General features: G+C 38.3%; 1 protein-coding gene across 1 annotated transcript; it reads right to left on the reverse strand.

Annotated features, from left to right (window-relative positions):
* Nucleotides 1-35,590: 35,590 nt before the first annotated feature.
* stmn1a (stathmin 1a) lies at nt 35,591-38,517 on the reverse strand. Its single transcript, XM_072674636.1, has 5 exons — nt 38,460-38,517; nt 36,753-36,801; nt 36,496-36,668; nt 35,739-35,930; nt 35,591-35,659 (listed from the first exon to the last, which is right to left on the reverse strand). The coding sequence occupies exons 2-5, from the start codon at nt 36,766-36,768 to the stop codon at nt 35,591-35,593; spliced, it is 450 nt and encodes a 149-aa protein (XP_072530737.1). The 5' UTR covers nt 36,769-36,801; nt 38,460-38,517.
* Between the last annotated feature and the right edge of the window lie 22,431 nt (nt 38,518-60,948).

Consider the following 60,948-nt stretch of genomic DNA (forward strand, 5'->3'; position numbering starts at 1 on the left):
CCAATCTCTTTCTCTAGGTCCTTAGGAATTCTAGATATGTCACTAATTGCATTCCATTCCACAGGGTCTCTAAATGCAGTACACTTTTCTTTCCTACACACTGAGAATGAAATGTGGGTTAAGGTAAGCGCAGTTGATTAAACACTTTATTGGTCAGTTTTTACTGCATCTATTTCCGCAAGGAAAACCAGGCACAGCTTCATTGCCATGGTAATAACAGACATGCTGAAATAGCGGGAAAAAGAAAAAACTTTTTTGCTTTGAAATACTAATCTTATAACACATTCATGTCAGAGTAATACATGCACTACTATAGCAAAACAGCTCAGTAGACATTGGAGGGTTATTCTATCAAAACTCTCAAAATCTCAAAATATCGAAATCGGAATGATCAAAACGTTCTTCTTGTTTATATTAGTGTTAAAGTGTCCTCACTTTCCATTTTTGATGTAAGTATTGTGGTAATTTGGTATGGGTAAGATGGGTATTTTCTGTATTGGCATTCTGATCTATCATTAGTCTATAACTAATATCTGTGCTCAAATATTATCTACATAAAGTTTATTTAACCCCTTAAAAAGCCTATAGCCAGCTGGCAGGGTAAAAGTGTTATTATAAACTTCTTTTACCAAAGAATAGCCTGAACCAGTTTCTACCGAAGTCACTGTAGTTACTGAATAATATGCCTTAGTGTGTAATAAGTCTTAGAGTGTTAAGGGGCTAAACAAAGTGTTAAAACAGCTTAGGAGGGAAGGTGGGTTCAGCTGACAACAAGATCGTAGGTGGTAGATAAAAACCTTTTTATGTTGTGATAATGTAAACAGTCATTTTTTCATAATAATAATAATGTCATGTTTTATATAATAAACTATAATCTCATTTACTTTCCACTTATTCTTTTTACTCTTGTCTTCTATGTATTTGAAGGCTAGTGGAAACTTCCACTAACACCATGCCAGCTGAACATGCTTAAAGAAGAACACTAACTGCCAATTTTGGTATGTCAGCTAACAAACAAAGGCAAAGGCTAGTACTATGCTCAGTGATTGGGGAACAGGGAAGGCTCTCCTACCCACCCAGGGTAAGCTGGCTGTTAGCAATGTTACCCAAGATACATGCCATACCAAATATCAAAGTATGTGTGCTAGCCTGGGATAGATTGCAACTGTCAATTTTGATGCCATATTCTTTACCTTTTATTGCTTTACTCAGCAGCACTTAACTATAGGAAACTATGAAAAGGTTTTTGCCAATATATACCTAGCCAAATGTAATCACAGCTCAGCACTCTCTCACTCTCGGTTTGGGCTTGCAAGAGTGCTGAGGCTTAGGACTGTCTGAGCAGCACCAGTGATGAATGACCGTGTGGTTCTGGCACAGTCTGCTGATGGATGGGAAACGAGTATGCTAATGTGCTATTGTCTTAAGCTCCCAGCCCGCTCTGAGTTAGGGCATTATGAAAGTCTTTACTGCTATCTCGTCAATTTGTCACACCGTCAAAAGTCTAAAGTCAGAAATCAAAAAGTAAAGGAGGGAAAGCTTTAGGAAGTGATGGGAAGCCTAATAAATAGCCTTCTGCCAAGCACCAGTAATATCATCCCTTTGTGCTGAGCCGCATGAAAACGCTTGATGGCGAGAGCCGCTTGTGCTCATTTGAGCAATAGAGATTGTATTTATTTAGATGCAAGGCCACAGCTACCCCCAAAAAGAATCCTGTTTACCAAGAGAATAGCCCTCAATCCATACGCCTGGGCACAGACATGTGCATTAGCTGCTGAAAGGGCTGAATTTCCATTTCTCTATTTAAGGACTTTGAATTTCACAACTGAAATTTAAATTGCAATAGTGAAATTACAGTTATTATGCAATCACTTCCAGCGCGATGAATACAGGAGATAATCATCTTGGCTCTATTGTAGTTTGTTTGCAAGAGTACATAATGAGTCAGCAGTGGCTGCCTCCTGTGCAATTTGGAACATAAATAGCTTCAGAAATCAGACATCTTGTTATGGAAGACATTCTCAATTTCTCTACTTTTGAATGGCCAAATGAAATATTTTACAAGCTTTAGTTTACGTTTAGGACTTAGGACGAACTCTCAGTTTGGGTAAACACCCTAATAGCTTTCAAGATAAAAGCACAAATCGGGGGGGGAGGGAGGGGGCATACAGGGCAAGTAATATTTAAGGTATCTTTAGGAGGTATATTCAGCAAGATTTGGGTAGGGAACAATGTGCTAGGAATAAGATCAATCCAATCCAATGGCCAAGTATTAAAATTCAAACCTTATCTAGATCTGTCCACTACAATCACAATGACACCTAACTGCTAGCTGCAGTTACAGTGGACAAAAATCAGCACTGTTTAATGTCTTTGAAATATGACAAATTATATTTGTCATATACAGTGTGCTTGGGGCAGTGGTGGCTCAGCGGTTAGAGCGCCGCGTTATCGATAACAGGGTTGTGGGTTCGATTCCCGGGCTTGGCAAGCTGCCACTGAACCCTTGAGCAAGGCCCTTTACCCTCTCTGCTCCCCGGGCGCTGGAGTTGGCTGCCCACCGCTCTGGGTGTACACTAACAAGTGACAAATACCTTTACACTAACACTACACAACTAATGTGTGGTATGGCAATCTTAGACTTTTGTAGGTAAGTAGGTCTGTGAATAGGTCACCTTCAAACCAATGTGCAGTAAACATAAGATCCAATAAACAAAGACAGAAATGCACAATATGCACAAATAATAACAAACAGTGATTCATGTAATTCAAAACAGTAAACAGTAAAAAACATTTTTCTATCTTGTTTTAAAAACTGAAACAGAAGGAAAGACATACTGTCTAATTATAGGTGGACAAGCCTTGAAATTACAACTACAAACACTTGATTGACTTTGTAAGCAAGCTATATGAATTGAAGGCATGTATACTCTTCTTCAAGTCCTGAGGAGTAATAAATTATTTAATTTTGGCAACTGACCCAAGACCTGAGAAGCTACGTTTGACAGCAGATCTTATTTGCAAATCAAACTAAAAGTTAAAATCAAAAGCTACACCAATCATAAATCATAAAACTTTGGTGGTCCAACCAGCATAAGCTCCGATTTATTTTTGATTAACTGGAGAAGGTTTTTTGCCATCCAAAGGTAAGTTTCCCTAAGACAATCATTCAGCTAAAGTGACCACAAGTCAATTGCTTTCAGAGGGAGAAACAGTCAAACAGAATAGTAGACTTTCTAGTGATACTAGCCAATGGCAACAGATATACGTAGTGAGAAGAGTACAGATCCAAACATTGAACCTGAAGGTAGCCCATACCTAATGGTAGCAAAAGGAAAAATACAATTTCCAGTGTTTACTGCAAATGTTCTAGGCAAAGATTTGTGTGCATCTACTTGTTTACTGTTGTTGCTATTGATACCCAATTCGTGAAGACAAACAGTTCCTGTCATTATATTCTTTACACTTTCTTTTACAACTTGCTAATCGATCAGAGATGATTTGCACATTTGAGCAGTCGACAGTCTCAATCTCACAGCTTATTAGGCCTACCATTCAATAGCCCAGCTATTGCTCCTGGACTTTTTGTTTTTATAATAAAAAGCATATAAGTGACTGGCTGAACTGAGTTGTTTGGGTCATGGGTTTAGAGTTTCCATAAACAGCTACCAAATGCAAATTCAACACTTGGAATCAACTCCAGACCTTTTATTTTAGGAACTGTGCCACATCTTGCCATGATACTGTTTATCAGTCAATTGTCAAATTTCTATTAAGCCTGTAAACATGCAGAAACTATGTAAACAATGGCTATAATTCCTAAACGGAATAAATCCTAGACAAAATTCCAAATACTCATGTATCTGACTGTCTGTGTGTGTGTGTGTCTGAAGAATTTGGCTATTAAGTCAAGGAAGGATGTGCATTTAGGGAAGCACTCACAGAGGGCTAAGGTGTTAAAAGCACAGGTTTCAAGCTTATTATCTCAATCGTGAAAAACGTTTGCTTCAAGGACTACTAAACAGTAATTAAGGTACAATAAGGCTTTCTCAGCTCTTCTTTAGAAATTCATCACTTTTACTGAGTGTGGGGTGATCATAAAACCCTGATGGTTCTGTCTTCCCCAGACCACCCTCTCAGCAGCAATAGCAATGTAACAGCACCACAGCAATGTGCTTTATGAGAGAGGAAAGCCATTCTCATTGCTGTCATTCACTGTCCTCCATGGAGCATTTAGAGTCAGCTATCACACTAGGCCCTGAGCATCCTCCATTAGCCAGATTTATCCCTTCTATCTGTCCCCCACTCTGCTTTTATCTCCCCTTTCAATGGCAGCTTCAGCTCTTTATCCACAATGTAAAACCTAGAGAATCAACCATATGGCCTTAACCCCAGCATTACTCAATGTGCACAGCCATCTTCATGGTTTCATCATCCTGATGTATGTTTCCTGCTGCTTTCTATTGCTGTGAAGGGGATTTGTTTCCAGACACTTTGCTACAAATTGTCACATTTGTCTCATTGTTGTCCAGAAGTTTTGAATTGTTTAACTTTTCTAAGAAGATCTCTGACCTTAAGGTCGTTTGACTGGCTGTCAGAGCTCTATGATCTGTTATTTTGAGCATGATTGTTGGTGTCAGATGTTGGTTTCAGAGGTTGGAGTTGCCAGTGTTAAATCAACACTATGTGAGCTAAATGAACACTGTTTGAACCATTGAGTGTATTATACATAGACTAGTAGCAGCACTTAAGAATCTGTTCCATAACTGGAAAACAGTAAAAAGATTTAAGACCTGGAATAATATGCTCTGTCCCCTTAATCCTGGTTAAAACTCTTGTAGCTGGAGTTCTGAATCAGCTGAAGTTGTTTAACATTTTTGGGAAGTTCTAGGTCTCATGGACACTAAGAGACTAAGCTTTTAATTCTCGTTATATTGTTAAGATAGTCTGATCCATCAGGGAACTGATCTGTGTGGGATCCTATGTTATAGCCATTCTGCAAAATTCATTACTGCTAATAGTGACAAGGTAACTGTCCTAAAACCAAAAAGAGCTGTCCCTAAAAGTCCTTTATAGTTTTCCAGCCTGTCTAGAAGTATTGTATGATCTATAGTGTAAAATATAGCCCTAAGATCTAGTAATACCAAAACTGATATTTTATCTGATTCAGTATTTAGGAGTCATTTGTCAAATTTATTTTACATATAGAGGACAGATTGAAAAATCGCAACTCGAGTTTCCTTCTTTTTAAATAGTGGTTAGGATAAGGAAGAACTTAACAAAACCGTGACAAACAATACCGGGCAAAACAAAAGAACACACCTGGGGCTGGCGAGGCACTAGGGCTGTGCTAGCTGCCAGGGCTGAGCCAATACCGCTACTCAGAAACAAACTTCCAAGCCGAGCCTGAGGAAACTATGAACCAAGACAAAGAGTAGCGCTAGTCAGGCGCGTTGAACTTACAAGACTTGAGGGCGTGAGGAGTCAGCCGCCAAATCTAGATGACTGATCCAGTCTAATGAGGAGAGCTAACTGCTGAAACGAGCTGGAGAGTCGCTCAGTCCCGGAGCTCTTGGACCCAAGCTCGCTGAACCTACGAAGCTTGGCGAGAGATCGCCACAGACCTGCAGTAGCTCCCTAATGGACCCGGAGACGAGAACTGCCTAGCTAGTTAGCTAGGCAAATAAATGTTGAACTTTATATTTATAGTGCTGTCAAAATGTATTTGTGCCTTCATGTTTTTTTTTCATATTTTTTCATATTTGTCACATTTCAAAATTTTAGGTCATTCAACTCATTTTAATTTAAGATAAAGACAACACAAGTACAGCCCACAGGTGTAACACATTAACCAAACAAAGAATAGTCACATGACAAAGATAATCAGAAACCAAAATGGCAACGAGGGATGTCAACTCAAAAGTCCCTTTCAACATAAAAGTCCTTCACTTGACTAAACATGACATGATTGTGATATGGAGTTCATGATCGCCTGTGAGCCGCGTCCTAGAACCGCCCCAGGGACGGGCGCAGCGGCGCGGGCGTGACAGCTAATAGCAGCTGTTTTTAGTGCTATTTGCTATGGATCAGCAGCTAAGAGTTACATCAGTTTTAGATGCTATTAAAGTAAATTGTGACCTAGTAACCAGGTTATTTTTAGGTAATTTTAGAGATTTAGATATTTTTGCTAATTTATTACATTTCTCAATGGAAAAATGCTTTGCTTTGGGGCATTTGTTTTGGGGGTTTGTTAGCCTGCCCATCAGTATTATCTATGTTCTTTTTAATATTTTTTAAGGAACCTGCCTAACCCTTCTTCACTCAAGAGTTAAATGTAGAAAGGGTTGAAAATGTCAAGGTTAGAAATGCCAAGACCTTTAGCAAAATCCAGTGCCAGAGTATGATCCTAGTGTATACAAAGGCTAACTCTTGCTGCAAGAGACTTGTCAGGTATGGCAAATAGCTCTTTGAAATTAGTGTACATGGTATTGTCTATGTGGATTTTAAAATCAGCAGTCATGATAAAAGAGATTTAATTAGTGGAGATAACTGAAATAATTCATCAGTCATCAATAAAATATACTTTTTGGAGGCCAGTGAACGGAAAAGAAGCAGCCTTCATTACAAAGAAGAAGAGAAAAAAGAAGTAAAAAAGTTACCAATTGAAATGTAATTGAATTTGAATATGTTTTAACATAAAGCAACTAGTTCGGTACACATTCGCAATGCTCTAGTTTGTATGGGCTGCCTCATTGAGAACAGTTGCTAACCATGTTCCAGTAAGAAACATTAAATCTAATTTGTATAAATATTATTATTATTTGTTAACCAGGCCTTATATTGATAAGAACTAACATTGTAGAGATAATGGGAGATTCTGGGGCACTCTGTGGTTCACAGGATACAAACAGTAGATGCTGGTGTACCAGAAAACACTTAATTCCTTCTATTGCTACTTAATACAGGAATAGGGGATATTGAAGTTAGCCAGCTGGTGATATCAGTAGTACTCACTCATTATTTATTATGATTTTTTTTGCCCCAATTTTAATTTAATTTTAAATACCAACCCCTATCACATGTAATGCTCCCAACACTGGGAGGGTGAAGACTGACACATGCCTCAGTGCAACATCACTGGACAACCAACCAGTCGAAAGAATCCAGAATTCAAACCAAAAAAACATTAAAAGCTAAATTACATTTTGTTGATTTTTGAAGAAAAGGAAAATAAATGTTGAACTTTATATTTATAGTGCTGTCAAAATGTATTTGTGCCTTCATGTTTTTTTTTCATATTTTTTCATATTTGTCACATTTCAAAATTTTAGGTCATTCAACTCATTTTAATTTAAGATAAAGACAACACAAGTACAGCCCACAGGTGTAACACATTAACCAAACAAAGAATAGTCACATGACAAAGATAATCAGAAACCAAAATGGCAACGAGGGATGTCAACTCAAAAGTCCCTTTCAACATAAAAGTCCTTCACTTGACTAAACATGACATGATTGTGATATGGAGTTCATGATCGCCTGTGAGCCGCGTCCTAGAACCGCCCCAGGGACGGGCGCAACGGCGCGGGCGTGACAGCTAATAGCAGCTGTTTTTAGTGCTATTTGCTATGGATCAGCAGCTAAGAGTTACATCAGTTTTAGATGCTATTAAAGTAAATTGTGACCTAGTAACCAGGTTATTTTTAGGTAATTTTAGAGATTTAGATATTTTTGCTAATTTATTACATTTCTCAATGGAAAAATGCTTTGCTTTGGGGCATTTGTTTTGGGGGTTTGTTAGCCTGCCCATCAGTATTATCTATGTTCTTTTTAATATTTTTTAAGGAACCTGCCTAACCCTTCTTCACTCAAGAGTTAAATGTAGAAAGGGTTGAAAATGTCAAGGTTAGAAATGCCAAGACCTTTAGCAAAATCCAGTGCCAGAGTATGATCCTAGTGTATACAAAGGCTAACTCTTGCTGCAAGAGACTTGTCAGGTATGGCAAATAGCTCTTTGAAATTAGTGTACATGGTATTGTCTATGTGGATTTTAAAATCAGCAGTCATGATAAAAGAGATTTAATCAGTGGAGATAACTGAAATAATTCATCAGTCATCAATAAAATATACTTTTTGGAGGCCAGTGAACGGAAAAGAAGCAGCCTTCATTACAAAGAAGAAGAGAAAAAAGAAGTAAAAAAGTTACCAATTGAAATGTAATTGAATTTGAATATGTTTTAACATAAAGCAACTAGTTCGGTACACATTCGCAATGCTCTAGTTTGTATGGGCTGCCTCATTGAGAACAGTTGCTAACCATGTTCCAGTAAGAAACATTAAATCTAATTTGTATAAATATTATTATTATTTGTTAACCAGGCCTTATATTGATAAGAACTAACATTGTAGAGATAATGGGAGATTCTGGGGCACTCTGTGGTTCACAGGATACAAACAGTAGATGCTGGTGTACCAGAAAACACTTAATTCCTTCTATTGCTACTTAATACAGGAATAGGGGATATTGAAGTTAGCCAGCTGGTGATATCAGTAACTTGCTGTTTTTTGTTGTTAGTGGACAAGACTGTGGCTGATGGTGCTAAAGTACTTTTAAAGTGGCTTTTAATGTTTTTTTGGTTTGAATTCTGGATTCTTTCGACTGGTTGGTTGTCCAGTGATGTTGCACTGAGGCATGTGTCAGTCTTCACCCTCCCAGTGTTGGGAGCATTACATGTGATAGGGGTTGGTATTTAAAATTAAATTAAAATTGGGGCAAAAAAAATCATAATAAATAATTACTGCAGCTGGACCCAGAAAGAGCACGATTGGCCTTGAGTGAGTAAATGGCTCTTTTTCTCCCCACATCACTTCAGTGCTGGCTGTTTGCTTTCTGTACAGGTTGGCTGCAGCAGTTTGAAAAGTGGCGGTGGTTGTGCATGTGTTTTTGGAGGAGGCATGTATCAGTTTTCACCCTCCCAGTGTCAGAAGCATTAGAAGAACTAGAATAGAACTAATTAAGAATTCATCAAAACACACTAATACATCTGGTAACAGCATCTGTATGAAAAACATTTTAAATTTCAAAGTCAAGTTTTCTCAGCATTGGGGCTTGATATCTTTATAGCATTGCCACCCAGTAAAGGTACTTGACATTGCACACATATGCAATGAGTGGAATAAGCTGAGTTTTTAGTATAACAAATGGATAGTGAAAATGGTTGACTGTGCAGTTACATAACATTAAGGATTTATAAAATAGAAAACAAAGTGTTTTTTTAGGATTTCTGACTTCTGGGAAAATCTTTTTTTAATGTTCACAAAACTGCATGTGACTGCATTATTAACATCCTTAATGAGGAACAGGTTTAGGAGTCTTTTTAGCAACAGTCTGTGGTGACACAGCAATCTGCTGTTTTTGTGCTTTCAGTTTTGTTTAAAGCTGTATTGTAAGATTCAGATCTGTTCAGGTGGTTTTGTAATGTTTTGACCAGTTTTCTTGTCCATGTTTCAGTTTGTGCTGCGTGAAGACTCTGCTGTAGAAAACATATCAATAACACATTGTTGAGCGCTACACTTGGGTGATGTCGTTGCAAAGCCTGATAAACCAAGTGTTTGATTTTATATAATTACACCTCTTCAGAAGATTCACTATTCCAAAAAGGTCAAATGATTGATAACCATGGGAATAAGGAAATATGTCTGAAAGAGATATTTCAAAAATAAAAGCCAGTAACTAATAAAACATTTTTTTTCCCAGTTCCATAATTACTCGATATGGAAGGACACACTTAAAACATGGCAAGCTAATCTGGACTGATCTTTATTCAGTAGAATAAGAGGCAATATCTCAGAAATAAATAGCAACGGATTACCTACTACTGCCTGAGTACCTACTACTGCCTGATTGCAGTGTGTTAAGTAAAAAAGAAAGCAACATTTAAGGTTTTTTACTCCTTATCCAGTGTGTCTTTTGTGTTTTTCAAACATGGAAATCATCTAAACCAAAAGTGATATACAATGTATACAAAATGTCTTGTAATCTCTAGCCAAATTACATTTTGTTGATTTTTGAAGAAAAGGAAAATAAATGTTGAACTTTATATTTATAGTGCTGTCAAAATGTATTTGTGCCTTCATGTTTTTTTTTTCTATTTTTTCATATTTGTCACATTTCAAAATTTTAGATCATTCAACTCATTTTAATTTAAGATAAAGACAACACAAGTACAGCACAATGCAACTTTTAAATAATGATTCCATTTATTGAAGATAAAGGTTTATTCAAAACCTATATTACCCATGTGAAGTAATTGCCCCATAACAATTGCAATGAAACGTTTGCAATAACTTGCACTGAGTCTTTTTTATCGTTGTGGAGAAATTTGGGCCCACTCTTCTTTGCAGAAGTGTGTTAATTTGGCTACATTGGAGGGTTTTTACGCATTAACTGTTCGTTTAAGGTCTTGCCTTAGCACCTCAATGTAATTTAAATCAGGACCTGGTCACTTTAAAAGCTTTATTTTGTTTCCTTTGAGCCATTCAGAGGTGGAGCTTCTGGTATGTTTCAAATTATTGTCCTGCTGCACAACCCAACTGCCAAATGGGTAGCTGTTTGATTTAGTAATGGGGTCAATTACCTTTTTGCATGGGTGATGGGTGAAGTTTTGAATAAATCTTGAATGAATAAATATAAAGCTAATTTAAAAGCCGCATTGTGTGTTTATTTATGGTGTCTTTAGATTAAAATGTTTAAATGTGATAAATATGCATAAAAACAAATTGACAAATTAAATGTGTTTTAAAAGTAATAGTGCCTGCCTACTACTGTAGGTCAGTTTTTGCAAACTCACCCTTCGGCAGGTATCACAGCTTTTTGCAACCAGCCAGAAGTCCCTATTGCAGAATGATTTTGCATTCACAGCATGTAAAATCCAACCACATATTTTCAGTGATGTCAGCAGAGTGTAGGGGCCATTCCAAAAGCTTCAACTTGTGTTTCTTTGAGTCATTCATGGTGGACTTTGAGGTGTGTTTTGCATTATTGTCCTGTTGTACATGTCAGCCTCTTTTTCGCTTCTGTTAGCACAAAGTTTGAGTTTGATCAATTCTTCCTTTCTTCTTGACCTGCCTACCTAATCAGAACAATCCATTAAGGCCTTATGATATATAAGGATATTTGACATTTTTCACATGACATTATTGTTATTATTATTCTTAATATTGTAGTTGTTGTTGTTATTTATTGATTTATATTTTTTGAGTTTGTTCTCCTGTAAAATGAGTGCTGTTTAGTAGGCGGTATGTTGTTGCACCCATGCTAGATGTTCTCTTATTTAGTGTGCTATGTTTATATGTTGGCTGAAAGCTTCTTTTTTTTCGGTAAACTCTGCACAGGAGTATTTTCTTATCTTCTGAGATTCTGATGCTTTGATGCTGCAGCTGTTTTGCTTTTGTTGGCTTACTGGCACAAATAGAACAAAAATAGCCTATGGCACAATCAAAAATGCAATATATGTGGCAATTCTCCATTAGTTTATAATGTATTTTCAGCATATGTAATGCATGCTGAGCAGTTTGAAGGATGTCTGTCAGATGTCACTCTAAATCAATTGTTTTGTTCACAATGCATAGGCTTTGTAGATTTTGCCAGTTTTGAGGCTTTAGTAACATAGGCACACAGACCAGCAAGAGGCAAAGCGGTACACAGTACCCATGAACATAATACAACTTTTGTGAGGAACTGTAATTAGTGCCATTGTGTTTCGGAGTCCCTTGAACATAAAAAGCTACACAAAGGACGCCTTTGATTTGATTAGTATGTAATTTCCGTGCATGGAACAGACATTAAAGCAACAGCAAAAAGAACTAGACCAGGGGTCTATAGGGCTGCATATAGCTTATTTTCTTCACTCATGCAGATGCAAAGGATATTAAATGAAATGGCCCAAAATAAGTTATAGCAAATACAATTCAGTGGAATAATTCTTTATCAAATACTTTTTCAAAAATGAAGGCTCATTATTGAAGGGATTAATCAAATGTATAGCTGCTTATTTGCTTCCTTTCAAGAGTATGTCACTGTCATCGCTGGTCACACAGCAATGCATACAGTGAGACACACGGCACTCTGCTGTAAAAAAATAAATAAATAAATAAATAAATAAAAATGGACTGGCCACATTTGCATTGACTCACTGTATTCTCTGAAAGCCAATCAGACTTGCTTTCTTTTTAGCTGGAAAAGTAAGTCCAGAACACAGCAGAGTTTTTACAAGAAAACTACAGTTTTTAGAAGATTCCATACTAATAACAAAACTCTACAAGGCTCAATTCAAAGCTCCTGATCTCAGAATAGACTGAAAACACATTTGTTTAGTCCAGGTTTTAGAAATTAGTTTCCCAGTTAAATAAAAGGAGCAGATCTGGGGGGTCATGCACACAGAGATTCTGGGTTAACTGGGATGTTGGTGCTGTCATCCTCCTGCTCCCACGTGTTCACTCAGGTTTGTTGACAGTGAGACAGATGGGCTCTGATGTCTGGGAACCCCTTACATCTATGCTTTTTTCCTGGCTCTCCCTTTTAAGCAAGGCCTGCCAGAGTCACTGTCTGCACTCTGCCTGCACTCTGGTTTACCTTACATATTGTGTCCAGCCACCTCAAACAGTATCTGTATGTGTTTTTTTCTTTACCAAGCTGAACCACCCTCCTGTCTGTGCTGATGCTGGTATAAGATCAACACTGACTGTGTGTCCCTGCTGCCTGCTCTCCGGACCTACTCCACATACATGTGTTGTTCCCCTTCCGGGTGAGTCAGACAACCCCACCAGCATGTTCCAGTCATCCCTCTGTAAGAACTGATACCTCCATAGACTCTTCCATTACTTGCATTCCTACTAACATAACTTGTCACACTGACAATGAGATGCAAAAAAAAAAGTTGTGGCTCCCATGATGGTTTAATTTTTGTTAAAATGGAACAAACGTCTCTTCCTTTTATTTTGGTTGCGGACCCTGGGTTTAGATGAACATGCACATGAATCTGCATTGTGCCTAGCAGTAGAGCACTTTCAAAGGTACTTAAGGGCCCTGTTGTTTAGTTCTACATTACCATTAATTATACATTTAGTTGAAATTCATAAGCGCTACCAGCATCGGCTTAAAACTGTCCACACAAGCATGCACACAACCTAAGTCTCTCTCTTATCACCCGGCACCAGTTTGCAGCATAAATATTTACTGAGGTAGCAGTGAGGGTGGGAGAGAGAACAGACTAAAAGAAGTAGCAACACATGCAGCAGGACTGAAGTTTCACACTGCACACTAAACACTGGATTTGAACATGGTACACATGAGGTGAGGCGCTTATTATCCTGAAATAAGCTGGGATTCTGTGGTTTCATTTAAAACCCAAGCTCCCGCACATTCACTATTCCAGAGCTCTCCAACACCCCTCCATATTTTCTTTTGAAAAGGCCATGTTGGTATAGGCTTACTGTACTTTTAAGAAAGCTTAAAAATAGGTACCCTTTTGGGACACAACTTGGGCCTCCGAAAGGTCTGTAAGAATGGCAAATTCAGATTCATCTGCAGTCAATTTCTTTGCCTTCTAATGCCTTGATAATATGTCAGAAGAATGGGCAAAAAATGTCATTATAGAGTGGCATTAACTTGACCACAATGGCATTTTATAATGTTCCAGAAGGACAACAATGCGTCTTTTGTTCTCACCCCCACCACTGACGCATCAGTGCTGTGCTTTGCCATTGATCTCTCCAGAGTACTAGTGCTTCAACATAATGGCTAAGCAGAAGCATAAACTGACAGGGTTTTTTGAAAGCCTCTTTTGAGCTCCTTGTTCAGTCTCAGGAAAAGAGTACACTGGGATTAAAGCAGATCAAATAGCGAGGTAGCTGTGGATGTTGGTCAAATATGACAGCCATGATGTTTGACGCCATGGCAATTTGTTTCACAGCTTTCACCACCTCCTTTCCCTTTAGTGACGACTCTGGGTTGCAATTTTTCTTCTTTTTCTTCTTGTTCTTCTTTTTGCTTTTTGTACAGTAACAAGAAATACTGTGTACCATGGGAATCACTGTAATGCATTGGTGAACTTTGAGACCTAGGCCTTTAGCTTAGGTAATAAATCTCAGAACCCCCACGTTAATGCTTATTACTACTAGTATTTACATGGTATCTTTATTAGTGCTAGCACTAATGCTAATACAGCTGCATATGAAAATGATTTGACTGTTGTGGACTAAACACTACTAGTGTAAGCTTGTAAAATACATTCTGTATGTATATTATTTGAAGCTTATGTAAAAAAAAACTTATGAGTTGTTGTCTTACCAAGGTAAAATTAGAGGCTAAAGTTAGAAGAAACGTCATTTTTCAATAGAGGTAACACTGTTAGGATAGGGAAATCAGAGGTGTGTCTCATAGGCAGCAGTCGCATGATCAGATAGATCTAACACATCTCACAGTTGTATCAGTCTTGCTAGCTAATTTATTGATGTCATGACCTATTTTCCTGTAAGCTGCATGTTGTAAATTGCATTGATACGAACTGGGTGAGTTAAAAATGTTTTGGACACCCCTACCTGCACTGTCGTAGGCATCTTGCCAGCCACCTGCAGGTCCAGGTATGTCCCCTCTTTTTTCATGGAATTTTCTATGCGCTTTCTTAACTGAGACACAGGGCATCATATTCTGGTGAATTGGGCATTTATAGGTAGACAGAACTAAAGGAGATGAGAGTTTGGAGTGGGAAGGAAACAAATTGTTTCTAGCTTGTGCATTGTGTGGGATAGTAGATGAGGACTGGGTAGTATTGGGCTTAGAGGTGTGAACTGTGTTATAGTAGCATTGAACTAGGTGTGAAAGACATTCCAGGGAGAGTACCATTCTTGGCAATATCTGAGAGGAGAGTAGTCATTCCAGTGTGACCACTGGCAAAGTGTGTTATGATGATGAGAAAAAGGAGTACAAGGAGTAGTGCTGATCATCACTCAGTGACTGAGTGTATTGTGTTGGAGTGATGAGAAGTCATCATTAGGAAGTCAGCGTAGGTAACGTAGCAGTCTAAGCAGTTGCAATGATTAGAGCATTACGCTCTATATGGAGTCCAGTTGGGCAGGCATGGGTGGTCGCAGTAAATGGCATGTTCACTGGGTGAGTACAGTCTCACATCACCTGTTGGAAGGCAGCCAGCTGCTGTGAGTCAATCCAGTTCTCTCTCAGTGTGTTTCAAATGCATCTGTCTCAGGTCATGCAGTTCTGTTCTGAGGCCAGCAATAGCTGCAATTCGGGACTGTGAAGCAGCCAGTTTATGAAGTAACGGTCAAAAGACATGACAGTTTTGCGTGTACAATCACTTTAAGTGCAGGCTGAGCTCATTCACACTTAGTAGTCACTTTTAGTGTGGTCTCCAGGGTAATCTCTCCATGCGTTTGAATATTAAAGTAAGACTATGAAGAATTTTTATCTTAAAATAACACTTTCAACATTATTGAGATGCTTTAATTACATGTAATAGGTTCAGTGTTGCCAACTTAGCGACTTTGTCACTATATTAATTAGGAACTTTTTAAATCCCTCTAGCAACTATTTTTTAAAAACCGACTAGCGACAAATGTAGTGACTTTTTCTGGTGTTATTGGAGACTTGTTGTTCAGTTACTGTCCTCAGCAGCGGGTGCTGCTGTGAGCCCCGTCCCACAGCACTGCTCAGTCTCACAGTCAGAGCAGACCCAGACTGCAAATTAACTGCGCATGCCCAAACCTGCCGCTGGGATGTAAATATAAATGCGTCTTCAGTGACACGCGAAATAAATATGTGCATTTAACTTACACAGTCTCAGTCACTCATTCACTCTGCCAAAGCGTCTCTTTTTTATGTCACCTTGCCGGTCAAAGTTATTCCTTTATTCAACAGCTTTAAATACTCGCAAATTGACAATTATGCAAATGATGACGTCATTTAGCGACTTCTAGCGACTTTTAGGACAGCCAATAGCTACTTTCCTTACTACACTGAATAGGTTGAATATCATCCCTATCATTGTCACTGTGGGCTCAGCATGCGGCTTACTGGACTATGTCACTTTGGTGAAGCAGGCATGACAACAATCCAGTGCGTCAGCCCACATGCTTCTTTCACTTTAAATGCAGGTACTGTACCTCTCAGCTTATTCAGAAATAAATGTTCTGTAGTGGTGTCTGGAATAACACTTTTCATAGGAGCAAAAATACCAGTTCTCCATAATGCTGCTTAAGTTGCAGGAACAGGTCGAGATCAGTCACAAAACAGTCACACATTTCTCAGCTCTGTGACTCCAAGCCATATTAGGGAAAAGCTGCCACTAAGCAGCATAAACTTTGAGAGGCTCTTTACATTTGCAAGATTGAACATGTAAATGTGTCTGAAAAGTACCCAAAAGTCTGACTTCACTTGCAAAGGTATGCAAATGTGGGACCACTGAGTCTAGCACTAGTGTAAATCTGCGGTTAAAACATCCAGAACTTCAAAATGCAGAATTCAGGAGCTAAACAGCTGTGCTAAGTCGCTGGTGAAAGGAGCAGGGAGTTAAATCCGTCAAGAACCTTGTGAGTGCAGCAAGTCAGCCGAGGCTGCAGTTTACTCTGGCAGTAAACCAGCCTGTTCTCTGTCCACCTCTTTTTATTGAACAAAAATACAAGCACCATGCAGGGGTGCAGCTTTAGGGTGACAAGTGGGAGGATCAACATCGACAGGCAGTAGCTAACTACAGCAATTTATACATAAAATGTATATACATAAAATTTTCATTAAAAAAAATAAAAAACATGTTTGTGAACAAGAACAATAAATAATATTATCAGAAACAATGTAACATCTTCTGATTCATGTTTAATATGGAAATGCAGTTTCTCATAATCTAAACATGTTGCTATGCATATTTCAGCAAAAGCCTTTAATAACAAAAAAACTTAAATGATCATAAAATGTTTAGCAGATTCACTACCCAGACCTGGGTCATTAAAATGGATAGGGTCTTACAACAAATAAAAGGTTGTTAATGGGCTCCTAAAGTAACATTGTGTAGCTTTTTATCTTAAAACAACAGCTTCAGAATCATGTTGACGCTCCACTGAACAGAGAGAGTTTAGCACCTCTATCATTACCACTCTCTGTCATAGGACCATCATATGACCACTGTTGGCTGGACCATTGTCTACCCAGTAGTTACACTGAGATCAAAATCTTAGCACCTGTACCAGTGTCTTATAAACACTAGTATATTGCTACTATGTCAGTGTCATGGTTGTGAATAGTCCGAATAAATCTAATAAGAGGTGGAGCTATGGTGATCCCTTTCAATTGGTAAATGGTTAGAAGCAGACTCTTATAAAATGCCCGGTCAGTATAGCTTCAGAGAAGTAAATTGAGTAAACTGGAAAATCAGCATTTATCCATACAGTTTGGTTATCACATAATACTGGCAGTACTGCTGCCAGTCCATCCTAGGAAATCCGCTCCAGTATTCCCATCATGTCCCAGGGCAGACGGATGGCCATGGGGTGACATTTCAGAAAGGCTCAGTCTGTGACTCCAGGCTGCCTCTGGCTCCAATGGCCTCCATTTTAAAACAGAGCCACTGTCCTTAATAGAGCAGTGCATGATGAATGTTTAAACTGCAGGGCAGCAGGCAATGGAGGAGATGGAGAGGAGAGGAGTGGAGAGGAGTGAGCTTCCGTGCAGCGTGATGGCTCAACACTTTTAGCATTCGCAACAACTAGAGTGACAGTTGAACCTGGCTCTTCACAAAGCAAAACAAAAAAAAAACAGATGATGTTAAATGGAAAGGTAGAGCTGTCGTGATCACTTGATTGAGCACATTTTCAAAGTTCATCTATTAAAATGTACCTTGTGCAGTGATTCACTTGTAATATTCATGATGATCACAGTGTAGTCTTACAGAAATGGAGCTTGATGGACACATCTAGTTACAATCTGCATAATTTACACATAGGGCTTGATTTACTGTGAGGGTAAGAGCATCATATTTTACCATTTGTGTGATGTGTGACATTTCCTCTGCATGTGCCATTCATAACAAAACACCTTCTTGCAAGAAGTACCACTTGAATGGGTCTAATGACGATTTCCTCAGTAAGCAGTTTATGTGTATTAAAACATATTTTCAATATGAACTGACATTGTCGTTATATGTTTGTGTATCTGTTGAGTGCTACAAATACCTGTAATCTGGCCAAAACCCAGACATTTACATTTTTTTATTTCATGGGTCCTCCAGATGCAAAATAATTTTAATGCTCCACTGACTTGTATAATAGCTTGGATAATAGCACCTGTATCATTCCAACTCTGGGCATGCCAAGTCGGCTTCGGATTCCTTAGCTTTGGTGAAGCGGGCAGGTGAGAACTGCGTAACGTAATATTACTCTACTGCTTCAGTTCACATGCATCTATCACTTTCAGTGACAGTACCTCTTGTTTGTCCAGAAATGCATGTATAAAGTGTGTCCTTTAGTGGTGGCTCAAAGAAGAAATTACTCTTCCTTACAGAAATCATACATGGTCATTAAATATGCAATAAACAATTAAATATGCAATAAAACAACAAATATGTGGTTTTATTTTAGAGTTCAGAAAGACTGTATTTAGATCTGACTACTGAACATGTTGAACATGTGAGCAGAGTTTAACTAGAAAACAGTGAATCTGGAGGTTTTGTCTGGGGTGGAGATTTTCTGTCAATCTGAAATTGATTGTGTATTAGAAAACACGCAGTATTTAAGTTAAAAAAAAACTGAGTGTACAAAAACTCTTTTTGCATTGGTGAAGAAATGTAAAATTGACTTCTTTAAACCATAAAAACGTTTTTTAAACATATATCTCTTTGACAAAAATGGATCTTCTATGGCATTGCTTAAAGAACCCTTTGTTGCACCTTTTTATTTAGGAGTGCACATGAGAATGGTGACTTGCTCTGACTTGTAGGTGACTTGTAACTTTCTGTACACTACCCATGTGCTAAGGGTCACAAATGACCTGAAGACAACCTGTATACCCTGGTGGAAGTATGAACAAAGGCTTTTCTATCTAATGTTGTGGAATTTCGAGCTGAAAAAAAGATAACTGAGGAGTGAACTGTTCAACATAGTGTTAAATTTAGTGTTAAACATAATGGCGCATCATATTTGATCCATAAGACAATACTAGGGTTAAGAAGCATCTTAAGAGCACTTTAATATGTAATAAAATACATATAAACAAAAATGTATACATTGAGGAGAACTAATTTGTGTAATGCTTATCTATGACCTGTATGGTTGTTCTGCTAAGGTTTTATTAAGCAGTGGTTTAAAAACTATTTGTTGTTGCTGCAATTTTTCAAACAGTAGGCCGGCGTCTATATAATGTGCCGTTGTGTATTTTTACTTCCTTTCAGCAGGTGCTGAAACCATTTTTACTATGCATTTAAGTGTTAAATAATTTTTCACTAGCTTTTACAAAGCACAGAAAAGAAACTTGTCTGTATTCAAAGTCTTTTAAAAGCAGAATATAAAGGTAAGGAGAGACCAGCAAGATGATCACCAGTGACTACTTACAGCATGTGTTTTATGAATCTGGCTTTTAAAAATTTTCTCCTTGTTAATCTAATGAAGTAGCTTGGTAAGAAATTGGTAAGATATGCTTTTTTTCATTTATTATTTTTCTTTTTTTTTTTTTTTTTTTGATTGCTTAACTAAAATATTTAATAGATTACTCATAACTCAAACTAACATCCCTAGACATCTAAAGAAAGAAGTGGATTCCTACGTGGGACTAACTGCACAGAAAGAAAAGAGGACACATTTTCACCATGACTTTTGTTCTACTTTCAAAAATGTTTCAACATAGACAAGCTCTTTTAATGTTACGACCCCTGGAACAAGACGTGCAGATATATCTAGCTTTTCACTCAGAGACTATGCTCAGAGATCTAAAGCTGAAATAACCTTTTCTTCAGCAGAATGCACACTCTCACCTCCCTTCAAGCATCAACAAGTTTCACCTCCACCTACACAAACACCTTTACCACCATCCTTTACGGAACACCCAGCGGCTCCCTGACCCTTCCACACAGCCCTCCTTCTCAATTCGTCCCTCTTTTCTCCTCTCTCACTCCTGCACTCACCTCCTAATAATGCGGCATCACGGCACAGCCCGGCCCAGAGCCCCATTTGTTGCTCTCCTAGCGACACTTCCATTAAGATAGTGTCACGATAGTCTTAAAACAGTCAGCACTTTGTTTACCATGAGAGATACGCACCGAGTCATCTTTCTCTGTCCAAATCCCTCTGCTGTTTTAACACATTTCAACTAATACAGGACATTGAAGAGCAGATAATTAAACAAGTGTCTTTTTTATCTAAAAAAGTGACTATTATTTTTTCCACTGAGAGATTGCTAACCTGCATCAATAGTAGAGATCATTAGAGATTTATTGATGTAGGATAAACCTGTACTAGGTCTGGAAGCATGTGCCCCTATGGTTGAATAAAATGCCACAAAATACCCAAAATGTCTATTTGTCATGAGGTTTTTAGAGTAGCAGCAGGCATAAAACTAATAAAAGGTACTGAAATCAAGCAGAGCTCAAGTTAAATCTCCTCTCTGTTAGATACACAGAATACAGACTGGTACCAGATCAAAACTGATCCTTCAGCCCTGTCAGTCTCCTTCAGTACTGCCAGTCAGTACTGAAGAGGATTGTTGGTATGAGGGAGTATAGTTTAGATTAGATTTAATTTGACTGAACTTTATTGTCATTGAGAAAGCACAAGTTCACACCAGTACCTTGAAGTTAACATCTAACCAGATATGCAATGAGGTAGAGTGTATAACATGTTTAAAACATGTATAACTGTTTTTATTTCTCGTAGCAACAGGCAAGTGACAAACCTGCTAAACAGCAATCAGTTGTTTTGAGTCTCTGAAACAAGGCATATAAAGAGCAGTCAATATTGTTATTTTCATGCCTTCGGTTCATTTTCTCTCTCTCTATCTGTGGAGTTCACTACAACAATCACTGCAAAACTGGCCTCAAATCTTTTTTTCAGATTCAGTCTTTTTATTTAAACAAACAAGATTTTATAGATTTTTTATATTTTTATAGAAATATAGAAATTGCTTTTTATTCTTATTGTAACATGTTTTTATTTTATTGAGTTTTGAGAGTTATATGTTTTTAGGCAAGTATTTGCTAGTTGACAGTAACTTAATAGTTGCTTGTGTTTAGGGATTGCTTAATGTGCATAAATGAACATCAGGTCAGTTTCCACATATTGCTTATTTCATGTTGTTAATGTAGTACATAGTTGATAGAAAAAAAGATAAAATAAAAAACTTTGAATGCAGGCAATAAATGAATTCAGCACTCCCTAGCAGATCATTTTAGAAATAAATGCTTGAGGAAAGCAAATATATCTGCAGGGTAAGATAAGTTGATAAACTCACATGTAGTAAAATGCCTAGGAATTGGTTAAATAATATTTAGCATTTTTATTATGTATAGGCAACTAGTGCTAAAGCTAGACAGTATTAAGTATAACATTAGCTCTGCCTACAGGGAAGCCTTGAAGGTACAAGACCATTACTATTTTTTTAAACACATGATTGTCTTACTGCTGATCACTTGATAATCCAGGACCGATTTTCTTCTTGTTTAATCTTTATTCGATTAAGCATTTTAGATCATTGGGAAGCTGGTGCTATTGGCAGAGTCCATCAGTGGTTAAAAAAAATCATTCAGTTATATGTGTTTAGTAGTATTATATCAAACACAGTAATCACACAATTCCATGTACAGATCCTTTCTGTTTTCAAACAATGAATGTTTTAATGTTGACATGTTAATGTTTACTGAAACAGTGATAATTCAAATGATCTAAATAGGATAAACTGCCTGGACACAGGCAATGTGGGTAAGAGCTTATAAGCTGTTCTGCATGGCATTCAGATATGAATTGCTAATCACTGATCAGTGTCAGATCAACTTAAATAAAATAAAAAAGATACCCGTTTGATTTTTCATCAAGTGTCTAAGCAATGGGTGGATTCCTCCTTCACTCAGATGTGTGGATAGCTTGTGAACCTTAATCATTTGTGTAAGCCATATGTCATATTATAAGATTTGTTAAAATCTTTTATTTGTTTTTAAATTGTGATTGTATTTGTGATTTGCAGAGCAAATTGCATGCACCTATATTTTATATTTATCATGACAAGGTTGGGAATTTGACATAAACATGGAAAACACAGGAATATATTGTTACTAATAAGGCAGTGCTTACTAACACTTTTCAGCATCCAACCCTCCATCATACTATCCCCCCACATCGCCCATGCAAATTTGTACATTGAGCCATCCCTAAAGGACAAGCTTTACACATGCATTTATGGACAAGCGGAGAGATACAGAACCGGCATTTGAAGTGAAAGAAGCATTAGGTCTGACACGGCAGGGATACAGTTACAGTTTCTGGCATGCTGAGCCCAGAGTAGCTGTGATAGAGATTTTATTCTTCTTATTACAGGTGAGTGAAACATGAGTCTGCCATATTAACAATAAACTAATTTTATTGTTGTCAAGGGACCTTAAGTACCTTTTTGTACCTAAGCCACCTTGGGTATAGATATGGACAGGATGAGGACCCAGACAGTTGTCAAGGGGGCACCTATGTGTGTGGGCCTCTCAGAAAGTAAGAAAAAGAGAATCTGTATTCTCTCAGCACATCTCTCTCTGTGCATTGTCATTCCTCATGCAGTGTCATATAAAATAAATGGAGACCACACAGGATACAACACTGGAGTGCACATACCTAGGCGGGTTAATGGTTCACTGTATCCTACAGTCAACTTTGGCTACTCATGCAAAATGCCACTGCCCTGAGGACAAAACATAATGATAACAACTGTCACTGTGATTGTAGTGACCCTGCCAATTGTATAGGGCTGAACTTGGTACCCAGTGCTGCCCTGCCTGGATCACACCATCATTTGAATGCTGGTAATTTCATTTAAAGTAATTAGAAATGTATTTATGTAGCATTTTTCTCAATATACTTAAGAAGCTCAAGATATACATTAAAATCATCTGGCATTACTATGGACTTCGACCAGGTTTCGTCCTACATCTGCTACCACCCAAGACAACCAAAACAATGCTGTCCAGTACACCAGAGCAGACAGCAGGAGGTATGGTCATGAAATTACCATCATGACCATAAACAAAGAGTTGGAAAGCGAGGTGGGCTAAGGGCTAGGTTAAAGCTAAACCCACATCGACCAGTGCTACCCAGCATCTTTCTTGCCATATGCTGTCACTGACAAACAAGATTGACAAACTTTGGGTATGGATCAGTCAAAGATTGCAAATTTATTGTCCTAATCAAGACTCACAGATTACAAGCCCACATCCAGCACCCCAACAACCAATGACCTTTCCCTTCCTGATGAGATTAATCACTTCTATTCTTTGTTTGATTAGGAGAACACAGAGACTTTCTGGACAACTGAGCTTCCTCCTGACAGCCAACCATTATCGTTTTTTTTTCAGTGATGTACTCGCCACTGTGAGCAGGGTGAATGTACCCAAATCCACTCCAGATAGACTTCCAGGTCGAGTTCTGAGGGTCTGTTCACAGCAACTGGCTGCAGTGTTTAGTGACATTTTCATTCTGTCGCTTGTTTAGGTGGTAGCCTCTATTGTTACAGTGCCTCCATAATTCCAGTGCCTAAACAGACTTTGCTCTTAATGACTTCCAGCCTGTGGCACTCACTCCCATCAGCATTTGAAAAACTGGATCTCTCCCTCCTTAAATCACACCTGCCCTCAACACTGCACCCCCTGCAGTTTGCCTATAGGCACAATAGGTCAACTGAGAAGGCCGTTTCCTCAGCACTCCACTCCACCCTGACCCATCTTGCTTTTCATCCATTTCAGTGCAACGTTCAGCATTTAGATCTTCCAAACTAGTTAAAAATCTAGATCTGGGCATCAGCTCTTCACTTTGCGACTGGACTCTCACTGTTTGTTAAGTTCAGCCATCTTACCTCCTCCACCCTCATCCTGATTTCAGGCATGTCCCAAGGCTGCATGCTCAGTCCACTCCTCTCTGTTCACCCATGACGGCATATCTGTTTATGCCTCTCCATCATCAAATTTGCAGATGACACCACAGTGGTTGGTCTGATCAGCAACAATGATGAGCCAACCTACAAAGAGGAGGTGCAGAATTTAGCTCAACCTCTCACTGAACACACAAGGAACTCATTGTGGACCAATATCATATCTACACTGGTCAAGGAGGCAGACGAAAGTTCACCTATCACTGGTGACACTGGTGAACTTTTACTGAAGTACCATTAAAAGCTTACTTACAAACTGCATCTTTGTTTGGTATGGCAATTCCACGGTCTCTAAACCGGAAGCCCTTCAGCAGGTGGTTAAAACCTCCCAATGCATCACAGATGCCCAACTCCCCTGCTGGCTTTTACAGGTAGGAACTCAGAGACAGTTCTCACCTGAATTATAAATTGTTATCACTGCTACCATCAGGAAAACGTTTCAGGAATTTCCACTGCTGCACCAGCAGGCTGCGGAATAGCTTCCTTTATTCTGCTGTCAGCCTCATCAACAGCTCCTGATAACATAAAAAGCCCTTCCCCAACCACCTTCATACTGTTTTACATTATTGTTTGATTAACTGTTCCATTATACTCCATATTGGTCTGGTTTACACTCCGTCGCATTTATATCCCCTTTAATCCCTACCTGTCTGCATATTTTTTTATACATCTGTATATTTATCCCACATAATTCACAAATATGTGGACATCTGTTTACATAAATTGCATATAGGTTTTCTATTTAATTCTGCCTTTAATTCTGTATCTGCATGTTATACATTCTACATCTACGCATTTAACCCATCTGGTAGTGAACACACACTCACACACACACATGTGTTAGGGGCAGTGAGTACACACACACACACACCCAGAGCGGTGGGCAGCCAACTCCAGCGCCCGGGAAGCAGAGAGGGTAAAGGACCTTGCCCAACAGTGGCAGCTTGCTGAGCCCGGGAATCGAACCCACAACCCTGTTATCGATATCCCGGCGCTCTAACCACTGAGCCACCACTGCCCCATATGGTTCTGGTAAGATGCTAACTGCCTTTCATTGGCTTGTACTTATACCAACTCAACAAAGTTGAATCTAATCTAAGGATGGTAGGGATATGTCCCGACTTGCACAAATGGTTAACAGATCTCATTCTTTACTACGAGTCCTGCTTCCCTAACTCACATCACTAACAGGATTGGCTTTGCCGTTTCTGGCTGACGTGTGACAAGCTGTGGTTGTAAGAAGCGCCAAGACTCTGTCAACTGGATGTAGGCTGAGTGAGAGACACTTTCCAGCAGCAATGTGCTCAAAAATCATGTCTCGTACTGATTTAGTAAAGGACAGTGCATTTTTTAGAAATGAAAAAAGGTGGACATTTGGAGTCAACAATACTGGTATTAATACAAAACTACTCGACTGTGTAGTAGCTCAGATAGAGAAGAGGCAGGGTCACAAGTCACAAGTCAAATAATGATGATAAGGTGGTAAAATTCATGTACAATGGTTTACCAATATGTTTGAAATAAGAGCTTTAAATATGCATATGTTGTCTCACTGTTAAGATGGCATGTGTCATTGTTTCATTTAGAAGCTTATTTGTTAGTTGTAATTAACTTAAAACATAATAATTAATTTATTATAAACTCATTAATTCTGTATATTCTTGAATTTAGTATAGACTGAAAATCTAAATGTTAGTCCCTGAATAGGGACTTTTTTTTTCAATTATGAATGTGTTCATTGTTTGGATGGTCTATTTTGAAGTACACAAAAGTGCAGTTAAGTGCATTAACCATGCTCTCTGAAAAAGCGACCTCTGTTGGTCCAGTCTCAAAGATGCAGTGACCATGCTGTAGTGTATACCTTATTACTGCACATCAAAATGCTTTCACCTCTCAGTAATCCACTACTGCATGTTGCAGGTTAGCTAAGGCTAAGATCCCAGAGCTGAGCTCAGTTGCCATGCTTATGTGTGATAAGAATGTAAAATACTTAAGCCTACTTCAGAGAGACACAGACAGAGAGGGGGGTGCTATGTGTAGTGTACAGTGTGACAGGCTAGCTAATGGTTGCTGTGGGAGTCAGAAGGGCTCAGGCTGAAATCATTCCACCTCCAGCAAGTTGCACAAGGGCAGTCAGGCATGTTGGCTTTCCACTGGCCGCCCACCAGCCCACTCTCAATCACTGTTTAGCCACCCTTTAGCCACCTCTGAGCTTCTTCATCTTCCGCTCAGCCAGCATTTGACCATTCAACTGTTCCCAAGACTTTCCTCAGTCATCCATCAACCCGTAGCTCAACCCCTCAGCTTCCACTTAGCCCCCCTCCGCCCTTCAGTGCTGCCCTTCATTGCCCCCCAGCTCATAAATGGCCATTAAGATATAATTAATGTTTAAAAATGGCAGGCGTCACCTTGGGCAGCGCTCAGACTGATGGACAGAAAGTCCAAATGGAGGAAAGGTGAACTAATTAGGCCTCATTTGGATTTTTCTCTCCTGGATATGGCACTTATCTTCATTTTAGCCTTCAAACTGCATATTCGCGCTTCGTAAAAATGATAAGAGTGTGCTTCATTATGTAACCGGCCTGTGAACTGTGAACTAATCAAAGGGGGGGGGGGAATAATAAATTATTGACGTGTAAAGCAACCAGTGGTAAACAAGGCTTTGCGTCATTCGTGATGGCAATTTTAAAGCACCAATTAAGAGTGCTTGAAGCTACAAGTGTAATCAAATATTTATACCCTGATGATAACTTTGGTGCTTTATCATATGGCCCCTACAGACCTCCTTTATTCTATACCCACGTAAGCAGAGCTGGCCCAAGGCCTGCACCAAGGCTGTGTGTCATAGCTGAGTGGGCCAGACGAGTGCGAGCACAGTGGGATTCTATGCGCCAAGCCCATGGGGTCAACAAGCAAGTTGCTGATGCTGCCTAACACACGACAAGCCGCACACACATACATGGCCGTTGCCCACCTGTGTGGGCGCAATTAGAGTATGTTTAATCATGAGGGGTCACTGGTGGCACAGCCTGCTGCTGTCAAAAGAGAATGGAATACTGACAGTCCCTGCACTGACAACACTGCTGGCTGTTACAGAGCAACACTCCTTTTTTTCTCTTGTTCCCTGCTGCTCTGCTGTGATAAGCTCTTTTCCCAAACGACTTTGATTAGGTGTAAAAATGCATCAATGCATTTTAATGGTGGTGATTTACCTGAATCGATTATGGAATGTAGAAAACAACTGTTGTAATGATAAATTATAATATTATTCAGTAATCAATATTATAATCAGAATGAGGTTTTATTGACCATATATTGATCTGTTTGCACATCTAAGGAATTGGTCTACAATTACATAGTAGCTCACCATAAACAGATGACAACAGAAATGTTTTGTGCAGTAACATGGATATTAAATACAACAGTGTTCCAGAAATTACAGTACTATGAATAAGACCACTCTTTAAATATGGCTGTGTAAATTTACGTACAATCATCATGGACTTGAACAGTTCAAACACGTATGTGTAAGTACAAGTTATTAGGAGGGTCCGCCGTTTTTTTAAGGTCTGGAAGAACATCTGAACTGACACCCTCCTCTCAGGATATGCAGTGAACTTGAAGCTGCTGGAACACCAGTGTCACTGTTTACAGTCAAGCTAGTTTTATATTGCCATTTACTAAGATGCCACTGTTCAAAAATAAAAGAATAAGGAATTACACTACAGACCGGGGTCACAAGTTCGAATCCTGTACAATGCCACGGCCAGGGTCTAAAAAAGCACAACTGGCCATGCTCTCTCTGGGTGGGTAGATGGCGTTCTCTTACCTTAATACTTTTAAGCATGCTGGCCGGGACAGGCATCTGCTGATGTTGCGGAGCTGGGGACTCATCGCTTTCCTCAGAATGGGCCGATGCCACATCAGCAGCAGTTTGAAAAGAGTCATGAGAGAAGAAAAGAAAAGCATTGCTAGTGCTAGGGGGAGCTACAAAGGGGTGATCACAAAAACAATGAATTCCATACTGTAAAGCGTTAACATGTTAACATACTACAAAGTCAGGAAAATATTATTTAAACAGCTTCTCTATGCTCATTTGTGCACCCAATGTATTTCATAAAAAAACAACACATAATCACATAAAATTCAACACAATCAAATTGAATTGGCTGATGCATTAAATAATTTCCTAAAGAATATGAATCGAGTTTTTCACACATCTACAACACTAGGAATTGACACGGTCCTATTCAAGGATTGCTGCATGGACATGAGGACATACGAATGGCTTGCTCAAGCCAGTGCGAATAGTGGCCTGGTGAATTGACTAAGACAAGCATTCCCTTATGGCTGGAAAGATTCACTGTGACTGCCACAGCAACCTTCAGCAATCATTTTTCATTCGCTGGCCATAAGCTCTAACAGGAGCCCGCCAGCGATCGTCCTGACCCGAGGACTGGATCAATAATGGGCAGCGCACTGGCTGTGTGCGGGCACTGACTATGCGCTGACCTTAGCCAATTGTCTAGATGACCTTAGACCTATTTTACATGGTGCTGCTCCATGACATAATGATACTGCAGTTGTCAGTGATCTTCTGAACTCTTCGGAAAAACACCTACACGTCGTCCATAGGCACATACATTGCAAAAGAGTGCAGTTTACTTAACATTAATGTTAAAGGAGTGTTACTACAGTGTTTCTTCAGCAACTTTATGGTTGAACATTCTAATAACAATATTCCTGTCTTTTCGCCTCATTTCTCATTCAAGTAGCAGTTCTTAATTAGTAATAAATACACCCATTGTTTCTACTTAAAACAGACAGTCTTAAACAAGATGTAGCATGTTTATGTTAAAATAACAGCTTTTAGCTTGGCACACAAAATTCTGCACTGAGTAACTTTGGTGAAGCGAGCAGGACAACGCTCTCGTGAACTGTATGATGCTGCATATGATATGCTGTACAATATTTGTGCAAACCCCTGTAATTTACTCAACCAAGTCAGTCCACATGCCTTACTTCATAGTAAGTTACATCATCAATAAAGATTAGTGAGCCAAATTAAGAAGCAGTCATGTACACCCACGCCATGACCCTCCACTGTGCTTGACCTTGTACGTTTTGCATCATGAGCAGATTTACATTTATCTAGTTCAGCTGACACTTTTATCCAGAGCAACTTACACTTGAATCATGGTACACAGGTGGGCTAATGTAGCGTTGCCCAAGGACTTTTATTGGTATAGCATGATGTGCTCACCCAGTCGGGAAATTGAACCCAATTCTGCAACGGGGAAGGTAAAGTTACCCACTATGCTACACCAATCCACTGATCCTTTCTTTCTTAACACTTTGGCCTTTCGATTACTTTTGGAGAGGTTAATCTTAATCTCATCAGGCCATAAAACCTTTGTGGAACACCTGCATTTCTCCAAATTCCACTTAGATGCATCCACTTGTGGTTTAGCCTTGTTTTTTCTGTTCTTAAAGTTTTCTTGGATTGTGATGATGGATTATGATGTATTCATTGTGCCCCCGTGGAAGTTGTTGGTGATGTCAATGTCTTGTTATGGGGTTTTATTCACAGCTCTCATAAATGTCATAAACTGCTGCTGTTGACTTTGGCAGACCTATTTGCTTTGTGATTTCTAGTTCACACGTGTAGTTGTAGTCTCTCTCTATCTCTTTTTCAGAACATTCCAAAGTGTTGTATTAGTTATGCTCAATGCATATGCAGTGTCTCTGTTAATCTGTTTCCTTACAGACAGCTCTTTGGTCTTCATGTTGGTTTATTCTTTTTAAACAACAAATGCAGTCATCACAAGAGAAACTCAGAGCTCCAACCAAGAGTAGATATTCAAAGCTAATTGTTATAGATTATCAGTCTAACAGGACATATCTGTGCATCATGAAACACCTTTCAGCTACATGCTACAATACTGTTATGAAAAAATAGGTTGGATCAAATAAAAGGTGCCATGTAACTTGTAGTGTAAAACATCCAAATGTCAGGAAACTAAAGCTACAATTCCAGTCCATCATCTCATATTCAATCTTTTCACCCTAGACCTAAATATCTTTAATATATAGGAAAAAAAATAATCCAACAGCTTTGGAGGAGACTGATGTCAGTGTTCTAACATAACTACCAAACCTTGTAATTAAGAAACAGCTTTAATCAAGTACATCTGAGCGGAGAAATTACTATACAGCAGACCGGAGTTAAGTAGCACTAGTCTTGATGAATGATGCACATGTACACAAATGTACATTTGGTTTTTGTGACATTTAAACATCCAATGACAATAACACGCTGTATGATTTCGTTTTTGTTTTACAGCAATAACAAGATGACTTTGTACTGTACAAATATAGGCAGTTATTTGCCGCTGTACATCAGTTAATTGTCCTTCTATTTAAGACATTACAAAGAAAAACTGCTTTTTGCTGCTCTGTGCAAAACGTCTCACATTGCCTTCATGTCTCAGTGCCTTGTGCAATGCTGCCCCCAAGTGTTCGCACGGTGCTGCTGGCACACTGATATCATGTCATGTAAGCGCAAAAGAGGTTTAGAATCAAAGTATTACAAGCATTAGTACTCTGACACACTAACCCCTTAAGAGACTTACTTGGCAAATGTATCTTAAGTTCACAAGCTTGGTATGACATACCAAACTGTATTACTACTACTGTCCCAAAAACAGCACATGTTTTTTTTTATATTAAATCAGAATATGTTGTTATCTTAGTGCACAATAAGATATTACATCAGGGGTGCCACAAAAGATGCATTGGATGGAGCTGGATGGACGTTTCTAAGGCTTTAGGGGGAAGGAGGGGTGCTGTATCTCACAGGATAATATAGGCCCATTTGTCATAAATTTCTAATATACAGTGGGGCAAAAAGTATTTAGTCAAGTCAAGTCAATTGGGTCAGCCACTGAAGTTCTCCTACTTAGAAAGATGAGAGAGGTCTGCAATTTTCACCATAGGTACACTTCAACTACAAAATGAGAAAAAAAAATCCAGGAAATCACATTGAAGGATTTTTACAGAATTTATTTGTAAATTATGGTGGAAAATAAGTATTTGGTCACCCACAAACAAGCAAGCAATTTCTGGCTCTCACAGACCTGTAACAACATCTTTAAGAAACTTTTACTGTCGTCAACTCGTTACCTGTATTAATGGCACCTGTTTGACCTCATTATCTGTATAAAAGACACCTGTCACAGCCTCAAACAGTCAGACTGTCCAGCTGTCGAAGGACACCAGGAAGAAAATTGTAGACTTGCACCAGGCTGGGAACAGTGAATCTACAATAGGCAAGCATACTCATCCTGTGGGGTCAAAATGATCATTAGAACAGTGAACAAAAATCCCAGAACTACATGGAGGGCCCTTATGACTGACCTGCAGAAAGCTGGGATCAAAGTAACAAAGGCTACCATCAGTAACACACTAGGCCGAGAGGACTTAAATCCTGCAGTGCCAGGCGTGTTCTCCTGCTCAAGCCAGTACATGTCCAGCCCGTCTAAAGTTTGCCAGAGAGCATATGGATGATCAAGAAGAGGATTGGGACAAGATTGGGTCAGATGAAACCACAATAGTCGTGTTTAGAGGAAGAAGAAATATTAGTTGCATCACAAGAACACCATACCTACTGTGAAGCATGGGGGTGGAAACATCATACTTTGGGGCTGTTTTTCTGCAAAAGGGACAGGACAACTGTTTCGTGTTAAGGGAAGAATGAACGGGGCCATGCATCAAGAGATTTTAAGCTAAAACCTCCTTCAATTAGTGAGAGCAATGAAGATGGAACATGGCTGGGTCTTCCAGCATGACAATGATCCCAAACACACTGCTCGGGCAACAAAGGAATGGCCACCATTTCAAGGTCCTGGAGTGGCCTAGCCCGTCTCCATACCTCAACCCCATAGAAAATCTGTGGAGGGAGTTGAAAGTCTGTGTTGCCCAGCGACAGCCCCAAAACATCACTGCTCTAGAGAACATCTACATGTAGGAATGGGCCAAAATACCAGCTACAGCATGTGCAAACTTGGTGAAGACTTACAGGAAACGTTTGACCTCTGTCATTACAAAGGTTATTATACAAAGTATTCTTGGAGAGAACTAAATACTGACTAAATACTTTTTCCCCCAGTGTGTGTGTGTATATATATATATATATATATATATATATATATATATATATATATATATATAAGATGTTCATATTGCCAGTACAATAAAATTGCTTATTTTATATTTTTATTATCCTAATTTAATTCAGGGTTTAATGTCTGATGTTCAGTACTCTTGTACAATGTTGTACGGCCAACGGCGAGTGCCCAGGGAAAACCCATTCAGGCATAGGGAGAACATACCAGACTTCTCACAGACAATAACCAGGTAGGCATCTTGCTGGGAGCAGCATGGGGTGCCCACACAAAAAAAAAAAAAGAATTCAGAATGGTATTATTGCATGTCATCATGTAGGTCAACTGACCTTGTCGGAGTGGGCACCCTGATTAGGCCTCTTATTGAGAAGTAGGAGATTGAGAAGGGGTGTCAGTAATAGCCCTGCCTTGTGCTCATGTCTGCACTTATGTCTGTGAGTTTTTTCTCTCTTCATTAAACAGAGCCATGAAGAGATTATTGTTATCTGCCTATGTGCTCGTCCATGTGTTGTGTCTTCTTCAGGTTCAGATTTTGTGCTTGTGTGCCTGGTGTGTATGAATGAATTAACGGTCATGTGTTTTGTTTTTAGCTTAGTTCTCTTGTTCAGGTGTATCCAGCCTCATTACAATACATGAGACTCCTGGAAGGTATAGGGAGTTGAATCTATCAAACAGAAATATCAAATACCCAATACCCATCTTTGTACATTACTAATATCAGTCACCAGGCTACAAATATCTTCATAAAAATAAAAGGTAGTGCAGAATGGTTTGTTTGATTTTTCTTTTAGCCCAAAGAACCTAACAACATTAATGACAACCCCAAACCTGAAGATTTGTCATGGAAGTAAATGTAATAGAATTGTTAATTAACTTTAATAAGATACACTATATGCCCAAAATGTTTGTGAACACTCCTTCTAGTGAATGCATTCCGCTACTTTAAGTTGCACCCATTGCTGACACAGATGTGCAAATGCACACACTGCTTGCCTAGTCCCTGAAGAGAGGTACTGCCAATCGAATAGATAAACATGAACCTATTGCCATTGTGTGGGCTAGAGGGGTATAAAGACAGTGGAACTTTGTCCTCTGGAATGACTGTGGTCCCACATCCAATACTTTACTGCTTTGGGAAGTTAAGATAAGGTGGGGTGATCCTGACCCACTGACGCTCTCGTCACAGTCCAATCCTCACAGCAATGCTCTAGAAACTAGCAGAAAGACTTCTTCCCTGGACAGTAGAGGCAGTTACTCCATCAAAAGCAAGACAATTTTCCCCCTGTGGTTTTAAGATCCTTGTTCCTTTGCATAATAATGTTCAGCTGACAAAGCAACCTTTGACCACTAGAGGGAGACAAACACTTAGATCAGCATGTCATTTAAAAGGCCAGGGCCTTGTTTCCCAACAGCATCTTGGTTTTTAAAGAATCTCAAATGGTAGAGAGAGCTCAGGTGGATGCTAGGTCTATCATTTAAGAATCAGGATACCCCGCCCTGCGTTGTTACTGTGGAAACATCAGAGAAGCAGAGATCCAGTTTGTAACATGGAAACATTTTTCAGATCTTGATGAAGTAGTAGTGGCAAAATTAAATCCAGATTTCAGAGTTTTGGACAGTGACTTAGTGTTAAGCAAATCCAAGTTATCTTGTATTTAAGATTCTTCCAAAGCACTTTACTCTAACACAGCTTTTACTACTCTTGGTGTTCCCTTAATGAGGAACGAGCTCATTTTCCCCACCCTGCTACCTGTTTACTGAAACATATGAACAGCATACACTGTGCATATGACAGGTCAGGCAAAGTTAAGCATGTGTCAGGAAAGATCCCAATCCTAGTCCCAATCCTGCCAATTTCTGCAGCAACAGGTTTACGAACCAACAAAGCAGTCTTAACATTAGTGAATCCTGCTGCATTATGGGGCTCCCATTGCTGATCGTGTTCAAATGCAGTTTCATCTCCATAGATTGCGCACTGCTGACAGGATGCAGTTCTCTAAAGCTGCACATGAACAAAAGGCCAACACACTTAATGCTTCAAGTCAGCACTGTGGAGCTGTAGAACCTTTTGGAGTTGGAGCTTCTACAACTACTCCAACATCAGGACTAATGCCATATTAAGCGACATTGTGGACACCTTTTTTGTCCAGTAATCACAAGGTGATATATATATATATATATATATATATATATATATAAATAAAAAATAAATAAATAAAAATTACAGCTGCCAAAAAGGGAACAATGAACACTATAGGTTTTTACACTCCCTCTGACATTTCACTTTTTGAAAATGAATCTGGCAGTTGTTTAGGGAGTCAATCAAGATAAACCAATCAATAGAAGTGCTCAGTTACCCATCAAATATTTAGATTACATAAAAATGTCCTATTCATCATGGCAGCAACAATATTCATAAAGTGATAAAATAGGGGGCCCAGACAACCAGACTATTGTAGCATTTTGTTTATTTACTAATGTTTAGTACAAGAGTTAACAACTTAACGGTTGAGTTACCAAAGTGTATTGCTTTTTTTGCATTCCATATGTCGAGCAGAGTACTTTGCTTTCTAGCCAGGATGAATCCCCTCACCTGCAGTGAACAGTGTGCTTATGGCAAACTGACCCATGCCCATCTTCCAACTTCATGAGAGTAAAATGGCAGCAAGAGCAAGTAAACAGGAAAAGTGCTAAGGAAGGTGTTTTTAAAAAAAAAAAAAAAAAAAAAGAAAAAAAAAAAAAAAAAAAATGCATTTAGGCAAGACTAGCAGTTTCTGGAACAGTGACCTATGCTGAACAGTGATAGAGAACATAAAGCAGCCAATGGAAACACAAGCAGCTACTTTGAGTGCTAAAAACAGGCTGGCCCTACAAGCACACATTTCAGGAGCACATTAATAGAAGTGTCAAGGACCAATGCACAGAGACATGCTTCCTTCAAAACGGTAATACCGCTGCTAATTTCATAGTGCTGCATTAACAAGGCTTAAGCATTTAAAGAAATAAAGCTTTGATTAAAGGACTGACAGTAAAGTTACATGTAAAACCACCGCAATGCTTTCTAAGAGCTGCACAAAAACAAACTGGATCCAAGATTCCCATTGTCTTAAGTGTAGGGGTGGGGAAGGTTGTGAACATAAATACTGGCCATCAAAAGTAACGAAAAATCTTTGGATACTTTTTAAAAAAAAAAAAAAAAAAAAAAAAAAAAAAAAAAAAAAAAAAAAATTCAATTTGCTTCATCACCAGTTCCCTCTTTGGTCTCTTTGTTCTTTCGCACCTCTTCTAGCTTCTTATCCTAAAACAGAAACAAAACAATGAGGTACAGCAACTAAGCACTAAAACTGCTGAGTCATCACAACATTATGTTCTTATACCTTCTCTTTAAACTTCTCATTCATAGCTGCCATTATAGCCGTGCGATTTTCTTTATTGGCTTCCATTTTTTGATTAAGCTTCTCTTCTGCCATTTTGCTGAAGTTATTGTTTTCCTCTGCAGCTTTCTGCAGCACCTCCTTTTCATGCTCACGTTTCTCAGCTAAGTGCTTTAGAACCTCCGCTTCATGGGACTGGGAAGAGAAATCAAAATCATTAAGGACAAAAATAACAGTTGAATAGTGAATCAATGACAAGTTCCTTGACAACAGCAGTCCCGCAGTTAGCTACTGCGTCTACAATAAGACGTTTAAAATAGGCATAATTACTTAGGAATGTTTGTGAGCATTATTTAAAACCCTAAAACCCTGTTGGATGTCAGAAAAATCATTAACCCACAGGCTTAATCGTGTGTTGTGGAAAAAAAAAAAAAAAAAAAAAAAAAAAAAAAAAAAAAAAAAAAAAAATCACACAACACTGAAGGATCAAGTTTTACAAAGTTATTTATTAAAAAAAATAAATAAATAGGATTACTAGCTCCTCGGCCTACACAAACTAAATTTCTAACTTCATGTCAGTACATTCAATAGAACATGTGAGCAACATAGGGGTCTATTAACAGCACAATGGTTTAAGTGGCACATTAACAGAATTAAACATGCCTCAGTTTTATAGTTTTGATCTTGCTACCAGTGACAAATTTAATGGTACTGAATTGGACCAACATTTTCAATACAACAGCTGATAACCAAGACTTACCTTGCGCCTTTCCTCAGCTGCTTCTAGTTTCCTCTGGATCTCCTCCAATGACAGATCCTTTTTCTTTGGAGGAGAGAGAGGGAACTCTCCTTTTGCATCTGGGGCAGGATTACCCAGAATGACTTCAAAAGCCTGGCCTGAAGCACGCTTGTCCAGCTCCTTTACCTGAATATCTAAGAGGTGCATAAAAGAAAACAGCTTTAGACATGAAAAAATGGCTTATAAATGAAGGTTGCTATACTCATTTGAACTCTTACCACTGGGGGAAGCCATTGTAGCAGAATAGAGCAGAAGTGAGAGTCTTGTCTGAACAAAGAAGAAACGATCAATCACAACGTGTACAAAAAACATTGGCACCATGATTTTAAAGCAGCGGCAACGCCCTCTAGCGGCTGTTTAGGACAGGTATGGGGAGGTGGGGGGGACACTGCTCTACTTTTGCCATTTTGATTCCAAAAAAAAATCGTAAAATGTTATTTGTAAATAGACACGACGTTCAATTCAGTTGGAATCACTTTAATTAGGCTGCATAAAGTTTTAACGCTGCATTGTGGGGCAGTGCACAATGAAGCAAAGCAAGCTGTGCAGTACATTTGTACAGTAACGTTTGATCCCACTGTCAACCCAGTCACCGCCCCAACATGCACTGAAGTTTGGCGCGAATCGAGAGGTGTGAGGTTTTAGGGCTCAACCTCCACATCCGCAGGGGCGAAAAGGCGCGCGTTCAGTTTACCCGCCTGAAATCAGCTTTGAAATGTGGTTTGTAGTAGATGTACTACTACTACTACTACTACTACTACTACTACTACTACTATTATTATCCAGTAAGCCTGCAAAAATATCTTTAAAAAAAAAATTGGAGTCTTTTTTGTTTGTTTGTTTTTTGTTTTGTTTTTTTAACATCCGCACATTCATCAATGCATCTCAAACGCAAGACATAAACACTCACCTAGCCTAAGACAAAGCAGTCTCTATCGGCGAACAAAGACAGACAGGCGGTGCCGCGCACACAGCTCCGCCTAGTTATCGATGTGCTAAATGCCATGCTTACTCAAACACGGAGGTAGCTAGCTGGTCAACTTCAGGAGAAAAAAAAAACAAAAACAAACAAAAAAAAAAAAAAAAAAAAAAAAAAAATAGCTAGCTAGCACCGTATGTACAGCCTCTACAGTCAACCCTGCACCAGACAAGAGCCACGGTTCTGCACCTCGGTGAAAAATATCTACGAAACGATGCTGAATTTGGCTTCTTATTCAGAACAACGCTACTCCGTTCCACCTTAAACTGCGCAGTACTGGCATTGTGGAGCCTGTCCCTGCATGTTCATGTAACCTCTGCAGCACTTAAGGTGGAACGAACACTTCGATTCAGGAGCCAGCTTCAGCAACAATGAAAGGTGAGTTTCTGGAGGTTTCCAAATCGCGAGAGGCTGAACAAAAACCCAACAGTGTAGCTCTGAGTCCAACATAGAAAAATCAGTCTCACTCTTTCAGCAAACATTAAAAGGTTCAGCCAGAGCCGAAATAGTATGTTAGCGAGCTAACTAACAAACACTTAGCTAATCAACCTCATCAATGGAAAAACAAAAACACAACTGGTCTGGTGTGCCTGTTAATTCTCATCCACGGTCACAGGAACCAGTTTAACGTAGCGCTAAATAAAACGACCGAATTAAATAAGACCAAATTACATGCAACAAAAGCAATGCAAGAAAAGTGTATTGCTTTATTTCGCCAACCAGACAAAACACTCCATGCTAAGAACTTGTACCAGACATAAAGAAACACCACGGCGACACCCCCTCACAAGCTCCAGTCCAGCTTTAACTAATTAAACCGTGAACATACTCCGTCCTGTAAACGAGAACATCCATTGTGAGCATTACTCATTATATTATTATTGCATTAGAAACCGGCCAAATCCATCGTCTCAATGCGGCGAAGCACAATAACAGTCACACCCACCTCGCCAGCAAACAGGTTCAGGTTGTCTCTCAGCCCCTCTCGCGCCTATTTCTTATCCCATGCAGCCCCAGTTCGCGCATAAGAAGACCAAATTGTACTGTCGTCACATGGCGTTCTGTGCTCCTATTGGTCAATACTCTTGACGCCCGTGTGCTTGTGGGACTTGCAGTTTTTTCAGCACCAAACAAGACCACGCGGCTTGCTTTGTTGTTTTGATTTATGTGTCGCCTAAATCTCATCACTGTTCACAATTAAACAGCAATTGGAAGTAGTTGTGATGCTAGTTTTTGCAAACCTGTCTTCACAGGTTGTTGAGTCAGTGCACCGTCTTACCCGTCTTATATAGACTGGTTAAGATCGATATACTTTGATAAAATACTTTACAAGATGTCAGATGCAAATTACTACGACAGAAGATATAGTCAAAGCAGGTTTTCTTATGCCTAGTTTCTCCAACCTTAGCGTTTCTGAATGGATTATTTAAAAATATATATTTAAAATGCTGGGAATCAATGTGAGGAAATGGAAATGACTCCAGTTTATACTAAAGCTGCACTGTTCTACACTTTTTACCACATCTAGATGTATCTTATCTAGCGTCTCATGGTCATTATCATAATGTACTGTATAAAATTATAAAACCGCCTGGTTCATCCCAAAGTGTTGGTGCTCAGCCCAGTCAAGTCACATTAAACACAGCAATTGTATCAAATCATGTTTATTCTCGTGTCACTTTAACACAGGTGAAAATTTAATTTGTTCCTGATTGAGAGAGCTTTCTGGGGCCTTCAGAAACAAGGTTGTAGATGCAGATGAGTCTGGGGAAGGATTTAAAAAGATCTCTGAACAATTAGAAGTCAGCCATTCCATTGTGCACAAAATAATTTACTGCCAACATGGCCAGGTCAGGCCATCCTAGCCAGTTCAGTCCAACAGAAGAACACAAGATGACTAAATAAATCTCCAACAATCCTAAAATGTCCTTACGGAATCTACAGGTAGCTCTTGCCTCAACTGAAGTCCAAGCACAGCATCTATTATATATTATTATTATTATTATTATTATAAAACATCAGGACAAGACTTAAGTTCTTCAGAGAACACCTAGACCCAGACCAGAACATCTGGAACAGTGTACATTGAACAAAATAGTCCAAAGTTAGATTATTTGGACACAGTAACAAAGGACATGTTTGGCGTAAGCACAGCGCTTGAGCACATGAAACCATATCAATGGTGAAGCACGGAGATGGAAATGTCATCGTATGGGTCTGGAGAGTTCTCCAACATAGAATCCACAAGGAATTCTTTATTTTATTAGAGGAAGAAAGAAAATTGAAGAAAATGTGAGACCATCTGTCTAAAAACTAAATGATGAATCGACACACAGCTGAAAGAATTCTGCATAGTGAAAAAAGAGTAAAAGGGGAAATACCAGCTATTGGGGCATAGGGTGTCCTAACATGTTGGTTTACTTTATATATATATATATATATATGTGTACACTGGGGCACCATCATGCTGAAACAGCAGAACATAATCCAAACTGTTGGAAGTACACATTTATCTTGAATGTTATTAAGTGGCAGATTCCATTCGAGGGCCTAAACTATTAAACGTAGCCCCAGATCATTGTTTTTAGCAATGTCAAAAACTAGTTTTGCCTCCATGTTGATTGAGTGACTAGAAAGAACATTTAGTCCAAGTTGGTCACAGAATAGAGGAATACTTGTCAGTTGTGGGGCACGTTACTCCATTGACAATGAAAATCAGCACTTTGCAAGAGTTAGAAAAGGTGTGATCTAAACACTCCCTTACATCACTCTAGCCAACACATGATGATCTTAGGCTCAGTGTTGGTTCTTCCTGTAATGCATTCTATGCAACTACTTGGCAAAGGAGTACTGGGACAAGAATAATAAGATATATTATACAGTTCATTTTTAGAAAAGCCTGTTTTATTTGTAGAGCTTTTTACAACAGATGTCACAGCTTTACAGATATTCCTAGGTGTACATAACTAAAGAGCTTAGAAGTGCAGGGGATTTAAGTAGGCCTAAGCATTTTGTAATATTCACAAACAAAAAATATTTATGGATGTAAATAATAAAGCCCATTTGACATAATACAGACATAGTAGTAGCAAATGTGATAGAATTGTGTCAGGGGCTAAAAAAAAGGAATTAAAAAGGGTGCTGACAGTGATATGAGTAATAAAGCATGTAGAGACATGTTGTATTGCTTAAGTAAGTCACAATTATGGTCTCTCACCTCATTAAAATGAGACAGCGTGATCCAAAATGTTTGAAAGCACTTAGTCACTTATTTGTTGCTGGTAGAGCTCACAAGGGATCCATTTTAGTTTCTCACATCAGTGGAAGCTACAATGGCCCCATACTCCTGCAGTGCACTTAATAGTGCACTTTTTTGCCCCTAAGAAAAAAATAATTAAGCTAAATGCTAAAGGTAGGATTTTCCATTATAACTTATTCTAGCAAGCAATTAGCTAGCATCATTTTATATGGACTCCAAAGTTAATAACAACTTCTAGTACCTAATAATGTCAGGGGGATCAGGCCAGTCACTACACCAGCACTGCTTTAGGAACCTTTAGGAACCTTCAAAAAGAAACCTTTTTCTTCAACAAAACATTTCTTGAAGGTTCCCTAAAGCGCATAAAGAAGTTCGAATTTGAAAAAACTCCAAAAGTTCTTCAAGGATCTCATGCTTTTATTAGCATTGTATTGTGTTGATATCGCTTCAAGGGTTTGGAAGTAGTGAGTGTCGTAACCGAGGACAGACCTTTTTTCACTTCACTTTTCACTTCATACCTCAAAATAATGTCTTAGTATCTTATAATAATGACTTAGTATCTCAAAATAATGACATAGCAATTCACTTAATGATGAAAAGGTTAGAATAGGCTTCCATAGGTATCTTTTGGCAGCGTCACATTTATACTGATATAACATATAATACTGATCCCTTTAGTATAAGCCAACGTTCTGCTGTAATATGAACCAGTTTGCACATTTTTGGCTATGCTGTATATTTTGTGAGAAAAGCCATGAAGTTTAGTCCTAGCGTCCATATTCAGATCCTGCCTTCAGCCAGTTCTGTAATCATAATTGGTTGTTTTGACATTTTGCTACTTATATACACATTGTCAATAATGTCTAGATGTCAGCACATCTCACTGCACTCCCTTAATTGCACTCACTTAATCAGCAGTGCAAGCATCCTTGATATGGAGAATGACTTGCAAGCAGCCAGCTTTTTTAGAGCCTGGCAGGTTGACATTCATGCATCGTTGAGCTCATTTTGCTCTTGACTGTATAATCAGCAAGTAAAGGCTTGTATGGTGAGCTTTTACACTAAGCATGGGTGATACCACAACATGTGCTTCATAGTCAGATACAAAGTACTATTAAATTGGCAATATTGAGCATAATAAAATAATACAGTAATTTGCTTTATTCACTATTCCTTTATATTCAACTGTCTCCAACAATTTGAAGCTGTCAAAGCACTCAGTAGCATCTACTGTTAACTTGAATGTTCGAATGCTCAGAGAGTCCTATTCTATTGGCAATAAGTATCAACAGGGTTCAACTTCAATTAGGTAAGTGCATTCATTAGAAGAGAGACATTTGGAAAAGGTTTGGACATATAATCTATGTTGTTAAGAAAGTGTATCATTCTGTAAGTGAATGGTAGAACTTTTACAATAACAGATACCAATACTAAATGTAGTATCACAATACTCAATACCAGAACAATACTATAGCAAAAAATAACAATCCATGGCTACATATACTATTACAGGTTATCAAAGAACAGAATACATTACACTGTGAAAGTATGTTAGCCTGTTTAACCCTTTAAGGTTGTGGTTGACTGGACACGTCTTGTTTTTTTTTAACTGCAAAATAGTGATACAATACACATTCTACAAGTGTTTGTCAATTTCAATTACACTGGTTATTAAAAAAAATATTTAAAGTGTTAAAGTAGTACCTAAAACAGAATCTAAATTCAAAAAGTTCAAAACTGTACACAGAAAATATAAATCTGTGACCATTTATCCCTGCACTGACAATAGGTGTTTTTGTTTGTGCACTTACCGGTGACTTGTTATGATACTGTTGTATTGCTATATCTGTACACACCTACTATTTCTTAAACTTGTTCAGCCTGCCTTCAGAAAAAACATTTGTAGTTTTTCAGCCCTGGTCCTGACAAAAATCTTATGTTTGAAGTCTGAAGTCTTTGTAGTATAGTGTAGTGGAAACTTGATTGTCTTCTGCTGTGCGCCAAGTCTAAGCATTTAGAGTTTTTTGTTGCTCTGCCTCTACTGATATATTGTATTTTCTATATGTCTTGGCTAAAATACTTTTAACTTAATTAGAAATTGTATATATATATATATATATATACACCAAGGGCTACATTGAGATTGCCGCCACTGCCCCTATGTTCCCCCCCTATAATCCAGTTTATTCCTCACTGTCTAATATAGCAGTGTTCACCACTAGCAGTGTACCTCTGGCAAATGCTATTTATAGACATTGCTCTCCAGAGATGTTCATGAGATAAAAGATTATTCACATACATGATGTTGAGTGAATGCAAATACCATCTAATTGTGTACATATGGAATTACTATATCCTATTCTTCATCTGCATGCTTAGAGCACTGGGTGTGTCGGAATAGTTATCTAGGTAACACGCAGAAAACGCCAAATGCTCTGTGATGTGTGTCGTTGTCTGGGAAGCATGCGTCCCTCCATGCTGATGGAATTTGGGACAGATTTGATCTGAAAATAACTCTTAAATTTATTCAGCTCTAACCTATTCAGACACAAGAAGGTAGTTACGTAAAGTTTGCTGAGCAAACCAACGATTGAATCCAGGGATATTTTTAGCAGTTCTTCTCCAAAAGCATAATCATGCTGTAGCCTATTAATGTTGACAGCACATCTGAAGCATGAATATTTGAAACCTTTAAATTTATATTTAGATTTAGTGTTCCTTTGTCCTCATCACAGACTTGAACTCATTTTTACAGCACAGGGATGTAGTCAGATAGAGATCAGCATATAAAAGAGTTTGGAATGCAGTTCATGTGGATTTCTGACTTATTGTAATTATTAATCAGCATGATTGAATGTGTGGCCAGCTTAGAAAAGTTCACAAGTCCTTAATCATTCTGATTTACTAAATGTATAATTTATATAATTTAAGTAAAGTTATCTTTAATGAATTAAGTAGACATTCATCAGAGTGGTCTGATGTGGCATTCCAGAGTAACTTCAAAAGCTTTGAAAAATGTAATTACAGAAAGATATTGCACTAAATATTAATACACTAATACACTAAAGTTTCCTCTTTCAAATGAATAATTGAAAACACGTAATTAAAGCATGGACTTCCAGCTTGAATTTGAGGGGGTTAACAAAAGTACTGCATTAAGATTTTTTAGAATAGCTCTGTGTGCATACACAAAGTATTCACTCACGTAGCCCTCTTCACTGTCTCTCAGAGCCACAGGTTAACAACCTTTCTTGTAATCTTATATTCACGAGTCAGCTGACAGTAGTGGTGTGTTTATTTCCAGGTGGATGCAAAAACAGCCTCACTGTCCTTGTGCAGTGAGCATCTGTGTGCTCTCTGGTGCTAGCCTACTCTCACTAGCAACAGGGCTGGCTATGATGTGTGTGGTGCAGCGCATGTCTTTCTGCACTTTTTGTTGTAAACTGCAGTGTAATCATATGCAGAAAAGAGGACCGTAGGACAAATTTTAAATATGTATGTATGTGTCCATCATACCTCCCAGCACGACAAGTAATTAAACAATTAACTGATAAGCAGTTTAATGGTAAGATTTGGCCTGTCCTCTCATTATTTCATGATCAATTAAAGAGATTCCAAGTGATGAATTGGCATTTTGGTAGCTGTTCTTGGGAACTCTCAATATGAAGCCTTAAGCAGTATTAATGCAAGTAAAAGCACAACAACACTAAAAAACCCATAATCGCAACATTTTTCTTACCTTGGTAAAGAAAAATGCCAAGTTAAAAAAGCCAGATTAGACTTTTAGAGATCACCCAAAAGCCTGCCCATTTTCTGGACAAACAAAACTAAGATTAATTTGGTTATGAGGAAGGAAAGAAAGAAAGGGATCACAAGCCAAAGCATACTGCATTATCTGTCAAACATGGTGGAGGCATTGTTATGGCATAGGCATGGTGTTGATTGATTATATGACAGTTGATAGAAGTAGCAGGATACAATTTAATGTATAGACTAGTACTTTCTGTTCATATTCAGTCAAATGCTACAAAATATAATAGGATGGTACATCACAGTACAGATGGGTGATGACCCATAACATACTATGAAAGCAAGAGCAGCTTGATGCAGGGAAGTTCAATGCGTATACCTAACTGTATGTTGCCTCTTGCCTAATACTTTTACATTGAGATAAACCTCCACAGCTCAAACAGAAGCCTAAAACATAATTTTCAACTACAGTTATGGTAGAGAGGTACAGCCATCAAAAATAGTCCCCAAAAGAAAATGTTTGTTTTTAGGATTTACCATTATTTTACCATAATGTGCAAATATGTGTACATAGAAACACACATATGTATGTTGTTTCATATAGCAAAAAAATACTCCATGTATGTTTTGACTTCTTCTGGTTCCTATTGCCACCTCTGTACAGAGTGGTTGTTATAGTGTGGTGTATAACACTGTGGCCCTTCTCTTTGCAAGTGAACTTCATATGTGATACTAAACAGCTAACATGGATATGGTCGATTTCATTTCCAGCATTTTTGCTGTATGCAGCTTTATCAGCCATCCATTGCTGAGAGGTTGTAATAAGCTCTCCAAGCTCTCTGCTGATCAGGCGAACATCATTAATGAAACACTTCAGTGTGTGTGTGTGTGTGTGTGTGTGTTTATGTGTGTGTGTGTGCATGCAGAGTCTGATTTAGAGGGAAACAGATGGTGCTGGCTGCCCCATGCCCAAAAAGTCCTACCACGGCCTGAACTGCAGTGTAAGGCTCAGGACAAAGACAAGCAAGCTGATTGGATGGAGCTGGGTGAGACACATTATCTAAACTATGACCCAAACTTGTGACATGTACAGTCGTGTAAAGAGTAGCCTAAACTGCTACTTCAGGAACAGTAGTGTTAAAAGTGCCTTTCCAAAAAAAGAAAATAAATGAAGCTAGCAAAACATTGCAGTACATGCAGCACCTATCTGTATACACTAAAATCTGGTTTTACTACCCAAATGCTTGGTTAAATAGGTTAATTCCAAAGTGCTGTGTATTTTTCCAGGACAGAGCAGCAACTCTGTTTAACAGTAATTCATTAATAACAGAACACACCAGTTAAACCCAGTGTGTTCTGTTATACACAAATGTAAACCAAGGTTGTGAAAATGACTTTTGGGTAGTTTTCAACAAAATATTTACTTACATACAAGAAATAAGAAATATAAAGACTATTTTCTTTTCTTTATCTTTGTAGTCTAAAATAAAATGTTAGAAGTGGTGTGAGCAACAGTAAAGACATTCCAGGGTTAAAAAGAAGGAATTCAATGTTAATGACTTGACTACATCAAAGTGAGTGAATTGAGATAGATGTGATCACCTTTAGGCATGTGTCAGGGGATTTTGAGCAAGTGTATGCAGTGTTGTAACTGCTCCTAATGCAGTCAGGGCAATTGCACTGGGGCCTGTAGAGCAAGGGCCCCCCTAATGTCGTTATTAGACCACTTTGCTATTGGATTGCTCACTCCTTATGCAATTTTACACCCATAGCTAATGGGTAACTGTGATAACCTAATAATATACATCAGCCATTAGCCTACATTTGGAGCACTAACTTAGTTGAGGTACAGCAATAGTGAGTAATCAAGCAAATTACACTGTCAATGTTTTTATTTATTCAAAGTAATTCATTTTGAATGGGAGCATTAATTTTTCACTCTGGGGTACATAGGGTGTTAGCTGCAGCACTGTGTGTGTGGTTTGCTTTGTCCATCCTCCCTATATTTGCAGTCACATATGGCCCAAACATCCATAATTGATTCTCTTATTGAAATCAAGGCAAAAAAAATTGAGAGGAAGCACAAAGAACCGTTTGCACTGGTCCCTCAAAGCACCATATGGGCCCTTTTAATATGGGCCCTTTTAATACTACCCATTCCAACCACCTCTGCCCCTCTAACACCAAGTGCTTGTATTAATTATATCCTTGGTATTCTGGGCACATACCTTACAGCTACAGTCAATGGCCACCATATATTAATAATAAAATATTCCCTGTTAATTGGTTTTGTAAATGGAATCATGGTCAATATAATCTGGCTATTTTACAAGAATAAAAAAAGTAATGTCAGTGTCAAAATATATGATGTAGAACAAGTGACTGCATAAGTATACACTCCCTTTAATTTGACTGACCTAATTCAGCTGCGGCCCAGGCAGTTAGTGCTAATAGTCTCACAATTAGTGAAATGTGAAAGACAAATCAAATCATTAAATTCAAAATCATTAAATGCTTTTTACAACTACAGTTGTCATAAAGTAGCTTTACAGTTATCTTTAAAGTAGGAAAAAAGATCAACAAACCATAAAACATAAACATAAAGACATGGTGGAAGAAACCTTGGGATGAACCATATAAAGTGCTGTATTCACACTTCTATTTCTACATATTTGTCACATTTAAATGTAAAAAAAAAATAATTCATATAAGATGAAGACAACATGAGTAAACATACTATGCAGCTTTTAAATGACAATTCCATTTATTGAAGAGAAAGATTAATTTAAAACCTACATGACACTTTAAGCACCCACACCCAGGCATGATTACTGTCAGACCTCTTTAATCTAAACATGACTTGCATAGAACCTGTCTGGCAATGTGAAGCAGGCTACGAGGTCTTAAAAAGCAGCACTATCCACCCATCACTTCATGACCTAAAGCTCAAGCGCTGTTAGGCTTTGCAGCAGGACAATAATCCACAGCACACAAACAAGTCCACACCTGAATGGCTCAAAATAAACACAAATAAGGATATAGAGTGGCCAACTCAAAGTCCTTACTTGAAAGTCCTCACTTGATTCTGTGGCTCATAAAGGGCAGTTCGTTCTTGAAAACCTTTCCAGTGTAGCTGAATTATAAACAGAAATTTGCCATAACCATGTAAAAGACTCAACGCAAATTATCGTAAATATTTGATTGCAGTTGTTACTCTTGTTGTCTTTATTTTATCTGCAATATTAAATGTGTCAAATATGCGAAGAAATTGGTAAGACACAAATACATTTTTTACACAGCACTGTAGGTGCTTTTTGTACATGTACAGTGTTGATGTGTTGATGCCTCTATGATGTCATTTCAACTGCTGTGCTGGCATCATATAAATGGTAAATAGTGAGATCATATCTGATAAACAATGGTTTTATGATGGTCCCTTTCCATACTTGGGATGGTTAGAGGGCTGCTAATGAATTGTGCAGCAACACATGAGCTACAGTCTGTAACTGTAAATCAATAAAGTGCACCCTGAGTATATAGTAGTTTTTTTTCTGATTAACTGGCCAGCAAATGTAGATATGAGGGAACTCATATCAATGTAGATAGAAGGAAAAAGACACTACAGTGGTATTGTGAATGAACATTAGCTCCCACAGATGTTCATAATGTTCACGTAAGCATTTCCAGTCAGGTCTAATACAGCAGAATGTATGACTGTGTAAGCAAACATGCAGACATACTGCCTGATCATAAAATCCTTGCTGAGCTGCTATTGAATTGCAACTGCAAATGCAGGCAGCAGTTTTCTCCCAGATTTCTCAGGTTCACAAACACACACACACACACACACACACACACACACACACACATACAGCAGCAGCAGTAGCATTAAAGAGGGGTAAGACTTTCCTTTGGCTTTTGGATGCAGTCAGGCATGGCAAGAAAAGAGCTCTGTGTGTGGTGTATGTGTGTGTGTACTGTATGTGTGTGACCTATTTTATCAGCCCAGGCCATTTCAGTCCTCGGAGGCAGTGGGATTTTCTGGTCTCATTTCCCAACTTTTTGCCGCAATTGAGTCGATATAAGCAAACATGGACATGCAATTGCTGATTCCACTCATATCTGTAACACATCTGTAATACAAAGTACACAAAAACACAAAAGAGATTTAGTGAATTAGTGAACCAATTACATCGATTACTAGAAAAACATGCAAACAATAGTTCTTTTATGTTAAGCACAGTGTGGTAATCAAACACACCCAGGCAAAGGCATGCACCAATGATGTATAATATACAGTACCTATAAAAATATTCCCTGTTTATTCGTTTTGGTAAATTGAATAATCTGGCTATTTTACAAGAATAAAAAAAAACTTTAATGTCAAGATGAAAACAGATTTTTACAAAGTAATGTCAGTGTCACAATATATGATGTAAAATAAGTGACTGCATAAGTATACACTCCCTTAAATTTGACTGACCTAATTCAACAGCAGCCCAGGCATTTAGTGCTAATAGTCTCACAATTAGTGAAATGTGAAAGACAAATCAAATCATTAAATTTATTTGTACTGTAACTGCAGTTGTCATAAAGTAGCTTTACAGTTATCTTTAAAGTAGGAAAAAGATCAACAAACCATAAAACATAAACATAAAGACTCCTGGTGAGTAAGCCAAAGACGGCAGCGGCAGGTAAAAACTCTGCATAAGACAATTGTTACCCAGGTTCTTCATCAGTCAGAGTAGCAAAGAGAATTAAATCTGGACTACAGTTCACCCAAAGACATGAGTCTCCGAGGTCATCTAGAAGAGAGATTCTTTGGTCTGATGAGACAAAAAATGTGCCCATTAGTCTAGATGCTGTGTTTGGCAGACACCAAAAACTACCTGGACTTCAAAAGGGCTTGTTGCATACAATCCCTATGCAACCTAAAAGAGCTTGAGCAGCTTTACAAAATAGAATGGAGTACAATGTCCAGATTGCCTGACTGAGACCTATCCACACAGACTGTGCTGTGATTGTGGTCAAAGGTGCATCTACTAAGTACTGATTTGAAAAGGGTGGGGAAAAAAAAAAAAAAAAAAAAAAAAAAAAAAAAAAAAAAAAATATATATATATATATATATATATATATATATATATATATATATATATAAGGTACATAAGGTATAAAAATACATTTAATGAAGGTAGGAATTTAGGTTTAGTTAACAATGTATAGTCTTCCCAAGATTATTGAAAAAAGATAATCTAGGAACTCTCCCTGTAGCTCCCTGTGTTTCCTTTAAACCCTGTAAATGTTCTGTACACTGTATAGATCATTTTGGATGAACAGACCAATAGAAATGCTCTAAATTACTTGGAATGAACTCATATTCTACATGAACTTTCATTCCAAGTTAAGCAAGTAAAGCAAGTAAAGCCGTCATTTTGGAGATACATGTTTTTATTGGACAGCGATATATGTATTCCAGGAGTAGGCTTAATCTCTGACTGTCTAACATCTTTAATTTGTTAAAAATGCATATAGATGAGTGCATATAAAAGGACATTAAGCACACATAAAACATAATCTAAAGCAAATTTATTGAAAACAATTAATAAACTGGTAAACTGGGGCAATTTTGCATAATGTTTGTAATATTCGTAATATATGTAATATTCAGCTGCTCTGTCTCTCTCTCTCTCTTTTTGTCTCTCTTTCTCTCTCTCTATCCAAATGTGAGTAGTGTAAATCTTATACAATACCTACTAATTCCACTGTTTAAACTGTTTAATAATCATGCCACCTACACACACACATACTTGCGCATAGAAAAACTTTATGCCTTATTCCCTCATGTAATGATATGATACACAGCTAAAAATAAGCTCACCCATTGTGTTCGGACAGCATGCTACAATAGTGAGGAATAATAGTGAGAAAGCATGAATGACTATTGTGGTCTGCATTACAGAACAAGTATAAGATGTTAAATGTAAGTGTAAAATACATATCCATGTATTACAGCACATAAATGACTAAATGGGGAACTAGTAATGTGTCTTTTATATGATATCATATATCATATCATACATTGTTAGCTTTTTTAAAACTAAATTACAGCAACATTATGTTGCATTTTTAACTTTAAATAACAGCTTCAAAAGCAAAGAAAACCATTACCCATCTGAAACCCACACTGACACAGGGAAACACTGTGCAGCCATATAATGTACTATAATATAATATAATATAATACTGTTATTTTGCAGTTCTAAAAAAAAGTAGACCATGATGTTCACTCAATCATTTGTAATAAGCCACTGTCACAAAGCTTCACCTGAATGGTTGAATGAATATTTCTTTCCCGTCTGTTTTCCGTCATTTTGCCTGATGTCTAAATCATGACTTTGCTAAAAGCGGCACACTAAAATGCTGCTGACTTGGTTTTGTGTATCTTGGTTCCACTGTGGGGAGGTGTAGGGTAGTGTAATAGGGCAGATGTAATAGCTACTGTTAGCCGTACCTGCGGGAGTACATCAGTTGACGAGTACATTGATTTCAGACTGCCGCATTGGTTTTTCTCTTAGTGTCAGACTGGAACTAGATTAAACAGTAGTCTGGTAAACCGATTTTCTGATTGCAATTGTTTTCTTTGCTACCCTTAAATAAGAAAACTTGACATTTTAAAGCTATTTTAAGCAATTATTTTAGTCAGGCAATACCTATTCCCACAATGCAGCTAATAGCAGTCTATTGTACACACACAGACAGGCCAGAGATAATGGCTCTTAAAATCGCTCACTAACAAGGTGCAACAGATGGGGCCTCTCACATAGGATAAATGAGTAGAAGAAGGAAGGAAGTGCTGTTTTGGCAGATTTGACTGAGCAACGATAGGATGTATGCTATTCAGCTTCCTCCTGTATTTGTAGCATATCTGCTGCACGGTGGTATTACACTGCCATGTATGTCATATGGGTGATTTGTGAAGGTGATCTGCAAAATGGTGAAATACACTATATGCCAATTTTTATGCCAATTTTTTGGGTCTTGAAATGTTTCAGATGAAGACTTCAGTAAAGCAAGAACCTGACCTGAATTGCCGGAAAGCTGGTGTTTAGTAACTACTCATTTAGCTGCAGAATTAATTGTCTATATGTATTTGTATTAGGCAAAGAAATCACATATCTCCAGTCAGTGTATTTTTGGTTTAAAAACATACGGATAGAAGAACAGCTTTGGTTGCTGACTTCTCTGCAAACTACAGCCACTGAATAGATTTTTTTGGTTCCACCAGCAGCCCACCTGAGGCCTTGTGGAGTCCATGCCTTGAATGGTCAGCTCTATTGTGGTGGCACAAGGGGGCCCTCACAGGAATTGGGAATTTAATTGGAATTGGAATGAATATTGCTAAAAAAGAGTAATGAAGAGAGTAATCGTGCAAATGGTTGAAGTCATGTGTCATTAGGATACATTTAGTTTAGTTTAGTTTTTACCTGCAGGCCTTACATTTAGAGAACAGTAAACCCCTTCTAAAAAATAAACTTTTTGCATTGCTTTATATAGCATGTCATTAGTAAGGTGTTTAAAATACAGCAGCACCTTGAAACATTTGGTCATAATCTGAGTTGAGTTGAGGTCAGTGAAGGGTGTCAATGGCATGAGTCAAAGCATGAGTCAATCTATGACTCAAATGCAGTTTATAAGTTAGTGACTTGAACCCCCCTCTCTGCTTTGTGTAGTGTTAAGATGTCAGTAATTCTTAGGTATGCAGTTATATGACAAATATCAAAACCAGATTTTTTCTTGGACAATATATGTGTAATGCGGTTTCTTGTATCGTTGCAAAATATATCTTGGTAAGTTTACCCCTTAAATAGCCTATGGCCCGCTGGCAGGCTGAAAGTGTTTTTAAAAACATCTATTACCAAAAAATAGCCCCATCAAGTTGTAAAGAAGTCCCTGTAGTAACTGAATTATATACCTTATTGTAATAAGTGTGTAAAAGGAGGTTAAATAACTTCCATGCTTCCGTTGGAAATGTTCATTATAGCCAGTATACATTTCCTATGGCAGTAAAATAGACCAACCTCAAAATCCAGAAACTAAATTGACCTTGGGTTGCTGAAAGTTGTAAAAGTGCGAGAAGTAAACAAGTTTTCGTGCTAGGCTAAATGCTGACCTTAGCATCATTCAGCGAGTTCAAAAACTGGATATATGCATTTTATGACACATTTGCAAGTCGAGCCAATGCAAAAAAGCATTGTATTAACTGTGTAATTTCTGCTGTACAGCCTATTTGGACTGTGTTTAAGAGCACACCAGAAGGAAGAACTACACTTCCCAGCAATCTTTGTGGTTATGGTTGCTTTTCTTGTTACTTTATATGACCTTTATGACATATTTTTATTATTTTTGTAATTTATGCTTTAATATGTTATTCTCTCTTATCTTAAAATTCAGATTCAGAGTGTCAAGTGTAAATGCATTTAGTATTGTTGTGAAATTGCATTCTTTCAGTTAACCAGTGTATCCTGTATTGTTATACTAAAAGATAAGCGTGGTCTGTTCTATTGCCATATTGTATGAAGTGTACTACAATGTGCTACAAAATATGTATGAAGTTAATGTGTCTATTAGAAACCTACATATTTGCTATTTGCACATATTATTATACAGTATACATCCATCCATCCATCGCTTTTCTTATCTGATTCTTCCTTCTTCTTATGTCATACAGTTTATTTCAATAAACAATGCCTTAAATGGACAGAATTATCTGTCAGTGGTATGAAACATAAAAGTCTCATAATACATGACATTCTGCCTTAAAATCAGAAATATAGATTAGAATAGACTAATCTAAACTAGATTATTTAAGTTATCAGTGTATCCTTTTGTCAGTGTAACAATTGTCACATTGTAACCTGTATTCTTTGTTCTTTGTTTATTATTACAGTGTCAGTCAGCTGTCATGGCTCTTGTTTTGGGCACAGTGGTAACAGAGTGGGATACCAGGGGGGCGGTTCCCTCTCCTTCTCAGCTGGGACCATTTACAGTGTTAACCCTGTACACATGGGGTTATGCTGTATATGACTATGAAGCATGCCGCTCAGACACAAACACTGCCTCTGATTCCTTTATCACAGATTAGATCTGCTATGCCAGTAGTCAACCTTCAAAGTGCTCATAGCATGTACCTCTGAATTCTCCTCATGCCTTTGGCATAAAGGCTTGATTTAGGATGTAAACATTGTCAGTGATGTAAACAGAGGTTCATAATGTACTGTTCACTCCCCAGGTTAGAGTTCATGAAATACATAAAGAAGCTAAGCTGAGTTTGAGTGTTTGTCATAAACAACAAATACATTCAGTATATTCATATATTCAGCCAATAGAAGTTAAGACTGAAATGCACTTTAATTTATATAAAATGGCCAAAAATGAATCAACCTCAGAGACAATATAAATAATGTATTGAGTGTCAGCATATGTTCAGTTTATAAGTTATGACCTTATTTTAGAGCTCCTGGAGCTTTATTTTGGGCAGTATTAACACAATATGTAGAAGATAAGGCTATCCCAGAGAAGGGGGAAGGGTTCTTCTAACAGATGCTGAATCAGACTATGTTGTCTTCACACCCCTCCTCTGAGACCATGATGTCACCACAAAGATGGAGGGTTCTTAAGAGGAAAACAGAGAGAAAAAAGAGATTAAAGAGATGGTAGAAAGGGTAAAACCACAAGCGAATAATGGAAATGAGCAGTGTATTGCTAAAAACATCAAACAGTGAACTGAAAAAGTGACACACTGAGTTTCCTTGGTACAAATGTGTAGATCAAGTCCATTATAGTTGTTGTGATGTATTTTGTTCATGTGGAAATGATGTACATATTGGATTATTGTTTTTTTTCATGGTGAGGGTTACACTTTTTTTTCCTAAAAGGTCTATTCTGATGTCAGTTGGATGTTATGTATAGTGCATACTTTGGACATCTTAATAACTTAAAGTAAATCATAGTGACTCATTAAATAAATGAAACTGCACTTACAGACAGTCTCGTTCTCCTCTCTCTCTCTCTCTCTCTCTCTCTCTCTCTCTCTGGCATTCATTTAATGAAATGACTGAAGCTCAGTAGGGCAAAACGGATTGCTCGTTTGCTGGGCAACCGTCTGGTGGCATGGTAGTATACAAGAAGCATAAGCACTCCAAGCAATTACCAATGCAGTGAGAAAAGGTCACACACACAAATGTAAAGCTTTAAGCATTATGAATCATATTAAGAAAAACATGTTAAAGGAACATCATAGGTTGAAAAGACAATATTTATCACTACTTTATTGGTCCTCATATTTTAATATGTGGGCTATTAGGGGTGTAATGATTCCAGTGGAAAACTGCAAGTATTAAAAATCTCTATAGCAATACCCTACATAGTATGTTGGCACGGGTTCACATGAACAGTTCTAGTGATTCAACATAGTGCTTGTAAAACTGATTCTGAATTCTAAGCTGGTATAATAACATAATTTACCTTGAATATTATAGTTGTTTTACAATGACTCAGTTAAGAGTTCTGACTCAGTGAAGTCACTGTCTTCCATTTTAAACAACTGAATCTTGATTAGGCCCCGGCACATGTTGACAGGCAGTGGCTTGCAACATTGGTCCCACCCATGGCACATTGAAATGCGATTGGTTCGTTTATATCTGTTACATTGTGATTATATTGGTTGAATCAGACAGAAGACCTGTAGAGATACAATGTCCATTGATATTATTATACCTCTAATGGTCATGTAATGGGCATAGGATATACCTGCGCAGTCACATTTTGTAAGCCAGATCTGAAATCCTGAGTCAATTTTGCCAGTCACTGTTGGAATCAGCTTAGTGGTAATGCCCTAGGTCTGCCGCCACAGTGTGTGTGCATGTGTGTGTGTGTGTGTGTGTGTGTGTGTGTGTGTGTGTGAAAGGAAGGGATCCACTCACATCTTTGTAATCCAAATGAGGACAAAGGAAGAAATCACCACGGAGCATTCCCAGGGTAGCAGGAACTGGAAGACACACAAACACACACACACATTTCTGGATTCTGAATCTGCACTATCAGTAGTTACGCCACTGATCTGGGTCACTAAGATGCTGGAAAAGTGGTTAGACAAACTGTGAATAAAAAAGATCACTGTCAATCAACATGCTCCACTTTTCTGTCTGTACAACATTAAATTTATGACACATAAATATTAAGGGTGTAAATTCTTTATGTGCTTTTTTCCACAGAAGCTTCATTGCACTCCCCCCTTCTGTTTCTCTCTTCCTCTGTCCTCTATCCTACCATCCTTGCAGGGCAGGGTGGCACGTTGAACTGCACGTGAACATTCTATGTAGGCATACTTTCACTGAAACACTGAGGCAGCCACACAACACACACACACACTAAATGGCCGGTGTGTGTCTTAGTGCAATACTGCTTCTTCTTCAAGACCGTTTTGTATCCTGTTGCCAAAAATATATTCCATGAAGAGTATGTTGAGCTTACTGTGTGTATGCGTCAATATTTCTTATCAGAACCACCCTGCTCCTTATCCCCTGTCTTCTAGTTAATTCATGTCTCCTCAGTTAATTCATGAAACTCAGTTTTGAGTATTTCATCTGAAAAAGAGGTTTGGTCCCTTCAGGCAGATGGCAGGAGCTGCATAGGGCTGTCACACTGAATCGATTAAGCTGGACTACCTTTTTTAAAATATCTCAAAATGATTAGCATGATGATAATGCACATTAAAAAATTGAATTCTGCCCTCTCTTGTGTTTAGAAACATAGCCTGATGTATATACAAATGTTATACAAATTGTTTTGGCAAACATTGTTATTTGTGTTTAAGTATATTTTTATTAGAAGTGCCATGAAAACCTAGTCGGCCTAATTGTGCCCTCTATTATTTTACATTTGTCACTTTAAATGTAGTTTTTTGTGTAGACTTTTAGATCTATAAACAATATGTGATATTTTAACAAAAACAACATATTTAAGAATTGTTAGTCCATCAATTTAGCATGCTATATAATGTTTTATCATAATATATATAATATATACAATAACAGCTTTAAAGGTACTGTAGGCAGGACAACCATTGCTGCATAACACTGTATATGTTTAAAATCCTGTAATAGGGTGTGTTGTTATTGCTAAAGATCAGCACTGCACCTGCAGACTCTGCTAGTCATGGGAAAATGGGTTGCTACGTAAACCAGGCCTTGTGTCTGAGGCATTTCCTGTGCCAGTGTTCAAAGAAGGGGAGCTCAAACTTGACATGCAACAAAGTTGGAGTATTCCTTTAATTCTGAAAAAAAAAGAAGACAGGCAGATGCCCATGGGCAAGGGCTGCTCCTCACCCTAGCAACACGTCACATAGCAACAGGCCCTGCTGGGGCCCTACCTAAAGGTGTGGAAAGTAGTAGGGAACGTAGATGATACTTATAAATGATATGATAATATGATGTAATGATAAAATCTCTGTGCCAGTGCTGCAGAATTTAAACTCATTGCTACACTTGTCACAGTACTGAACAATTTATTTTTTTTGCATGTAGTACAACGTTTGTTTATTTGTACATATTTTTACTATATGTAATAATAAATACAGTAATGATTTATTTATTTATTTTTTAGCACATGCACATAGCACTTGGAAGGTGTTTATGTTTTGTTTAATATTTGTGCATGTAGAATGCACATACATACTTTACATGCATGCACAGATCAGTATGATGTATTATTAATGTGTTTGGTAATACTGATGATGTTTATATTGTGGAAGCACACAGTAGCTTACTGTGATTCCTCATTTTAAAATATTTGTGTAGTTGCACACAGCGCATAAATATGTGTTTGTATCACTTAAATTCATTATTAATTTAATATTAGTTTGTATCAATCATGCACATATCTTCTATAATGGTTTCTTTATTTCTTTACACATAGGACACATGCTGAACTATCATAAGTATCTATGAGCTTTTTTTTTTAGTAAATATTTACTTACACACAGCACACACACATACACACACACTTATGTAATGCTTGTGTATGCATTTCCTTACAGTGTCTCAATCTTCTCTAGAGTACATTATGGTTTCAAATGCTTCATCCTAATTCTATGTGGCTCATTAAGAATCTTCATGACACAATGTATGCAATATATGCAGATATTTATTCGATCACTGGGTTGCACCCAAGGACCCCGACACCACATCCAGACACTCTGAAACAAACGGCCATGGTTATGCCTGCAGACAGTTTCTCAAAAAAAAAAAAAAAACTCAGACAATGTGTGGGTGTGTCAGAACCCCCACACTCCAATTCCCAGCATATTTCTGATGTAAAACATGGAGAATATTTAAATAAGAGATTATGAAGTAGGAGATTCATGGTTTGACATAACATCAGATGAAAATAAGCACCTGTTTTCCTGTGCAACCTTCACTGCCTTTGTCTCTGATTATGCCAGATGGTTTCTCCCAGCGGTGTGTTGTAGCCCAAGCCTGTGTAAACATGTCTGGGTTAATGCAGTAAAAAAAGGGACAGGACTCCATCTAGTGTTTCAATAGAGGAAGTTTACTGTCAAATCACATTGTGTGATTGTGAAAACAAAACAAAGAATTGATGGAAAAAAACATATATATTTTATGTTTTTATCATAAATCCTTTTGTAATCAAATAGTCCTTACACTCCTACTATTGAATATTCAAGTTAAGCTTTAAATGAAATGTTATATTACATTCATGTGCAGCTAATATATTTACTAGCATCATTATTATGTTAACTGATTAGTGATTTGCTTCGTCTGACACTGGAAACATGCAGCGTGTGAAGTGCCAGATGGTTTCAGTCAAATCATAGATCAAAACGTCTTGCTTTCTGTGAGGAAGCTGAAGGACAATGATTGTAAGCATACCTAAAAGTTAAAAAATGAAGGAAAAAATCATTTTAGTGTTTATATATTCAGAAAGAAATCAGAACATGCACCACATCCCCAGAAATGTGTTGCAGTTACATATGCTTTGGTTTTGACATGCTTATTACTTTTGTTTGAATTGGGACAACACAAAAAGGAACAGAAAAAAAAAACCCAAATCTGATGTCATTCCACATAGGCTCACATAGAAAAGAAAATTATTGTTAATTGTGAAAATTATTATTATATTATTTTCTGGAATTGTAAGAAACTATTAGATTTTAGTAATGTAATGCATATGTAATTTGTATTTGTAGCATGTGCTAGAAATATAGAAATTATACATTCAACCAGTCCATTCCAGAGATCTTAATGTTCCTGTGTCCACTGTGCACAACGTCATTCAGAAGTTTACAGCATGCCACTGTGGCTAACCTCCCTGGAAGTGGACGGAAGAGAAAAAATGATAGAAGATCCAACAAAGGATTGTTTAAATGGTGGCTAAAAAACCTCAATTAAGTTCCAGACAAATGTATGCTGACCTGCAGACACAAGGTAAAACTGTCAGCTCGCCATCTGTTGTCATCTGAGTGAAATGGATCACTATAGGAGACTCTGAAGAACTGTTGACACAGAGACATAACTGTTGACACAGAGACATAACTTACCTGAGAAAGACTTGGGGGAACATCCTGTGGACACCAGAATGGATCTTTTTAGTAAAGCACATTATTGAACTAATTACAGGAAACAAAATAATGCCTTCAAAGACAAAAACAGTCAAACACGGTGGAGGTTCAAAAAATGTTTTGGGGTTGTTTTATTGATCATGGCTCTGGATGCCTTGACTGTGTGCATGGTATTATGAAATCTGAAAACTTTGAGTGCAATGTTTGGCGCAGTGTCAGAAAGCTTCTCACTGTTTTTTTTTTAATATATTTTAGCGGATTAGTGTAATTTGTAATCCAGTTGAATCAGATGACTGTTATTCAGTTAGCACTGCAAATAACAGACCATCAGACTTTTAATACAAAAAGTCTAAAATTAATTAAAATTTTATTAGTATAGTCATTTTTAGATATATGGAGATATGCAGGAATACATATCTGCGTCATATGGAGTAAGGAAGGCGGTAAAAGAGGCGAAGCAGCGCTATGGGAGGAAACTAGAGTCCCAGTTCCAGAAAAACGACTCTAGGAGCCTGTGGCAGGGACTGAGAACAATAACGGACTATAGGAGCCCACCCTGTGGACTGGGAAGTGCAGACTTGTCTCTGGCTAACGAGCTAAACACCTTTTATGCTCGCTTTGATGCTGCAGCCGGCAACGTTAACTACAGTAACACCGGCACAGCTGATATAGAGGAGCACGTCAGAGAACAAAGAGCCTTCACCATCACAGAGAGAGATGTACGGCGGGTGTTCAGGAGAGTGAATACCAGGAAGGCTGCGGGACCCGATGGCTTCTGTGGTCGAGTCCTAAAAGCCTGTGCAGATCAGCTAGCCCCGATATTCACGGACATCTTTAATCTCTCACTGACGCAGGGGATTGTTCCATTGTGCTTCAAACAGTCCATCATCGTTCCTGTCCCAAAGAAACCACAGCCAGCCTGCCTCAACGACTACCGCCCAGTCGCCCTCACATCTGTCGTGATGAAGTGCTTCGAGAAGCTGATGAGAGACTTCATCACATCCACGCTGCCCAACACCCTGGACCCGTTTCAGTTTGCATACCGTCCAAACCGTTCCACAGATGATGCCATTGCTCACCTTCTTCATACATCGATGACACATCTGGATGCTTGGAGGGGTAATTATGTTAAAATGCTGTTTGTGGACTACTGTTCAGCATTTAACACTATTATTCCCTCAAGACTCACCACAAAGCTGGAAGATCTAGGTCTCCACCCATCCATCTGTGACTGGATCTCCAACTTCCTCACAAACAGACCACAAGCTGTTCGGGTAGGCAAGCATGTCTCACCCACCCTCACCCTCAGTACCGGAGCCCCTCAGGGCTGTGTCCTTAGCCCTCTGCTGTACTCTCTGTACACCTCAGACTGCAAAGCCACTTCCAGCTCCACCAACATCATTAAGTTTGCTGACGACACAGTTGTGGTGGGCCTGATCTCAGGAAATAACAAGAAGGCCTACCTGGAAGAGATTAGAACCCTGGAGAACTGGTGCCAGGATAATAATCTCCAGCTAAATGCCAGCAAAACGAAGGAGCTGATTGTGGACTTTAGCAGGAAACAGCAGAGGAGCTACCAACCTGTCCACATCAGTGGAACGGCAGTGGATAGGGTAGAAAGCTTCAAATACCTTGGAGTGACCATCTCTCAGGATGGTGTTGCCACATCAACACCATAAAGAAGAAGGCTCTTCAGCGCCTATACCACCTGAGACGACTGAGGGACTTCAGACTGCCCTCCAAGGTACTACGATCCTTCTACTCCTGCACCATCGAGAGCATCCTCA

This window comes from Salminus brasiliensis, chromosome 3, assembly GCF_030463535.1.
Source record: "Salminus brasiliensis chromosome 3, fSalBra1.hap2, whole genome shotgun sequence".
Classification (NCBI taxonomy): Eukaryota; Metazoa; Chordata; class Actinopteri; order Characiformes; family Bryconidae; genus Salminus; species Salminus brasiliensis.

What these genes read in the sequence shown, in the direction of transcription:
- stmn1a (XM_072674636.1), bottom strand. An exon ending in CAGCTGAGGAAAGGCGCAAG is followed by an intron (nt 35,931 to 36,495) that starts GTAAGTCTTGGT and finishes TTCTCTTCCCAG; the next exon opens with TCCCATGAAGCGGAGGTTCT. An exon ending in ATGAGAAGTTTAAAGAGAAG is followed by an intron (nt 35,660 to 35,738) that starts GTATAAGAACAT and finishes TTTCTGTTTTAG; the next exon opens with GATAAGAAGCTAGAAGAGGT.